At 42.1% G+C, this 72,089-nt stretch overlaps 1 protein-coding gene across 1 annotated transcript; it reads right to left on the bottom strand.

Moving 5' to 3' along the window:
• Positions 1 to 18,133: 18,133 nt before the first annotated feature.
• ADAMTS5 (ADAM metallopeptidase with thrombospondin type 1 motif 5) lies at positions 18,134 to 62,759 on the bottom strand. Its single transcript, XM_035115079.3, has 8 exons — positions 61,142 to 62,759; positions 47,500 to 47,632; positions 30,853 to 31,020; positions 24,245 to 24,528; positions 23,069 to 23,252; positions 22,272 to 22,447; positions 21,346 to 21,521; positions 18,134 to 20,451 (listed from the first exon to the last, which is right to left on the bottom strand). The coding sequence occupies exons 1-8, from the start codon at positions 62,219 to 62,221 to the stop codon at positions 19,881 to 19,883; spliced, it is 2,772 nt and encodes a 923-aa protein (XP_034970970.1). The 5' UTR covers positions 62,222 to 62,759; the 3' UTR covers positions 18,134 to 19,880.
• Positions 62,760 to 72,089: the final 9,330 nt, after the last annotated feature.

The raw sequence follows: 72,089 nt of genomic DNA, 5'->3' as shown, positions 1-72,089 counted from the left end.
CTGCTTGTGTCGTGCCAAAAATTACGGGTCCAAGTGGTTTTTCTGCTTGACTCACACTTTCTAGGCATGGGTCTGAGTGAAGACAAGAGGAAGATCAGCCCTTAGTCCCACTGCTACTGAAGGAGTGTTCTTTCAGGTCTTTTACATGTGTAATCTGAAGAAATTCCCACTGTGTTCAGTGGGGGTTTCTCCAAAGTAAGTGAGTATGGGATTCCATGTTTAGGTTGAAATTCTGTCTCTACTTGCTTGGGAGTCAACCCATTCATCACAGCGGGACATTCAAGTAGACATACATAGGCCTGCACATACAGCTTACTAAGTTCAATTAGTTTAGTCTGGATCAGGCAGAACAGTCCACCTTCTCTGCCCCTTTGCACCTGGCTGGGAGCGGGGTTGACTTTCAGTCCCACTGCTAGTGAGATCCCTGCCAACAGCAGTTAATAGAACACTCCACAGTGGGGCTTCTTGGGCCCTGGGCTGGATTGTTTCTGATCCTGTCATGTGACAGCTTTGAGTTCAGCTCCAGGCTCACACAGTGATCACCCTGCCTCCCACCTTAGTCAGTGTTAGAGCCCAGCTGTGGATGTGGCTGATGGCCCCACTGCTCAGCAAATCCTTGCTGCACTGGAGCAGCTGCCGGGGGGGGGGGGCTGCTCCCTAATTCACTTAATGGAGTCTTGAGGCAGGGGATTAAAGAATGGACCAGCTCACTTTGGATGGGATACAGAATAATTAAAATAATCAGTTAAAATAAATAAAAGTAAAATAAAATACAAATAGAATGATTTTGGAAGGATTAAAGATGGGAATAGAGCGACTTGGATAAAAATAAAGTTTTAAGGGGGCTAATGGGCTAATCATTAATTGACCAATGAAGGAAGAGGGTGAACTAAGGGCATAAGTTAATGTATGCATTCAGCATTTAATTAAAATGGTATTCATCTTCTGCTTCATGTCAAAAAAAATTCACTTTGGCCAGGCCCCCCTTTTTTCCATGGGGCTTTTGGAGGGTTGGCCATGGCTCAGTGTAGCCTTTTGCCTGAAGTAGTTTAGCTAACCCAAATCTCTCTGTATGAACCAACGCTTCTGCACACCCAAGGAAGATGTGGAGGGCAACCACATGAGAACAGGCCTTTTCAGTAGTGCCCCCCCCCCACTTTGAGGAATGCCTGGTGCCATCATTATCATTTTTTCAGGTGTCATGCCAGGGCATTCTTATTTACTCAGGCCTGGTAGCTGAACTGGCATCTTTTATGAGACTATTTTGCTCCATCCAAAATTTCTCTGATACTGTCATATGGATAGTGAGTGGGAAATTGGAGTGCGAGCTTTTCCCACCTCAAAAATGGTTTTATAAACCAACTTTGTATCTGTACAGTTTGTGGAGTTACTTGGTGTAAGCAGAATGTGAGATCTCACAAGACATTCAGGTGTCAAGTTGAAGCTTAGTACATTTTCCATGTGGAATTATTGCATGTCCAAAGTGTTTGAGTCTGAAACCACAGCGGACAAATGTGTAGGCAATTGTGTCTAAAGTGGTGGTTGTGGCATTCTATTTACTTGATGTATACCCATTTAGAAATGTGCCTACCCCTTTAGCTTATTTTTGAAAAAAGGAGAGAGAATATAAATGAGAATACACACCACCAGATGGCTCACTTAGATCAGGCAACAGCTCATTTTGATGAGGAAATATTCCAAAATATTTGAGTCGATTTACCAGTTCTGTAGATGTGGCTATTTGCCATTCATGCATGCCCATGGGTTTGAAAACAGGGGTGTGCATTTTGATAGGGTATTAGCTTTGTTGGATGTTAATATTGATTTAATGCTTTGGAAGTTAGGTAGTAGTTGAAAATTTAGCTGCAAGTGTTGCATTAGGGAAATAAATAGGAAACAATGTTATGTTAAGCATGCTAAATCTCGGTCATGTTCTTTTTCAAGACAAAGCAGCTGTGCAGGGGTCCAATCCAGTTCATGAGCACATTGCGTGGATAGGAGAAGTTTTAATATTTTCCCTCTCCTGCCAATTTTAGCTATAAAGTGTTCCTCTGGCTACTACTGTTTGTTTGAGGTAAGACTTTTCATCAGATAGGTGAACTTGTTCATTTAGTTTATTGCCTCATTATAAGATATCTTATATTCTGATTCTTTAGTTCAGCAGAGAGCAGAAAGTCCCAGGTTCAGTCCCTAACATTCACTGGTGGAGCTGCGAGAGACCCAGGTCTGAAATCCTGGAGAGCTTACAGCTAGTCAAAATAGGCAATATTCAGCTAGATGAGCCAATAGACTGCTCTAGTATCAGGTAGCTGTCTATTTCCCTGAAGCTAATACCCTATTTTTCTCTGATAAACTTTGCAGGACGCACACGTTAGTAGATAGCCCATTAGCCTTAATTAATGAACTTTAATTTCAGTTTGTCTTTCAGCTTTAGAATGATCCTGTTATAAATTCTATTAGCTTAAGGATTTTTCAAAGCATATAATCATGCAACACTCTACCTTATGTAAGTCTTTTATTAGATCATGGATGCTTGGAAAAAATTAACACTAACAGTTGCTTGGTCCTGTGGACCCTGGTCAGCTGTCCTTCATCTATTTACACAGTGACTCAGATCCATCAATAGAGATTGTTCTGCTAACAGATACTATAATGTTGATGCATTACCTCCTTTGATGAGCCTCTAAGCTTGCATTCTTAGCCGTAGCATTTGTCTGAAGATTAATGTCTGGTAATATGAGAGTTCTCCTTTTGTCATGTGGACATCACTTCCTCCAGGCATGCTTAATATTTTGACTATCGGGAATATGTTCACACTAGGACTGAATGAACTTCAGATTTCAATCCTTGTTTAAAGTGATTTTTAATCAGTGACATTAATCCATAGATGGTTTGGGTATAGCAGGGCAGCCTGCCTTCCTGGTCTTTGTGTGCATATTGCATGCGGAGGGCTCCACTATGTGTCCTAAATTGCTTTATACTACAGCCTATGTACCACAGACAAAACAGCTGGGTAGTGTAGTATGATGTGTAGGGGGCTAGTGAGATGGATGTTAATCAGCAGCAACTGGAAAGCCCAGTTGCTTGACTGTTCCTGGAACCTGCCCTGTACCCTTTTGGTAGATAATGGATCGAATAGCCTTTAGAGATGATGTGATGTGTGTATGTTTGTGATTGTAAGACACCTGTTGTACCTTGAAATCTCGTGTTTACTCAGAAGTAGGGTCCGCTGTAGTTGATGGGGTTCTCTCAAGTGAGTTCTCAGTGGGGTGAGGATTGCAACCATAGCTGTTCTTTTGTCCTTGGGTGAGGGATCTAGAAGTTCTTGTTTTCAGTTCTGTGCTTCTGCTTGAGGATTGTCACATTTTTATTGCACTCCACCTGCAGGTTTTGTTGCTTGGAAAACACTATTTGTTTTGGCTTTTCTGGAAGGGTGCTAAGGAAAATGGCCAGGCTTTCAGTAGAGGTAGGATTGCCATATTTCAAAAAGTAAAATTCCTGACACCTGCAAAATAGTGATTTTATGAATTTTGAGCTGTTTCCACTGCTTTTTCCACCGTGTTGCCATACATTCGGGTTTTCCCTGACATTTTGTAGATTTGGCAAAATTCCTCCCTGGCGCCATTTTACACCTGAAAACCGGCACATATCAAGAATTTTCCTGAAGTACGGCAATCCTAAGAAGAGGGGAAGGTATCAGTTACCTGTCATTTATCCATTCTGAACTTCTTCAGCAAATGAGACAATTTTTAGTTCTGTTGGAAAGTCCAGTTTAGAATTAACCTTTCTAATCACAGTCTCAGCTGTCAGGTAGTAAACCTATACAATTTAAACAGTCCTCTTGGAAAATGACAGGTTTGGAAATGCATGTGCTACTTTCTAGGAGTGAAGATTTTGATTAGGCATAGGCAAACTCAGCCTTCCAGATGTTTTGGTACTACAGCTCCCATGATCCCTAGCTAACAGGACCAGTGGTCAGGAATGATGGGAATTGTAGTCCCAAAACATCTGGAGGGCTGAGTTTGCCTATGCCTAATTTTGATGAACCTTAGACTCTCCCACTAATTTCAGTAAGGGAAATAGCTTCAATTTTCCTTTTATCCTTTCCCATAACGAGAATTGCATGTATTTGCTCATGTGGTCCTTTGCAATAGGTCTAATACAGAAGTAATTGATACTCTAAAGAATAACTACATTGTGGGAGAACAAAATGAATTATATTTTCAATGAAGATAAGAAATATAAATTTACCTCAATATATCTTAGCTTACATCATCAGCCTTTCACCAGGCAACTTGGAGAGAGAAAAAATATAAACAATTGTTAGTGTGGCTCAATGCTCGGATTGACTCTTTTCCATGTGTTGATGGCTGCAACCTGCAACACAATGTAGTATAATATAGTTGATTCTGAAGTAACTTCTCCAGATGTAATGCCATGAATATGCAGCTACATCAGCAACGAGAGTGTTGAACTCAGTCCTATGCATTGCTTTAAACTGCTACCTTGAATTGAGCCATTTATCCTCCTCTTGGTTTATTCATTTATTTAGGCGACCCATTATTCATTAAAATCAGTCTAAAAGTGGGGTACACACACACACACACACACACACACACACACACACACACACATATTTATAATACATAATAAATTTATCTTCAAAATTGCTTTTGAACATTAACTAATTTCAAATTTTCAGTGGTCTGCTATGGCGATGTGTGCAGGCATCCACCCTACAGATGCACAGCCATTAGCATTATCTTGTATGCATGGTAAATATCTCCGGTTCATCATTCTGTGCTGCCTTTGCAGTCCTTTGAAAAGGCTCATTGGGAAGACTAAATATAAGATGTATAGATTTATATCAGCACAACTGGATTGGTGTTTGCCTTTAGGCTAGATTAATTACCCCCTGCTCTATTTTGTCCTGAACAGTAGTCTTGTTAAGTGCCATTACACCATATCTGAAAAGGGGACTAATGTTTCTGCAGCATTGGTATGGGACTGGTTCATGGTGGTGCTAGCCCTGTACCCCTAGATGGCTTTCACTAAATTGCAAAGAGAGAGGGATCCTAGGGTGTCTGATAAATGGCTTGTGATAAGCTGGAATTAAAATAAAATGACACCTAGCAAGTTGCTGTGGTTCCATTTGCCACACTAAAGTGGGTTTGCTGAGGAAGGAGGTGCCTTCTATTGTAAAAGGAGAAAAGAAATCTATGTGGTCTTAAATAATTTCTGCAGTAGGAACATTCAGCTATTTTCAGACACAGTCATACCTCGGTTTAAGTCTGCCTCGGTTTGAGTATTTTCAGTTTAAGTACTCTGCAGACCTGTCTGGAACAGATTGATCCACTTTCCATTACTTTCAATGGGAAAGTTTGCTTCAGGTTAAGTACGGACTTCCGGAACCAATTACACTCATACCTCAGGTTAAGTACGCTTCAGGTTGAATACTCCACGGACCGTCTGGAACGGATTAATCCACTTTCCATTCCTTTCAGTGGGAAAGTTCGTTTCAGGTTAAGTACGCTTCAGGTTAAGTACAGATTCCAGAACCAATTGTGTTTGTAAACCAAGATACCACTGTACTATGGCTTTGCTTTACCTCCTCTATTATATTTCTTCAGCTCTTAGAATCCTATAGGCTTTGGTATATAAAATGCAGAGTGGGCATTTGCCCTTTCTGTTTTAGGGGGCAATCTAAATACTTGGCACTGACCGACAGGGCTTTATGGAGTGGCAGAGCAACTGCTGTACCCATAGTCCAGTGGCTGGGGTAGAAGGTGCGGGAGATGGGCAGGATGGTCACTGCAGCAGGTGGGAGCTGGCATAGCGATCAGGCCCAGATTGAAATCCATCAGATGGCCTGCTGGCTCAGCCCCTCACTTTCTTCTTATCTTCCTGTTTTGGGGCCTTACATTGCCAGCTGTGTTGATAAGGCAGAAGGGGCAATTCTACACTGGTGGAGTAATGCTTGCATTAGGATGAAATGAGAAGCCCAGGAGGAGGCTGGTTAAGTTGCCAGAACTGGCCCAAGGAGGGTTTGGATTGCCCTGATACTGTTGCATGTGCAGATTCTAATCAGATGTGCTAAACATTGTGAACAGAAACATCCAAAGGCATTTAGCAAACATCTACTTTACAAATGTACATACATTTTTAGCTTTCATGTTGATGTCATGAATAAACAGCTGTGCTAAAATAGCCTAAAAAGTATAAACAAGGGGTTTTTTTGTTTAAAAAAAAGACAAAAACTTGGTCTGATTATATATTTAACTAAGAATTTTATTAATGGACTTTTCAAGACTTTCCAAAAATAATGTTCTTATTGTATGCTTTTAGGTAAAGGTAAAGTGACCCCTGACCATTAGGTCCAGTCGTGACCGACTCTGGGGTTGCGCGCTCATCTCGCATTATTGGCCGAGGGAGCCGGCGTATAGCTTCCAGGTCATGTGGCCAGCATGACAAAGCCGCTTCTGGCAAACCAGAGCAGCACATGGAAACGCCGTTTACCTTCCCGCTGTAGCGGTTCCTATTTATCTACTTGCATTTTGACGTGCTTTCGAACTGCTAGGTTGGCAGGAGCTGGGACCAAGCAATGGGAGCTCATCCCGTCACAGGGATTCGAACCGCCGACCTTCTGATCAGCAAGCCCTAGGCTCAGTGGTTTAACCACAGCGCCACCTGGGTCCCCTGTATGCTTTTAGGCAAATGCAAAATAAAACAAGATCATGGAGAGCAGATTTTAAAATAGTAAAAACAGTGGCTTAGTTCAATCAATCAATAACCTTTATTAGGCATGACAAGTTCAGGAGCTTCAGAACAAAATTATGGATAAAACATTCACGTTATAGACTTCATGAAATAAAATACATATTAATTAAATTAATATTTTAAAACGATATATCAATTTTCAATTAGCATCCCCTGGTCCTAGCTCCTAAATGTTCGGCTTTTGGGAGAGCTAGATATCTTCATTCTATCTCCATAGAGGGGAACACGTTGAATCTAGCCAGCATGAAGAGCCTGCACCCTTCCTGACTTAGTGGCTTAGTTCATGAAATATAATTGTAGAAAAGTATTCTGCTTTTACTGGTGCACACCATATGTTTAATATAAACATGGTGCCCACCAAAGAATCTTGGGAACTGTAGCTTGCTCTCCATCGAGTAACAATTCCCAGCACCATTAACAAAGTGCAGTTCCAGGGAACTTCGGGGAAATGTGTGTTTCTTGTGCATCAACTGTATGCCTGAGTGCTCACTGGAAGGACAGATCGTGAAGCTGAGGCTCCAATACTTTGGCCACCTCATGAGAAGAGAAGAATCCTTGGAAAAGACCCTGATGTTGGGAAAGATTGAGGGCACTAGGAGAAGGGGACGACAGAGGACAAGATGGTTGGACAGTGTTCTCGAAGCTACAAACATGAGTTTGACCAAACTGCAGGAGGCAGTGGAAGACAGGAGTGCCTGGCGTGCTATGGTCCATGGGGTCACGAAGAGTTGGACACGACTAAACAACTAAACAACAACAACAACAATTAAGTTTGGCTTTGATCCCTCAGTTTGCTATAGTGTTGAAAGCTTGACATTTCTACAAATATGAAAAGTAAGTGTTACTGCCTTCTAGAGAAATTTGTTTAACTATTATGACTGCTAGTTCAAATTAGCCTATTTTGCAACAAGTTGCCTTGGCTGATAACTGGATATGTAACTGGACAGTAATTCCAAATAGTAATGGTATTTGGGTTGGGTGATAAAACTGAAATAGCTGCAGCCACTGTTATTGTTAAATAAAATATTTCAGACTTGCCCAGTCCTGTGAGCCACAGCCTTGGAAAATCCACAAGGCATAGCATACACAAACCTGGCCCTTGAAAATGTGGGTGGGGAGAGAGGTCCTTTCTAGCTGGGGGTAACAACATCTGAGGATGTTGCACAAAAGTCATTTTGAAGTGGAGTGTAGGTGGTTGGTCCTTTTTTTTTTTTTTTGGATTAGCAGACAACTTGGAAAGAGCGTGCCAAGGGAGATGAGCTTTCATTGGGGAGAATGCACTTGAGTTAACAGAATGAGGAACCTGTTAATAAATAGGGATGCTGGCATAAGTTGATGAGGCGAATGTTTCTAAATAGTGACAGGAAAACCTTTTGCTACTTAGTATTTGAATGTGTGTATATTAAGACAGTTCTAAAGGAAAATTCCTAAGTTTTATGAAAACATTCCAGCCAATTAGTGGTTGAAAGTAGGTCGTCATGTGATTTGAGTTATTCAGCCATTTTGCTTCCATTTGATGTGTCTCGGGAATTAGATCTGCTGCATATTGTTGCAGGTCAAGAAATCAAATCATAGTGCTATTTTATGTACACATCAGCACATAACTGGGTTTTTTTTAATATAAAAAACAAACAAACCTTTATTTGAAGGGGCAAAAATGATGATGATGCAGAGATAACAAACAGTACCATGTGACAACAGAACACCCACATTCAGGAGTTTGGCCAAAAAGGTGAGCAGGCAGGCATCCAGCTGTATATGCAGCAAGTTAAGTGACTATACTTCAAGAAAATATAGTCTCCCAGGCCTTTGGGTAATTAAACCATCTACTGTATTGCCTTTTAAACTGTGGGTGGGTGGTGGTAATTGCTTTTGTTTGTTACTATGGTATTTTTGTGGTTTTATAATATAAACCATCCTGGGATCCTCAGATGAAGGGTGATATAGAAATTTAGTAAATAATAAACACACACTTGTGTCTAGGGTCTCAGTATTGCATCTTGTATTTTTATTGCATTATCTTTTAACGTTGTCCAGCACTTTGTGGGTCTTTCTTAAATGAAATAGTGGTTTGTAAATAAATGACAATGATTTGCACGATCAGCTGGGGGAATCAATACTCTGGAAGCCATTACTTCTAATCTCGTCTGTAATGTGAGCAGAACTGGTAGCAGCAGCTACCCATTAGGCTGTTGGAGGAGAGGGATGACCAAAGTGTAGAAGCAGAAGCAGAACTCCCTGGAGCACTTTGTTTCCATGTCCACAGCCTTTTAGACAGCTCTCTAAAATAATGTATATATTTTGTAGGTGCATAGCTGCCAAGTTATCCCTTTTTTAAGGGAAATTCCATTATGCTGAATAGGCTTCCTCGCGAGAAAAGGGAAAACTTGGCAGCTATGTGTAGGTGGTATTATTACATTGGCAATACTGCATTGCAATTTATTTGTTATTAGAGATGTGAAGGCCTGGACAAAAACACTAGACAAATTCAGAAGAAAGGGTTCCCACCCAAGCCTTTTAAAAAACCTTTTCCCCATCAACATCAAACCACCCCAGCGCACATTCTAGAAACACACATGTATCCTTTTCACTAATGTTTAGAAACAGGTGTATGAGAGGGAGGAGGGATGTCTTTGTGGGTGAGATTTGGCATGCAGGAAGGATTAAATACCTCCTTTCCCTTCCCTCTTAATTTTTTCCATCCCAAAGCAGCTACCCACCTGTCTTTTAAAAGAACACCACTGGGGTATTGTTAAAACACATTTGCTTGTAACTTTCAGTTACGTTTGAGGCAAACATTTAGGTATAGAAAATGAACTAACTCCAAAAGCATTTAGTATTTCAAGGGAAAGAAAAACCCACACTGACATCTGATTACTGATTTCAAGAGACTGAGGTTTACAAATAATAATAATAATAATAAAAAGAAAAACACCATCCAAGATTTCCCTTTTTTCTGTTGAAGAGGGGAGGCCAGATTTATAGCTCTGTGTATTGGAATGCAATGTCCTCCTGGCATTTTCTCTCAAAATCTTTTCATAGCTTAGATTCCTATCAAAGGAAGCTGTATCCACAGGTATAGATAATATGTGGCGATTGCAACAAGACCCTAGGCAGCTGTTCTTCTTTCCATTTCCCCCTTATTATAAGGAATGAACAGGGCTGTAACTAAAAAGGACAACACTGACTTCAAATGAGATGCTGGCTTGAAAGCAACTGGACGGGTAGCAGTTCTCAATTTGCCACATAAATAGAACTGGGACTTGGGAAAGAATTTTTACTCAACCCACATTGCATAGGTGTAGCCCTGTTATTTTTGGGAAAAATATTACAGCACAGTAAAATATTCTCTACGGGCTACTTTCCTGGACAAATCAAAGCTTTCAGTGCTGTGTGGAAGAAAATCATTGTTTGGTAGGCTATCTGTGTCTCTCTTGTGCCATCACACTATAGCTCAAAGTAGCTGCATATGGACAGCTGTATTAAAAACTATGTAGGCAGATTCAAGGGGGGGGGGGGAAAACACATTTACTTTGCTATTTTCTGACTATAATATATACCCCCCCCAAATATGAAATCTGTTGAAGAACAACACAACATTCCAGAATGGAGAGAGATAGCCTTTGAGGGGGGAGGTAATTTTTTGGCTTTTCTCATTAATTTTCATTGAATTTGTAAGCTTCTCATTGAGAAGTCTGCTAAAAACCTCTTGAAGAATAACAGCATTCTGAATTCAGGGGTGGTGAGTGAAGGTTTCAAATATTTTTGAGTTCCCTTACCCCCTTTACTATCACTAAGGAAAGTTATATTGATAAACATTTTCACTGGGTAGAACTTAGGTGCCCCTCCCTCCACTCCTTCTATAAGTAAAAAGCAGCTGTTTTTTAAATGCACATCTATGTATATACATGAACAGCCACCTCACTGAACCTTGCAGAAAAGAAATAACCCAGTCTCTGGTTAAGGCTGATGGTTGGGGGAATGGAAAGACAAAATCTGCAGGAACTAGTCAAGCCCATGACACAGTTTATTACTTCAACTGAAGCCACAAAATCAGTTAAGATCACAACTGGTCTCTTATACATTGGTCATCATAGTTGTATAGCTTCAAGGCGCTGGCCTTTAATGTTTCATAATACAGTACAAATCTTGTACAATGGCTGACACTGCAGTGTTCTCCAGTGTTAATTCACTATGGTAAGGCATTTTCCCAACGAAAGACAAAAAGCTGGCAACACACACATCAGTTTCCTAAGATGTACTTACATTATCAATAATGTCTAAAACATCTAGTGCAAGGTATTACAGAACACAACGGCCACACTAACATTCAATAAGGAGGTGTTTAATATAAGGCCAGGAAATGCAAAAAAATAAAAATAAAAATCATTTTGGTTGGCATTAACAGCAGATTCATATGAAAGACCCAGGAGTTTATAGCACCATTATAGTTAGCAGTATTGGTTCTCAGCTGGAGTTACTGTCCAGCTATGGTCACTGCACTGTCAAAATACATGTTTAGTATACAGAAAACACTACAGGGAGGCAAGGGTAAAGAGAAATCAGTATGCAACAAGGTTTTATAAGTAAAGGACAGTTGGCCTGTGGAATTCATTGCTCAGAGCAGTTGTGGAGTTTTCCTTCATCAGCAACTTTGAAGAAAAAAAAAAGCTGTGGTGCTTTAGTGCCGTGATGGCCAACTTTCTTGGCATGTGTGCCAGAAATCGTGTCAAGCAGGGCCATGGAGCACACAAGCCATAGACTGGCTGCCTGTATTTTAGTGCAATGTGTTCTGTTGGTACAGCCAGACCGAACCTACTGGCTTTTAAGTCATCTTCCAACAGCAAGATCTTTGCTAGTTTATTATTATTATTATTATTATTATTATTATTAGTCCTAGTGTAGCTCAGCCTTTTCTCTTTTACATGTTTGTTCACTTTCCCACCCCAATGTTTGTTTACCTGTAGCAAGGTTAAAATTGCTTGAACCAAACACGGAAGTTTAGTATAGCATTCGATGGGGCAGTTTACCATATGTTTTGAATGGGTTTTGCTGTGAAGTGCCATTATGTTTTATAGTAAAGGTAAAGGTAAAGGGACCCCTGACCATTAGGTCCAGTCGTGACCGACTCTGGGGTTGCGGCACTCATCTCACGTTATTGGCCTGAGGGAGCAGGCGTACAGCTTCCAGGTCACGTGGCCAGCATGGCAAAGCCGCTTCTGGCGAAGCAGAGCAGTGCACGGAAATGCCGTTTACCTTCCCGCTGTAGTGGTACCTATTTATCTACTTGCACTTTGACGTGCTGTCAAACTGCTAGGTTGGCAGTAGCTGGGACCAAGCAATGTGAGCTCACCCTGGCGCGGGGATTCGAACCGCCGACCTTCTGATTGGCAAGCCCTAGGCTCTGATAAAATATAAAATTTTGTGTTAAATTCACATATATAATGATGTAAATGGTTAACTCTGGTGAAGTTATTCTGGCCATAGACTGATGTAGTGGAAGTAATAAATGCACACTATGTATTCATTAATTAAATAGGTCAGCCTTTGGCAACTTTGTGCCAAATGTTCAGATGTTTTGGACTACAACTCCTGTCCCATTGGCTGGGATGACTGGGACTGATGGGAGTTGTAGTTGAAAACAGCTGAAGGGTTCCAAGCTGGTGAAGGCTGATGTTGATCTCCTTCCTCATCCATATACAGCACGTATTTTATACAGACACCGTACATGAATTTGCACACGCACACGCACACACACACACACACACACACACCTAATTATTTAGTTGTACATAAATGTCTTCAGCTGGCATGAAAACACATTTTCCGGCATTCGTTTGTTACATCTCGGCTTTGAATTAAGAGTTCAAGGAGCAGGAGCATTAGGCTAAGTGATTTCTGACTACAAGTTACTAGCAAAATATCTGGTATTTTGGGGGTGTTAATCTGTAACCGTCACCTGTTACAATAGACAACACCACACCTGCTTAGATTGCTTCACTGAATCCAGTGTAACAGGCTTGAACATTTATTTCCCAATTTGTTATTGAATTAGAAGTACTGAGAATTGAGAGTGCCTGCCACTGAATGTTTTTCACATTCTAAAGCAACTGAGTTTACACATTCAAGGATAAAAGTAATAAATGGGCCAGTATTGTGGTGAAACCTGAACATCAGAAGTCATTCACTAGTGCTAAAACAACTGAATTGTGAAACTGGACTGTGTAGCAGTCTTGGAAAACAACATAAAATGTCAAAACTTGTTTTGAAAGCACTGTCAGCAAAATGATCAGTGTGGAATTATTCATAGTATTAAATAAGTTTCTGAACTTTTCTGTTGTGCATCTAGTGAAGCCATCTGGTTTCTTCAGCTACTTCACAAAATGCACCTGTTATTATATATGTGTAATAGTGGTAGTTCCTAGGACTTTTGGCCATTAAAAATGTTTCAGACGTTGTAGCTGGATGCACCAGTAATATGTTGGAACCATTTGGATGGAACAACCATCTGTTACTAGTTGGCAAAAGGCAATGGCTTCCAACCTGAATAGATTAAATGTTTCAGAATCACTAATATGGTTGGTGTAATTTTTGTTTTGTGTTTTTTATATGCACCACTGAAGGGGCCTTTAAACAAGTAAGGTGGTTCCAAGATTACTCCAGACCAGGCATCCCCAAACTGTGGCCATCCAGATGTTTTGGCCTACAACTCCCATGATCCCTAGCTAACAGGGCCAGTGGTCGGGGAAGATGGGAATTATAGTCCAAAACATCTGGAGGGCCGAAGTTTGGGGATGCCTGCTCCAGACTGACAGTGTAATCTATACATTCCTACCTAGAAGTCCCATTGAGTTAAATAGGATTTACAGTATGGTTTATGAAAACTTGGTTTCACAAGCCAGTTGCCCCAGTAATATAGATTTATTTAGCTGCTTTTGCATTCTCAATGCATTGGTACTTTCACATCCAGAAACATGACCCAGTATGTTTTCTTCACCCTCAGGCTTCTGCTTCCACTGAAGACATGCAAAAGGAGTGTGGTGGAGTCTCCTTCTTTGGAGGTCTTTAAGCGGAGGCTTGACAGCCATCTGTCAGGAATGCTTTGATGGTGTTTCCTGCTTGGCAGGGGGTTGGACTGGATGGCCCTTGTGGTCTCTTCCAACTCTATGATTCTATGATTCTAGTAATTGCTTCTCTGGAGCTGAGCTAGTATTGTTTTCCCCAATCTTCAGGTTACCTGAAGCTCTTTGCAGGAAGAAAGAGAAACAGCTCTTGTGTATCTTCACTAGAAGCAGTGGAAAAGTGGATGGATGAGAGAAACCCATTTGTTTCTGGGTTTTGGTACTGTGGAGTCTCCAGAAAACCTCAGGTGCCCCCATCATACCTTTTGCACACTAGATTATGAACAATGTATTTTAGGGTATATGCATGTTCAGCTCAAAATGCAAAGAACATTAAATCAGATGCCTGGCTGTGCATTTTAGAACCACCAGCTATTTACTTAAAGTCCCACTGAAATAAACATGTATTACAATGATGGATATATGCTTAGGCCCAATTGATTTTGAAGCTCTTGGCTGCCCGTAAGATGAGATATCAAATGAATGAGACCGATTGCCATCTCTGTGGTAACTATGCTTTTTCTCTGGCAGCCTTCTACCCGTGGAAAAGGGTTTGTGTGATTACTTTGTCATACCACTAGTGCAAACAGATCAAAGTGAGCTTGCAAGACAAACCCAGACATTATTTTTTGTAGCACAACTACAAATTAAATGGGGAACTGCCTAGATACCACCTACATGGGAAGCCATTTGTGGTAAGGGGCCCACTAATGTCAAAAGACCAAAGCCCATCTTTTTCAAAGAAGTTGCAGGTATGGTTAAAGGGGAACCACAAGAGAGTTATTTCGCACAAACAATTTCCCCATGACATCCCAAAGGAAGCTACAGAAATAATGTTTGAAATCAGGCCTTGGATAGATGGATGTACAAGAATGACGTGATGGGAGAAGGTTCCTATACAATACTTAAACCTGTGACTGCACCCTGCAACTACAAGCTTTGAAAATAATGCAATGCAAGGGGGGGGGGAAGCCATAGCTGCCAAGTTTTCCCTTTTCTCACGAGGAAGCCTATTCAGCATAAGGGAAAATCCCTTTAAAAAAGGGATAACTTGGCAGCTATGGGGGGAGCTGTGGTTACAAAATATATCAGTATACATATACAGACACATATCTGTATGGATGCATGTGCATTCTGTATGTTTATATATGTGGTAATACCCACACAGCCATTCACCCAAGTATATTTATTCGTACTATTAACCATACTCTCACATGCATGCACCACATTCACATACACAAGCGTTCCAGATAAATCAAATAAAAACAATATAAAAGCAACCAGTGCTGCACGCTGATAAATTCACATAGTACTTTCCATTCAAATATAAGGCATAAATTAAAGGAAAAAAGAGGGAAAGACAGACAAAGAAGTGATAGCAAAACAATTTAAATATAGAAGAATTTTCACAATTGGCATTTCATGTTAAATAAGAATAAATAAATTCATTACAGCCATTCACATACCAATTTGTAAAAACAATAAATTATTTATTTTTCAGTGCTATGTTGCTTTTTTACTTTTTTGTTTTTTAAATTTTCTTTCTTTTTACATCTGTGATCAGTTACCAACATCTTTCCCCACTCCGTCCCCAGAGGATAAACCATTTCCATGGAAAAGTTGCTCCATCCAGCCTTATTCAATCTTTAAACCACCCAATAGGTTTCATACAGTGACAGCACGTGGTTTGAGGATTTCAACTTTCTAGTGTAGAGGATTATTTGGAAAGTTAGCCTTCACTGTACAGAGTTGCACTGAATCATGGCACCAGTTGTGATTTTAGCAGTGGATACGCTCCCATTCAAGCTAGTAGAATTCTCAGAGAAAATCTGAATAACCAAACAGTACATCAGGTGGTGACTAGATTAGAGTCTCTGGCACTGACCTGCTTCAAACATAGAAACTATAAAGTGACACAATTGGCACCAGTTTCACATTAATGAGTGCAGAAAGCAATGCAGAAGAGAGCAAGAGATGTGGGGAGGGTGCAGGAAAAGGGCAAACACACAGTTCTCCTTAATTTTGCCTTTTTTATTTCTTGCCCAAGTGTACTGTGCTTACCATATGTCACATGTGTCCTAGGATCACGCTACAATAAGGAAACTAAAATTCACTTTCTTTCCATGCTTTTACCTGAGTTTGAGTAACTTACATGTGCTCATGTAACTTAGACCATGATGGCAGTGGCCCTAAACACGCTTACAAGGAAGTTGGTTCCATGGAACTCAATAGCACATACTTCTGAGTATACATGTATAGGATTACACTGTATGTACACCATCTCTGCATTTAGCTTACTGTGTTCAGTTGCTTCTTTTGAGTTTTCCCTTTCCTGTTCTTGAAGGGACTACTTTCAGTTAAAAGTTTCCAATACTATTGCTTGGGAAAACTAGAGTGTAGGGCAGGGACGGGGAACCTGTGGCCCTACACATTGTTGGGCTATCACTTCCATCATCCCTGACCATTGGCTATGCTAGTTGGGGCTGATGGGATCTGAAGTCCAACAACATCTGGATGGCTACAGGTTCACCAACCCTAGAATATTGATTCACTGATCTAGCCAGTTCTTTTTTTCCTAGAAAAAGAGGTGCTGGAACTCGCCATGAACGTCTCCTTATAATGGCAATGGCACCCACCTGAGAGGTGCCGGAACTGAGTTCCGGCAAGTTCCAGCTGAAAAAAAAAAGCCCCGGATATAACCCATAATGTTCACGCACCTCAGGCCTCTGCTCATAAAGAATTTAGGCAAATACTGAAAGGTGATCCTGGACATGGTGCCAAATATGATTGATTCTTCAGTTAATATAAAAAGATTAAATGTTGAAGATTGGCACCAGCTTGAAGTTCATTTCCTGGTTTTTTTTAAAAAATATTTGCAATGCCCTTTCTTTCAGTTAAAAAAACCGATCAGATCCCAAGATCGCTGAAGAAAGAGCTGCATCTTTTATAGGTAGAAAGCTCAATCTCCTTGATTATGCACATAAGATCAGAATTTGTTTAATGGCATGAAAACTGTTTAAAGTCAGGGAACCTCTAATTTGGAACAGAAAGTGGGTCAAAGAATGTACTAAACTGATATCTCTCCCAGTCCTATAGTCACAGGTGGAAGCATTCTGCAGAAGTGTATTTCATATGTGGCACTCTTTCTCTGGACAGGAATCACAGGTATAAAAAGGAGATGTGCATTTGAATGTGGATGTTGCTAATTCACCTTGCAGTGCTATAGATGGGATGCACTTTTTGATCCACCTCTGGATGCACAACCCTATCCATATTCTGTCACAACTAGCTATGTGTAATTACATATGCTACAACAGTGTTGGAGAACAGCTGTTTTGCTCAATCAATGTGTTTTCTGGAAACGCCTGTTTGTTTGGATCGCCATATTATATACCTAGTAAATGCACCTACATTCTTCAAACCCCTATCTGTTCGGCTGGTCTGTTAGGGCAATTAGGACAATGCCTGCCTTCTTACAATCAGTCCAGCGGGTGCTGCTGCTGTCAGCTTCCTCCTTGTTAGTCTTGGTGTTGCCAATTTATAATGCAACAGAGAAGAGACTAGAGACATACCGAGAATTCATTGGCTCCACTGGTCATTGTCTCTGTCTCTGTCTACTGTTGGTCTCCCTGCCTTCTGCACTACTAGTCCTAATGGGCATCAGTCTGACCTGGATGTGAAAGTGCAGTGGTCAATCATCATTGATGATCATATCTTATCACGTCAGGCTATTACTTATAAATGGGAGTACTCCTGCACTCCAATGAAATAGCTGTAAACAGGACTTGTATCAGGTGTTGGCAACCTATAGCCCTCCCAATGTTGTTGGACTCCAAACCTGATCAGCCCTAGTTCATATGTCCAATGATCAGGGATGATGAGAGATGTCTGAAGTGCCACAGGTTCTGGAGTGCCAACAGGAATGCAAACACATCGTTTTCTAGAAGGCCACAGGTTTCCTACTCCTGGCCTATCTATATAAATGGGAGTGGTTTAACAATCTATTCACCCTAAAACGCCCTACATTAGAAAATAAATGCTTAGAATGGTGCATTCTAACCACTGTTCCAGAACAACATCAGAACTGGTGCTGGAGTGCAAATACTTTAGATCAAAATTAAACTTGGGTCCCGATTCCCCTGAAATCTAAAACTAAATTGCAATGGAAAATCAAGAATTGTCCATACTTGCAATATTTGTGGAAGGCACTAGGAGCAGAGGGGCAATCTTCTTTTACTGAGATTTTATACCCATATAGATATATTCCATATTATATAAAGATGATCCAAAAGTCAATTAATTTCATCACACTTCAGATCGAGGTATTTATGTTACCTTTCTAAAATGGGAAATTTATTTGCCTATGCCCTGGAAAAAATTGCACCCTTTTATTTGTAGAAATACTCTTCAAAATATTGACTATAGTGAGTGCTTTTTTTTCTACAAAAAAATGTTTAGGGGTACTCTCACTTTCCTACTCATATTGAAATACTGCCCCCAATGAGGCTAAACTTATATTCACAAAATGTTTAGGGGTATGCGTACCCCTGCACCACCACCACCCCGAAAAAAGCACTGACTATAGCTATCACTTCTTGTGGCCCTTGCTGTACATATTTTCTCAGAAGCTAGTCCCATGATACTCAATGGAACTTACTCCCAAGTAAGTGGGTATAGGATTGCAGCCTTAATCTACAAAAATATGCAATGTTGCAAAAAATAAATATATTTTATAGTTTTGTTTTGTTTTTTGTTTTAAAATTAACTAATTAAAACAAATTGTGCATGGGCACCCCCAATTGTATGGGAGTGTTGAGGTGCACCTGAAAAAATTCAATGGAGTGGCCCAAGCCACATGTGCAGAAGATTGCACATGCTCCATCGCAACAATGGGACAGTTTGTGCACAATATATATTGGTTCATAACTGAGCCTGTGGATTGGGCTTGGGCTTGTACGAGTGGTAAAAATGCATCCCAAAATTAGAAGTATTAGACAATACATTGCTACATGCAAGAAACCACTTGCTATGTATTTTGATTTCTTCATAGCTTCTTCAGTAGATAACAAATTCACTACATTGTTAGATTTCCAGTAGAAGCCACAGTGAAACTAATAAAAGAAAGATGTGAACATCTCTTCTTGTATGTGCTGCTCCCACATGCAGAATTCCTTCACAATGTCTCCCTGCACATGGAAGGATGCACATATGGGACTGGATCATGACCCTCTCACTTGCTAAAACAGAATTAAGTATGCCCCCCCTTTACATTTTCAAGATACATACTAGCAGCTCTCTTTCTCTCTCTTTTTTTGCTGCAGAGGTCCACTTGTATGAGAATATCTGGTTAGAAAGGCATTAATACAGAACTAAAGTCTTGTCAGGAAATTCCTAGGATGGAAATGCATTTCCTTTTGTCAAAAATTAATTTTTTTTAAATAAAGCAGCAAGCTCTTTAACGTTCCAGTAAAATATCCACAGCCATTTTTGAAAAGGTGGAGTCCTCAATGGCTGCAGACATACTTTGGTCAATCACTTGTGTCGTATAGAAAGGCCTTTGTTCTTCCACAAGATGATCAAGTGATTATAAAGTGACATACCAAAGCAGAGATATTTACAAATAGTATAAAAAAGCTATTGTGGTATCGTGGGTAAGTATGACAAGTTGTCTAAGGACATACTGGGTTAGAGGTAGGTGAGATAAGGGAGATGATTCACTGGTTTATCCTCTTCTTATTTGCAGATACAAAGGGCTTGTAGCAACTAATGTTTAGTGCCTTCGACATATCAAGATCACCTCACTATGACTCAGAGCAGTGCATATCTTCATTTGGTCCAAATAGGCAGATTCTGCCCATAATTTGAGACAACATGAAAGCATATTGAAGTGTTGGTTTTTCTCTGTGCCGGGGTAGACCTTATGTCAACATGTCAACTACGACTTAATGAGGCTCCTTTTAAAGAAGCCAGCGGAACCACAGGTTAACATTTTTTGAGCAAGCACTGCTTGAATGCTGAAGGTCTTTGAGACAGAAGACATCCTTTAGCTAATTTTTCATTTCTGTCTTTGCACTGGACAGTTCTTGTGTGCCAACCTGTGTCACATGTTCGAGAGCAAGAAAGCCACGGTCCAGTCACCCACTGGGGTTGGGTGAGTGGCGTCGCCAGTTTGTTACTGCTGCTGTTGCTGGTGACGGAGTTTGTCATTTGGGTTGGTTTCTTTGGCACATAAAAACTGTAACGGACGTCCAATGGTTTAGTTGGGTCAGTTGCAAGAATCTGTACAATAAGGATCTCCTTCGTGCCTGTATGTCCCATTGCATGCAAGAAATCGTCCTTGTGACTCCAGCCGCTATAGTTCATGACAGTTCCATTGAGGTCAATGATGGTTTCTGAGGTTGAGATCATGTACTTCCCATTGACAAGGTACTCACCATTTTTCTTTTTCAGGGCCAAGTAAGCTGTGAATCTACTCTGGTCTTTTGCTTTGAACTGTCGGATTTTGATGTGTGTTGCTCCCTCTGGTATTTTCACAATATCTGTGTAGCCCTTACTGAAATGCAAGAAAAGTACATGTTAGTGAGGAAGAAATTGATAGTCTTTCAAAACCTATTGAAGCAATTGATAGTAGTTCACTTATCTGACAATTAACTGGGTCTAGCGTTAAATGTATCTGTCTTTTCTAATTTCCAATAGAAGATGAGCCAATTCAAATTTCACTGAAGCCAATGAAAGCATCCCACTTATCTCACTTTATCAGCACTTGTTGAAATATGGTATCACAAATGTGATGACGAGAAATAGCATGATAGTCAACTAAATTCTAGACCCACACAAAAAACAGTAATGAGGAGGATCATCACATTACTGCAGCGTCAGAGTGCTTATCTGAAGCAGGGCATTCAGGTGACTTGTTTAGCACATTTAACACTGAGATGATAATATGATAATGTATAATATACAGAGTTTGACAGCAGTAGTAGCTTGGTTGTGCGAGGTAGTTACTACCAATCAGTTATTAGAAATATTATTAGAAAGGTAGGAATATCTAGCAAACAAGCCAACATAATCAAGTGGCGTACTTACTCGGCAATAACAAATGCCTTCGCTGTAGGTATATGGCAGCCTTTAGAAAACTTTGAGTGAAAACAAAATCTCTATTTTGTTAATAGTGTGTGTGTTGAATTGGTGGAAATCAGCTTAGTGTTGGAAGCTCTGCTATCTGCTATATGTGACTTCTGTTACACATCTGCAACACACCCTATGTTTGAATGTGCAGCAGCACCTGTGAGACCTTTCCAGTGGAAAATGAGCTACTCTTGGCTGTATTTTTGCCATACAAATTTGCTATTCAACACTGCATTTCACTGAACCCTACATAATTAGCTGTCACCATTGCAACTAACAATTCGGCTTGCAAAACAATAGCTGTTATCAGATTTCTTACCTTTTTTTATTAAAGGTTCCCATAATTTTTGTGCAGCTGGAATTGTCTCCACCACAGATTCCACATTTATCATACTGCAGCTTCGATCCAATAATGCCATCACATCCTGTTCTCACGCATTTGCCACGGACACAGACTGAATTACTGTACGGCCTACATTCCGTTCCATCAGTCACCTGTTTGGATGAAGTCACTGCTGGTTAAAACTAAAGTTTTAAAATTCATTTCTGGATGATTTCTTAGTGGACATTCTTAACTTTTTTGGGAAGCTCAAGAGCAGGGATGGCAGGAATTCAATTCAGTTTGCATTTAAAGCTGAATCTGTCTAATTCATACTTTCCAAAACGGTATCAAGAATGAAGCACAGCTGTGTCTTCAAATTCGTAGTCATCTGAATTTTGTGATGCAGTTCACCAACCAAACAATGTTAACAAAAAAGCATGATTGAAGGAGTCATATTATGGTGTACTATGTCACCTGTTGTATTTACCTAATTTTAAGACCTGCTAAGGAACAGATTATTGTTATCATGTCCTGATATGTAAAACCACAGAATTCAAAGAAGGTCTTTTACCCATGTATATAGTCTGATTTCCACAGCATGCTAAGCCAAACATTGGCTTAGTAAAACTGTGTGATCATGCAGGTTCACAGATAGCAGCCAGCAGCCACCTTGCTCTTCCCTGGTTCTTTTTGCTACTGCATCATGCTTAGTTAAAACAAGGTTTGGCTTAGCATATTATCTGGGGCTTGCCAGATCTGTCAGGGGAGAGAGAGAGAGAAGAAGCAACAGCCTGGGCCAGGGGGCTGTTTAAGATTTGGATATATAAAATCTTTCAGCTTAAACAGACCTTGGACATCCTTGCTATTCATAACACAAATATTTTGATATCTGAGAGAGAAGCAGTTATTGAAACTACATTTACCTTTTGAGAGAAAACTACATAGTAGCCAGTTCCTTTGGCTCGACAAGTGAGCTTGCAAACATCTCCCGGCAGCACTCCTGCATACTTGGGGACCCATTCTACAAAGGTTTTGACACCTTTTGCATCGGACTGGTAACCGTTTCTTGCTTCACATTGTTCCTGGCGAAAAGCTTTAGCTGGAGAAGGATTATCATTCATTACTATTTGTGTACATATATTATCCCAATGCTAGCATACAAACAAGGTGTGAATCTTTTCAAACACAAATTCACAACACTGGAAGACCCAGAATCCATCTTATCAAGGGACAGCCAATGCAAAGCTTATAGATCCTATCCAACAAAACAAAACATCATAGCAAACAGTATGCCACACTGTTACCATATGGTGTTTCACCTGTGGAACAGCTGTCGTAGCATAAAGTAGGTAGGAAAAAGCCTTGGTATACTGTATATGGCCTGTAGGTCTAATGTGCAACTAGCACTCATCTAGTGAAGCCCTAACAGATCCTTGCAAAATCTCTCCGGGCAACTCTTCATTTATTGGACTTCTTTTCTTCAACCCACTAGATCAGATAACCACTTGCAATTGCATAAAGTGAATGTAGTCAACCCAGAGCAGCAGTGAATGCAGAAATGCCAATTATTATTTAAACCTAGAGTCTCTGCAGAAATAGTCAATAGTGTTTAGCCATGTCACTACTGCGCTGGGTACAGTAAGAAACACCATTTGCACAACATTTAAGAAGTACCACAGTCTCTGACAGTGTTATTGACTTTGATTTGTGGAAAACATACCATTGGCAGGACATGGCAGGACATTACACGAGCGATAGATTGCCCGCTTTCCTGTGCAATACCGGCCATTGTTTCTAGGTGCAGGGTTATTGCAGTGACGATATGCAAACTGAACACCTCCACCACATGTGCGAGAGCACTGTCCCCATGGCCCCCAGGAACCCCAGTTCCCATGGTTTGAAGCCTGAAATATAAAGGATAAAGGTTAACAAAGCTCATCAGCAAAACTTGGAGAAGAAACACAACTTCTAAATTCACTGGCATTTGTGTCCCTGTTTTCTAATTGCATTCATTCCTTTCTCTGCGTCTTTTTCTTTTTTACTGAAACTAGAAATCTTGATGTAGGTATGCAGTGTCCAGGTTCAGAGGCAGCATGCCACTGATTACCAACAGCTGGTATTCAACAAAAGGACAGAGCTGTTGCCTTCCTGACCTGCTTCTCGGCTTCTCTTGAGGCATCTGATTGGCCACTGTGTGGTATAGGATGCTATACTAGATGGAACATTGGTCAGATCTGGCAGGGCATTTCTTGTGTTCTCCTGCCCTTAGCGTGTTACCTGTTCAATATTCCATATTGGATCAGAATCAAACTAGGTGAGTTGCATTCTAGTGAGTTGCATTCTAGATGTTGCATTCTAGTGCAGGATAAAGGCAACACTAAGGGCACAAGGAGTTTGTGTTTCTAAAACCAAGGACTACAAGGTATGGAAGAACTCAGAGTTAACACCCCATTTGATCCTGGGGCAGCCTTTGTACCAGCAACAATGTCTGGTGCTCCCACTCTTGTGCAGATACAACGACTTGGCTGTGCACTAACAGCCCATGATCAATCAACCAGGTAACATACTGTCATGGCTAATGTATCCAAAAACTGTTCCAATTCCAGTAAGTTTGGTTCCAGTGAAGGCAGAAGCCCCTATCAAGTGTTGTTAAAATGCTAGACTACAGGACCAGCAGAAGTCGTGTTCTGTGGCTGTTAGAGAGCTCGAGAATTCTTTTTAACCCAACTGAGCAGGCAAGAGGTCCGGTATCAACTACAAAGAAAAGTGGGGTGCCTAGACTAATACCTTGTTCTGTCGATGATTAATTTCCCTTGAATTCTCACTCAAAACAGAACACAGCATGATCGGGCCTTGTACACTTTCATATGGTTTGATCATTAAAGTAGCAACATACCGAGTAATATTTTTTCTTTGTTTTATCAACACATTTCCCCTGAAGGCAGATCCTTCCTTTTCCGCATGGCGTCCCCTCCACAGCAGGGAGTTTTTTGGTCAAACACACCATCTGACCTTGGCGAACAACCGCACACCACAGACGAGAGCACACATCCATTCCAGGACACACTGTGTATTCAGACCCAAATGCCAGCTTGCATTGACGAATGGCATCATATGTTTGTCCTGGAAGCTCCTCAGGGCCCAAGATCTGTTTTCGTGGTTGATCCAGTAAACAGTTACCTGAAAGGACAACCCAGTTTATAATTTGCTTCCTCTCTATGATGCTTGCCATACCTCTGAAGCTTCCAAAGTAGATAAAGTGATCAAGAATTTGTTCCAAATCAGTTCTCCGTTGGACTCTTGTATATCATGTGGAAACCTCTAACTGTAACCTGCTTGTGGCTATATAACCTCTGCTTTTACAATAACCTTTATTTCACAGGCTGCAATTCATAACCCATTTATTTTATTTTCTAGTAGTCCCACCAGAGTAAGTTGGTCTTTAAATTACAGATATAGAAAAAGTATTTTTCCTACTATTAAAAAAAGAAAAGATTGCTCTGGCTTGCATGTCAGTTTATAATTGGTACTATCAGCTTCAGAACCGGGCATAGGGGTTTTCGTTCCTTTTTAATTTCCGTGTGCTCAAACCCACTCTGTGAGTGAGGTCTTCCATATATATCAATGGGACCTAGAGACATTCAAAATAAACAAAGCTGTCATTTGAACATGCTGTTGAAAAGCTAAGCCTTCTTAATAAGGAAAGCCAGAAAAAGCATGACACACAGCTGTAGCCAAGGGAAAGTTGTAAGAAGGGAGGGAGATTAATTAAATCAAAAGCCAAATCAGCACAGGAAAGGCAATATTGGTGGCAAGTGCTCATTGGGAACCCCTAAACCCAAGGGGAGCCACAAGAGCAAAGAACAAACAGTTCATGTCTATACAAATGGAAAAGAACATGGTATAAGGCATAATTATGTTATCTGTGATGTCAAGCATTGACCTGGCACCATCTCTTTGGGAAAAAAGCCAAAACAAAATCAAGTAGTTGGTCCTGGAAATTCAGTTTTAGAGGATTTTTCTTTCTCATAGAAGTAACTGGCTCTTATGCTAATGCAGGGAATTACAGCCAATCTGAAGAGCTTTCTGTCTTGTTTATAACCCTTGTAAGAGTCCTGTGTGGGTGCCTGTGGTTCAGCGAAACTTCATTTCTCTTGAGCCAAAATAGATTACCACAACCTGTCTCTCGCTGCAAGCAGTGCCAACTTCCACTTGATGATGGATGAAAGCATGCAGAATATAAATACCTCCCAACCTCAGGGAGTTTGAAAACATAATTGGGATAAAGGTCTATATTTCAGAACATTCCTTTTTAATAAAAATCAATGATGCCTCACTGCCATCAAGAGAACTCAACCACCATGGTTATTTGCTCCCCCCCCCATGATTCAAATTTTAGTTAAAACGCCCTTCTGCATCATCACTTATTTCTCTCCTCAAGTTTATAACTTTATCAGCTCTCTGATGACCCTGAGCCAGCATGCAGGATATAACTTTTACCTCAGGCATATTTCACTGCATTTTAAAAATAAAACAATGTGCCCTTGCTACTTGATAATACATTGTTGTGAAATAAAACAACCCTGGGTTATCTTGTGCATGCTGAACTGTGCTTGGCTCATGAATAGGATAAGGAGACAAAACAACTTATCATCTATATACTGTATTTGGGAAAGTTGCTTGTTCACTATGAATTTGGACACCTCTTAAGATGAAACCAAATTTTGCATTATGGTTCCTGAGATCAACGAGCAGGGTTTTGTTTTTTGTTTGTCTCTATTTGGATACAATTGGGCATCATTTTGAAACAAGACAGTGGAATAAATATTTCAAAACCACTGATTCTAACCACGGATTTAAAAATGGCCCTGTTTTTTGGCTTAGAATTCTTGAGCAGTGCTAGATGCAAGGCTACTAGTCTATGAAAAACATTTACAACATATACAGTTGCGACCTTTATATAGTCCACTATATATGATCCCCAAATACAGCACAGCTAACACTGGAGTAATGGCGTGATTCTACACTATACTAGCAGCAAATTCAACAGCACAATCATCTCAGTAGGAGTTGTTTCTAATATGGAAATCTACACACAGCTAACAGCTTCCTTCAAACAAGCATACTTTTGCCGGGAAAAATGCCAGAACTGTACAGCAACAGAAAATCTGCCATTCCTATAATATAAGCCAAGTCCATAGCCCTGTGGTTGGGAGAAGACATGTAGGCAGACCCACCCCACCTCAGAAGAAATGCTGGAATCCTGTGGCCCTTGGGCCAAAGCTGGTCAACCACCCACTCGTGTCTTAACCACACTGAACTCTTCAGATTACTGTAGTCTCAAAGTAGCCTAACATATGACACATATGTTCGACTCCCTTTTCTCACAGCCATGCACATGGCAATGCAAACCATGTAATCTGGCACTGTGGGGCCATAGGTCTGTGGAAAAGTAGTGGCTTAGTACACAAGAAGTCCCTGGGTACAATGTCCTATGAGAAAGGTCAGGGGGAAACCACATACATTTACAGTGCATCACAATAGCTAATTAGAGCAATTGGTCCAACAGTATTATTCAGGTCTATCTTAACTGTGGCCCAGGAGGCAGTGAAGATTTCTAAATTTCACCTTGCTTTTAATCTGCCCAGGGTTTCTAACCTTCTGTCTTGGCTCTGTAATATTGTAAACTGACCTGCTTACAGCTGTGGGTGCTAAAGCCCCACAAGATTCCCATTTATAGCTTCAGTATTAAAAAATAAATATGAGGACTTTACTCAAAGCTTCCAGTTGTATCTGAAGGTTCCTCCCCCTGGTCTTTGTGTTTTCTAGAAGTGCACCAAGTGAACTTTCTGGATAATAGATAAGGGCTGCAAAATGCCCAGAAACTTAACATCGGGGGCCTCTGTCAAATAAGGATTAAACTTGGGGATTAAACTGTTCCTTTCCTCAAAAACATTCTGTCTCAGTTCTTGGATAAACACATTTAGACACTACAAACAAGCTTCTTCATTGCTTTAAATGTTCCAATTAATGTGTTAAACCAGTATTTTTGGTAGCTCAGCATGTGACCCTCAATATTTACTCACCACATTGTTTATTCTAACAATAAACAGAAAAATAAGTCAGCTACTTTGCAAGTTTGCTATATGTGGATTGAGAAATGCCAATGGTGGTCTATGATGAGGCAGCTGCTCAGAAGCCAGCTGGTGGCTGCAAGTAACCATGAAGGCTGTGCTTGAGAAACACTCTATTAACCACACATAGAACTGCTCAAGATTAAGTCCATGGCACTACCGAAAGAGGTAGTGGAAGGTTCTAGTTAGGTTTATGTGCTCCCCCAGGAACAATAATCCAAAACACAATAGCAACAATAGGGGCGGCCGGGGGGGAGGGGGGGAGCTAACACGACAGCCACCCACAAAGTCCACAACAGCTATACTGACATGGGAATCGTGATGACACTTGCCAACAGTGTCTCCCTATTAGGCACACATGGAAGGCATAAACTGCACATAGAGTCTGCCGTGCATTGACAACAGTGTCTGATCTGTTAGGACATGCCGTGGTCAATGGTTAGGAGGCTAGGCTGCAGGGCCCATTTTGATTTCTGGGGCAGGAGGTGGGGATCTTCAAGTTCTGCTGCATCCTTCTATGCAGACAATGTGTGTAATAGTGAACGCCACACACCTCCCAAAATGGAAGAGTTGCTTGATCCCCTCAATTGATTTGGTTGCCCTTTCCTGCACATTTTCAAGCTCTGCAACATTCATTTTGAGAAGCAGCAACCAACAATGTATGTCGTATTCCAAGGGTGATTGCACCACAGATTTATATGAAGGCATCAGTCACTGCCTCCACATGCTCAAAAACAACAATATTGTGTTTTGGAGGTGGGGGGAAGGAAGAGACAACAAAAGGCAGGGCTGGCGTGCAAGAATCCTATTCTCAACACACACATGTAAGAGCAGAAAGGAGACACATTATAGCAGGCATCCCCAAACTGTGGCCCTCCAGAAGTTTTGGCCTACAACTCCCATGATCCCTAGGTAAGAGGACCAGTGGTCAGGGATGATGGGAATTGTAGTCCAAAACATCTGGAGGGCCGAAGTTTGGGAATGCCAAACTCTTGGAACTACAACTTCATGGGTGTCCATCACGATCCCAAAGCCGAAGTTTGGGGATGCCAGAAGTTTTGGCCTACAACTCCCATGATCCCTAGCTGAGGACCAGTGGTCAGGGATGGTGGGAATTGTAGTCCAAAACATCTGGAGGGCCGAAGTTTGGGGATGCCTGCATTATAGGATTTTTGTTATCTCCTGTCACACACATCCTCCCACCCGCCCCAAGTATCATGTTGATTGTGCAAACTGTGCCTTTAACTGAATCCTCCTCCACCACAGTTCCTACTTGCATTCTCATGTTTCATAGATGGTGATGCTGCAGAAGCAGCTGGCCAGGTGGCGGAGGAGCTGCTATGCTAGCTTCCTGGTAGGCAGGTCGCTGTTGCTTGCTGGGAGGGAGGGGAAGAAAGTGACAGGGAGGTGCAAATGCATGGGTATAGCCAATCCGGCACTCCTGCCAACGTGTCTGCACTTTGCTGACCTCTCCCACTGCCTCCTTCTCAGTAAGCAACAGTGTCCCACCTGCCAGGAAAATAGCATAGTGACTCCACCTCACAAGTTGCTTCTTTGGAACATTCACACACCTTAATGTATGAGTGTGCCTCATGGACTTTTGATGGTGTGCTATGATTGGCTTCTGCATCATCCACCATTAGTGATAGTGGGAAGAGGGTATGGAGGAGGGGGAGGAGTTCTCCTGAGCTCTCCACTACCCCTTGTGAGTGCTTATTTTCACATAAGTTGTTTTGTTGATGCCAACAGGGGAGTTGGGGCCTAGCTTGGGGGAGGATAAGAATCAGACTAAGCTACCCATTCATCTCAGAATGAGACCCCTATCCCTTGCTTCTCCTTATGCCATTCTAATTACATTTGCACAGAACTTACACTGATTTTAACCATATGTTAAATCTTGTGACTATACCATCACAACTTACCAAGCTGGTGTGATTTGGAGCTACACTAGCCAAAGGACTTTTGCAGCAATCCCATCCTTGTCCAGCTAATGTTAACTTGGATAAGACTGCAATGCAATGTGTTTAAGACAACACTAAAGGAGTGTAGATATACTATGGGAAATACAACTGTAGATCTTTAATAAATGCCCTATTAAAATTGCAGAAAGTTAATAATGCTAATAATTTTATTATTTATACCCCGCCCATTTGGCTGGGTTAGAGGCAGTTATCGACAACTGATAATGGGATGAAACGTACGATTGCACACAGCACTCAAAACCATCCTACACAATGTTGCCTTTTACAAGACCTGCATGCATATAGTATGCTTTTCATCCATAAGTATTTCAGTTTCCATAACAACTCGATCCATTCGTTCAGTTAGGTCATTTTTATCTAAGCATTCTGGAATTTGAAAGGGTTGTTTAAGAGCTGCAGTTGCGTTAGCAGCACAGTGAAGGATTTTAAGAGCATTTTGTTGTTGTTAAGGAGAAGCTGGGAAAGAACACTGAAATACTAATATTAGCTAAATAAATCAAACTGTCAGCTTTTTGAAGCAGGGCTGTCTTCTGAAAAGACGTGGAAACCTTTGTTGAAATCTCTATTTAGCCCCTGATGCCTTGGGCAAGTCACTTTGCTCAATTTTAGTTCTCCACCTGCCAACTGGTGATAAAAGTGGCCTACTTCACACTGTTGTAAATAATCTACCTATTTGCAATCCTTTTGCTATTTGCTACTGCTACTTATTTTTATCTACCCCTATTACTAATACAAGGGACCCAGGTGGCACTGTGGGTTAAACCACAGAGTCTAGGGCTTGCTGATCAGAAGGTCTGCGGTTCGAATCCCTGCAATGGGGTGAGCTCCCGTTGCTCGGTCCCAGCTCCTGCCCACCTAGCAGTTCAAAAGCACATCAAAGTGCAAGTAGATAAATAGGGACCACTCTGGCAGGAAGGTAAACGGCATTTCCATGCACTGCTCTTCATGCTGGCCACATGACCCGGAAGCTGTCTGCGGACAAACGCCGGCTCCCTCGGCCTATAGAGCGAGATGAGCACTGCAACCCCAGAGTCGGACATGACTGGACCTGATGGTCAGGGGCTCCTTTACCTTTACCTTTATTACTAATACAACATCTCACTCTTTTTTACTATTCCTACTACTGCTTTTCCTCCTCATTTAGGTAGCGGCAGCAGAGATGCAGGGGCTGTACTTCATTGCATTTAGCACAGTAGGAACCAGATAGCAATTACTGTACGGTAATAGCATGAAGAACGTTAGAGAAAAGTGAAAGTAACTTCAATTCTAATTAGAATAACAAACACATATTTTATAAATTAGAGTTAAAATGTTTTCTTTTTCTTTTTAAGTTCCTAGCAGCACATAATGTCCAGCATGATATAGGACACTAAGATATCCATACATACCATGGCCATCATCCAGAAATTCTGTTATTGTTGCTGAAGTGCATTTGGACCAGGGTTTAGAAGCATCAATGCTTGTTAAGATAGAAGACATAAGCCTCTTATCTTCCATGGAACCAAAGTTCTCCTCACAGAATTTGGAGTCGTCATGGGAAAGTCCAAGGAGATGTCCTGAAGGAAGAAAACAGAATAGCATCTCAGTCTTAATACTCCTTTTAAATTAAAATATCCACCCAACTATTTATTCATTAGTCATTTATTTAAGAATGAGGGGACAAAAAAGCAGCTTGTCGAATAAACCTGCCACTATGTTATTTCTGATTATACTTGCAAAGATTAATGAATGAGATTGGGACTATAAAGTTGGATATAAATAATCTAAATAAACTGAATAATAGAATTGTAGAGTTGGAAGGGACCACGAGGGTCCAATCCCCTGCAATGCGGGAATCTTTTTGCCCAATTTGAGGCTTAAACTCATAACCCCGAGATTAAGAATCTCATGCTCTACTGACTGAGCTATCCTCAAAATCAGTATTTCATTTATTTAGTCATTTAAAATATTTCTTAATCACCCTCAAGCAGGAGATTCCTGGGCAGCGTACAAAAGTGTGATTAAAACTATTCACATATCCAACAAAAACAACAGATAACTCAACAAAAACACACAAAAAAGGTAGTAGAGCAAACACATAAAACCAAGGACCAAAGAAAGCAGTTCCAGTTAAAATAATCTAATCTAGGGAAATAGGAAACTCCTAATCTGGCATCAAAAAGATTGCAATGTCAACATGAGGCATTTTTCATTGAGAAGGCCATTCTGAACCAGCACCACCGAAATGACCACGACTATTTAGCTCGTTATCACAGTGTGATATTAACATAGAAAACCAGTAAGTTTTATTCTAGATATAAAACTACTGTATAGATATTTATAGCTTAGTGTTTGTATAGTGTTTTTACCTCCCCTGCCAGGTACAAGCAACTCTCCATTTACACAGGGGTTGCGTTCCAAGGCACCATGTGCATCAGTGAGACACACATAAGCTCGGCTCGGTATAATGTGAGACCAAGGTCTACTGCTCAATACTGCTACATACTGCTGCAGATGATCCTGGCTACAATGTGCTATAGAGGAGGAGTTGAAGTGCAAGCAAGGGATGCTTGCTACACAAATCTGATAATGCAAGCTAGTGAAAGAACTGATACACCACAGGGGAATATGTGCTGCCCCCACTTCTAAGCTTCTAGCAAGTACTGTAGGATCTAAGCACACAGCTCTCCTGAGACTTCAGCAATGGGCATATAGATTTTGTTAACACATCTCATTCTAAAGAAGGCACTTCATCCCACAGTTGGCAGAAGAAGTAGCATTACTTTATTAAAAGGGTAAAGGGACCCCTGACCATTAGGTCCAGTCATGGCCGACTCTGGGGTTGCGCGCTCATCTCGCATTATTGGCCGAGGGAGCCGGCGTATAGCTTCCAGGTCATGTGGCCAGCATGACAAAGCCGCTTCTGGCAAACCAGAGCAGCACACGGAAACGCCGTTTACCTTCCCGCTGTAGCGGTTCCTATTTATCTACTTGCATTTTGACGTGCTTTCGAACTGCTAGGTTGGCAGGAGCTGGGACCGAGCAACGGGAGCTCACCCCGTCACAGGGATTCGAACCGCCGACCTTCTGATCAGCAAGCCCTAGGCTCAGTGGTTTAACCACAGTGCCACCTGGGTCCCTTATTACTTTATTACTGGCCTACAAATGGCACGTCCTTGTAGCTTCAACCGCAACTCACTGGGAAACACTAGAAGGTGTGGGAGATTGTTTCTAAGATCTAGAGTGGGGTGGCGAACGAAAAGGTGCGTCACACACAAAAATTGTTTCCCCTTAGTTGCTGTCATTCCATGCTACCACATTGCTTAATTTCACTTCTCTCGACTCATCCCTTTTTTATCCCTGAGGGAACATCCAGAGGGAAATTTCCCCTTTCAAATCACTGCCATTTTGGAGATAATGCTCTGAAATCACCAGAAAACGTTCAGCACAGTATTCAGCATGTACAATGCTTGTGTATACCAAGGACTCCTGAAACAAACAATAACAAAAAGGACCTGACATGTAACCATGGGCCAGACTGCACCCTTTGTCAAGCTGTGGATTCGTATACAGTACTTCCAACAGGTTGGAAGAAATTTTAAGACAGAGGCTCTGTATAGTCTTCTTTCTCTGTCAGTGCCAAAAAATCTTGAAAGGCCATCCTGAAACAAAGGGTGCCTTTAAGAAACATGAAGACAGTGCTGGCTTTGCTGTCTCCCTGGCTGATGTTATCACAGAGTGCGCATCAAACTCATCAAATGAGTGGCACCAGGATGCTCTCCTCACTGTTTTAAAGGCACTGCAGGCAGGCGACACTCAGCACTTCAATGAATTCTGAGGTAACTGAGCTCTTATTATAGTCATTTGCAACTGACATCAAGCTTGTTCTGAAAAAGCCAATGGCATGTTAATGAGCTGGTTTTAGTGTGGTGTCCTGAGAAAAAGGCGTGTCTGCACTGGAAGCGCCAAGCTAATACATTGCTCCTGTAATTCTCTCTGTCAGGCATGTTGGTAGGCAGAGGAACAGCTTACCTGGAAGCATCCTATATATGTATACTGTGTAGATATCATGATAAGCACCTGGGACGGGGGATGCATCCGATACTTTACATAAGCGCAGTGGAAAGATGCCTATGACTTTGGGGTTTGAACATGTGTTATCATAATTTAATTTCAAGATTTGGACATTTAACAGATTCTGAAACATTTCTTACAAAGGGAAATGAAACAAAGTAATTAAAATTAATGAAATTATATTGGGCTTATATATTACAGAAAACTCGTATGAAAACAAGCCAAGATAGATTTGGGATGGGTAATTCTACTTGATCAATGGAATTGGATTTGGCATAATGTTCCTCAGCAAACAGTGCTTAAGGGAAGTTTTTACGTTTCTGTTCCATTGGTACGTAACACTGCTACATCCTTATCAGATAAATAGAACAGCCTGTTGGTGGTACAAAGATGCAAGTACTGGGATGCAGTTTTTTTTTTTTAAAAAATAAGTGTCCTAAAATAAGAAAATTCTGGGGGATAAAACCAGGGAACAATCCTATCCTACAGTTATGCTCGAGGAGCGCAACAGGATCACAACTACATGCATTTCACTGATGCAACAATATACTGGCAGAGTGAAATCTATGCCAGTGAGCAGTATCACTGTGCCGGTGGGATCCTGTCACAAAGAAAAGTAGGCCCACTCGCAGGTCACTCCCATCTTCTGTGCCAGAATAATGGTATGATAACAAAGAAGAAGAAGAAGAAGAAGAAGAAGAAGAAGAAGAAGAAGAAGAAGAAGAAGAAGAAGAAGAAGAAGAAGAAGAGGAGGAGGAGGAGGAGGAGTTTGGATTTGATATCCCGCTTTATCACTACCCGAAGGAGTCTCAAAGCGGCTAATATTCTCCTTTCCCTTCCTCCCCCACAACAAACACTCTGTGAGGTGGGTGGGGCTGAGAGACTTCAAAGAAGTGTGACTAGCCCAAGGTCACCCAGCAGCCGCATGTGGAGGAGCGGAGACACGAACCCAGTTCCCCAGATTGCGAGTCTACCGCTCATAACCACTACGCCACACTGGCTCAAATAGATGGTTAAAGTAAAACCATTCCCATTGGGAAGACATATTGGTACATGGTAGATTTGGACACCTACCCGAACCTCCTTCAGTTGGTCCATATGTCCGTTTTGACTGGCTAAAATACTATACTATCTCAGGCGTATGTGTGAATTTTCCTGGAACTTGGGACATCTTTTACACTAAAGGTTTGCTGTCCTATTAAGTTTCAGCACAAAACACAGCCCCGTGAGCACTGGTCCACACGGCTAGGCGCCCTCGGTTGCATGGGAGAAGGTTAAAATGAGTAACGAATCTGAACATGTTGTATTTGTTCAAGACAGACTTGAATTCTACATGTTTTACCTCTGTGCTAAATATTCCTACTTTGATGTCTAGAAATGTGCCAAAATTATTATGAAAAGCATGATTGTAACATTACACAGCTGACACCTAACAGAACAGTGGTTACATGACCAACTTTTAGGGTATGTGTGTCCATATTTATAGAAGTAGTGAAGTTCATGTTGATTTTCCATTAGCTAAATCAAAGCTATACATTAAGGACTTATTCCACTACAACTTGCAGCGTTATTTGGGTTCATTTCTCTCACCTCTCACCCCCCTTGCAACTGAAGCAATGCCCTTCAGTTTTACAAGCAGGTCTGTGATTAGATATTCTCTCTGCTCGGCTACTTTAGGAACTGATTGCAGCAACCACATATTTTCACTTATTAGGTTGAAAACATCATAGCACAATTGAAGGGGCCTCACCAAAAATATTTGGGTTGGAATTTTTGTTGCTGCAGTTGCATGCTTAATGATTGTCTAAACCAGGCATCCCCAAACTTTGGCCCCCAGATGTTTTGGACTACAATTCCCATCTTCCCCAACCATTGGTCCTGTTAGCTAGGGATCATGGGAGTTATAGGCCAAAACATCTGGAGGGCCGAAGTTTGGGGATGCCTGGTCTAAACCCTGGATTGTTTCTGAAGCTTTTCTTCTTTTCTTTTTAAAGGGAAGGTGGTTGTAGTGGCAACAAGAGGACAAGAGAATATTCCCGGTGCTTACATCTGCTGACAGATTTTAGAGTCTGATTTGTTGGTTCGAGAATATTTTGCCTTGTTGTATTTAGCCCTTTTTTCATTCTGAAGTTTGTTTTAAGATATTATGCTTGCAACTTAGATACCAAACATTTCAGTATAATCTCATAGATTTCAATTCTACTTCACTGAATCTTTCATATGTAGCATATGGTTAAAGAGGTGTGTGGAAAAAAGAAGTCAGCACAGTTCTTTGTTGAAAATAATTGTGTTGAATAGTTGCACAGATGAATGAATGCATACATACATGTAAGGGAATCAAATGGAATGCATATATACAGGAATTCTGTTGACATGCACTGCCCATTCATCAAAGGACCATGACAATTCCAAAACGCATGCTCTAAATCAGTGGTCCTTAATCTAATTTTCCTTTACCCACTTGAAAATGGCTGGGGGTCTTGGCAGAACATTTAATAACCTTTTTAATAAGCTTAATAAACTCTAATAAACTATTTTGTCCTACAAATCAAAGCACATACATTACTTGTTCTTAATAACATTTTTTTTCTCCAGTGCTGACATCATAAGCAAAACCAACACCATAGTATGACGATCAGGAGCCTTTGGCCAGGACCTTGTTAGCTGTTCAATAATTCCCTATCAAAATGGCCTTGGTCACTGTCAGAAAGAAAGCATTCATGACTGTTCTGCAGCCTTCCCCTGAGCCACTTGAATCAACCTTGAAGACCACGGTTTACGTACTTCTGCTCTAAATAATGTAGGAATTTTGTTTTGTTTCTTAATACATGGCATTCAAAAGCAAATCTAAAACTGCTTATATTTTTGTTTCCCACTACCTTGACCTGCAAACAGAGAAACAGTGCAATTCCACAGTCCAATTCAACATATAGACATGAAAATGAAGTTAAACAGAAGTGTTTGGAAAAGAATTATTACTACGCACAGGTGTACTACATTTTATTCCACCAGAGTATTGCCGTCACTATGTTTACACTGGACCACTGGACAGAAGCAGTGACACAGCTTGCTAAGAATGCCACACGTCTTACAATATATTTACTCAGGAAATCACAGCTCGCATGAGACATCTGTTTCTCACTGTGGCCATGACTTTTACCTAACTTACCAGCTGGCATAACTGAGGCAGCAGGATGTCAAGCTACTTGCCCAGGTTGAGTCAGCCACAAAGACTAAGGGTCTATGCCGTAACTTGTTTATTTGTACATACACAGCAATGTGCTGATTTGAAAAGCAGTGCGTTAGGCATGCTCCTTGCGAGATACACACCAAGAAGTGATGCTTGTTACAGGCTGCAGTTTTCAAACCTTTTGGGTAACCAGGGCTGGCTACAGCATCAGACATCTTTGGGTGCCACTAAAACCTACCCTGGGCCCCCCTTCAAGAAAATTTCCTGGCCTGGTGCTATGAGCAGCACCTGACAGCCGGATCAAACTGGCATGTCATTTAACATGACAGTGGAGCATAGTGGGAAATTAAAATAGGATCGTCCAGTTACACCTTTACGAATTGGTGCACTGCTGCTACTTGCCACCGTGGCCAGGCAAGACTGCCAGAGCCCATCAAGGGAGAGAGGCAGCCAATCAGAGGGCACGTTGCCCCTCCCCCCCAAAAATCTGGCTTCGGCCTTGGCATGAAGCTAATGATTTGCAGATAAGGATTTTTTTAATGCTAAGGTATTAAAACAGTAAAGCTTTAGTGCTAAAACACACGTGGTATGATCCTGAATACCAGTCAGCTACAAAGATGTTTGTCTTATTAGAAAACTCCCCCCCCCGCCCTGTTATATTCTGCCACACACATAGAGGTCATATTTCTTCAAGGTCAAATTTCAACATCAAGATGCTAACATTTAATGGGAGTCTAATATCATATTAGGGACCCAGGTGGTGCTGTGGGCTTGCTGATCAGAAGGTCGGCGGTTCGAAACCCTGTGACGGGGTGAGCTCCCGTTGCTCGGTCCCAGCCCCTGCCAACCTAGCAGTTTGAAAGCACATCAAAGTGCAAGTAGATAAATAGGAACCGCTACAGCGGGAAGGTAAACGGCGTTTCTGTGTGCTGCTCTGGTTTGCCAGAAGCTGCTTTGTCATGCTGGCCACATGACCTGGAAACTGTACGCCGGCTCCCTCGGCCAATAACGCGAGATGAGCACGCAACCCCAGAGTCGGTCACGACTGGACCTAATGGTCAGGGGTCCCTTTACCTTTACCTTTACTATCATATTGTTTACTAATGCCACTGCTTGCCATTGATAGACAGTAAAAATATAATAGATACTGACACCCATGCTTATCATACATTCATCCCCCCCCCGGCCCTCTTCAAACATAGATTCCAAGAGCTGAGGTCAATCTCGCTTTCCTGCTGCTTTCCGGAGGGCAGGGATACTGAGATTTGGCTCTGGATATCTGGCTGAGGTTTCGAGCTCTGCTGTGTAACTTTTGAAAACATGACCTCTCTTAATCTAATCATCCCCAGAGGGTACATTCACACAGAGATCAGCACAAACTCTAACCACAGCCAAACTCAAGTGGAGATGCTGTTGTGTCTGAAGCACTACCATGGTCTCGGCTAGAATTGTTCCCTTTGATTTTCACATGCCTGAGTTCCCATTAAAAATCACTTCACAGCCTCTGTAACTGCAAGACTGGATTCGGCTTTTAAAAACACTCAAGAAGATCAGCAGTAGAAAAAGTATTGAAGAGTCCCATTATTCTGAAGCAAAGGAGTTTCCTTCTCTTCCGACATGCCAATTACAGAACAGAACAGCTTTCACTGAAAGGGGAAATTTCATGCCATCATGTCCGTACAGCAGGTGGGACAATTATTGCCCTTACAAGTTAATGAAAACAGACCTGGGCAAGCTAAGAATTTGTAGTCAAAGTTTAAACTGGCATTAATCAGCAACCTTTTGCAAAGGTCATGCCCAAGGCTGAAAGCAACAGTTGAAGTCTCTGCCCTATCGCTCACCTCTCACCAAGGCTTAATGCTGAGTGCTCATCTTTTCTCTTTGCCCGAGTAAGCATGTTTATGGGGGCTTAGCCCAAATGCTTTGCTCGCACCAGAAGCTTAAATGGGGAACTTTTCAAAGAAGTAACAATGTGAATGCATTAAATATTTTCTTCCCACAGATGTCAGCAGAGCAGCTGTGGGTTAATTATAGTCTCTGGGTTTTTAGAAAAAGCCACAGAGCCTGATTCAGACACCTGGATATTTGCCCAAACTTTATCTCTCCCAGGGGAAGGCCAAGATGAAAGCTAGACATCCTTCACAATTGTTTCTTTTGCCCATAAGGGCTCCAAAAGATTTGCTCCTGTCTAGCCTAGGGATTGCTCTTATCTAAGCTATCCTGACAAGCCTTCAACTCAAAAGGCTCCCTATTCAGCACGGGCGTTAAAAAAGAAAGAAAGAAGCAACAGTGGATTTTACAATGTTTTTGCATGCACTTTTCAAATAACAAACTACCCATATGGAACACAGTGTTTGCTCAAAGCAGTGCATGCTGCTATTAGGTTAAGAATTGTGTATAAATTACTGACTCACAAAATTTGCATGCCAGATTTGAATGCACCTGTTACAGTGGAAGTTGGCTACATTCTACATATAAAAAAGTAAAATAAAACTTGCACCAATGCCATCAGGAAAAAGAAAGCTCTTGACGGCAGACTGCCTTTGCTTTGCACTCTACCCTGTGACCCAGCAGGGCATCTTCCTATTTTCATCTGCCTAGACCTCCGAACCATCTCTACTGCACCAACCTTGACATTTATCTCATACAGAACCTAATAAAGATCTACCTCCTGTGATGCCTCTTCTGAGTTGGGCCACCAGCTGGAACCATATTACACCTGTTATTCAATATATGCACTAGTTGGTGTTTTGTTTCTGGACTGAATTCTGATTTTTACAAATGACATATAAAGTCTTGAACAGTGTGGAACCTAACTATTTGAGGGAGTACCTCTCTATGTTCTTGCCTGTAAGGTGGCATCTTCCAGCAAGACCCTCCTTACTGTCCTGCCACTGGGAAATTCAGAAACCAGGTGAAAGAGTTTGGGCATTAGTGCCACTGTAATTTGAAATTCTTGAGCCCCAGAAGTGGGGAGAGAGAGCCTGAACTCCACTGAAAAGGGCAAGTCTGTTACGTGGGGGTGCTCCTTGATACAGCTTTGTCACTTGAGACCCAGGTAGCCTCAGGGGCAAGGAGTCCCTATTTCCAGCTATGGCAGGTTTGTGCAGAAAGTATTATTTCTTTTTCAAGCATGCTAGAACATAAAGCCTACACAGAGATAATTTCATATTCCCCGCAGACACACAGCATCCCCAATCAGGAGTGGACTTCAGTCTTTCAAATTTCAGTGGCACCTTGTGCAACGCCAAAATTTGCTGCACCCTACCTTCCATTCTGCACATATGCACAGCGCCATAGTTGTGGTAATCCCCTCTTGGCTTTGCATTCAATGCAGGGGAACCAGTCACGCTGCCCTAAAGTTGCCTCTGCCCCAACCTCATCGCTCCTGCAATTGCTCCACTCACCTATATATTTTGTCCTGAGATAAGGTTCCAGGACTCCCCTCATCTATACTGACTAAGGCATTGATCTCAGGAGGTTTGGCGGTTGTTGATTTCTGCAACTGTAACTCATTCTGCACACCCGTAGTCTTCTACTGTAACACAAAGGAAGCCTGGCTGCATTTAAAATATCAACTGGGGTTGAGCGCTTGGTGGTTGGAAATATGAAGGAAGAGAACGTGAGTAGAAACATTTGTTCCCATCTGATCTCTGTTGATGCCCAAGCTTTCCCCAAGCCAGTACAACCCTCTTTGCTTCTCTTCTATTGTCTTCTCCATTCCTCCCACACATACTTATACATAAAAGTCAACCACATGCAAAACAGATGCAGTGCATGCGGCTAGCTAGCCTTATGGAAGTTATTTTCCTGCATCCATGAGATTTGTCCCATGACCATTCCATGACCACTTCCTGGAACATCTTAGACCATTGTCTGGTATACAGCCTTTTCCTTCCACAACTCTACTTCTATATTGTTCAGACCTCTGGATATATCTGGCTTGACACCATCAGTAACAACAGTAATTTTTGCCAAGAGCGGGGGGGGGGGGGATATGTCTGAGTCTAGGGCCATGTAGCTTATGGCATGCTTTTAAAAGACAGCTATTCATGGAAATATCTGTAAGATGGTGAAGCTAGTTCCATCTGTGGTAGTAGACTAACATGGCCACTCCACTGGACTTGGGTCTCCCGCTGTTTTTTGTACTACAATTCCCATCATCCCTGACAACTAGTCTTACTAGCTAGGGATGATGGAAGTTGTAGTCCAAAAACAGATGGAGACTCAAGTTGTGGAGGTTGAAGGGGGTGGGGGAGAGAGAGGGGGCAGTAAAACTTCCCAGCCAAGCAGGTCCCCTACAGCTCAACAGGACAAAACATTTTAATATTTGAGAACTATGAGTTTAAGGGATTCTTATTGTTTAAAAAACTGATCTGATCTGCCCTCTATTTACAGACCACTACAACTATCTCCAACTTAGTGCCGTCCAGATGCTTTTGGACAACAACTCCTATCACTCCTCACCATTGGCCATGATGGCTGGGGCTGATGGGAGTTGGAGTCCAACAGTGTCTGGAGGGCACCAGGGTGGGGAGGACTGAATCAGTAAAATTGGTAGTCCTGTTCGGGCACGCTGCTTGCATGTAAAAATTTTAAAAAACAGAGCCGCCAGAATGTATTGGCTCAAAGATGGAAAACAACAGAAATTCCAACAGTTGACGAGTGGCAGGTTAAGATGATGGAATATCCAGAGCTGGCCAGGATGACTGGAAGGATAAGGGAGCAAAAAGACCAGAAGTTCCAAAAAGATTGGAGTAAATTTGTGGACAATTTAAAGGAGTACTGTAAAAATGTGAATACACTGACAGGATTAACATAAAACCTACAATAGAAACAATAGATGTTTCTGTCTATAAATGAGATAGACTTATTTAAGAGAATGACAGAGACAAAGAGGGAGAAAGCGCATAAGAGGAAAGATCTGAAAACCAAAAGTGGAGAAGGAAGGAAGTTGTGTTTGGCAGAACATTAATATGTTTTGGAGGCTAGGATTAGTATAGTAATAGCTGTATTAAATATAATTGAAATGTAACAGATGAATTGTTTTATTTATTATTATTTTCTTTCTGTATTTGGGAAAACAATAAAAAATATAATAATAATAAAACATGAATTTATTTTTAATCAAATGAAATACTGCGCCTTCCATTGTATGAAATTACATTGCGAGGGGGAGCACTTAAAAAAAACACCCCACAAGATAAATAGGAGGAAATAAACAGGAAGGAAGGGAAGAAAAGAAGAACTAAAATGCAAAAATGGGTAGCTTCAGGAGGCACAAGGAGCCACATAATATGAGTTTGGGGGCTGTATGTGGTTCATGGGCAACAAGTTGCCTCCCTCTGGGCTAAATTGCCTGGTAGCAGCTCTCTAGAATTCCCTTGCTTTACTTGGAGATATCAGGAATTGAAGCCGGAATCTTTTGCATGCATAACAGGTACTCTACCAGATTGCTACAGCCCTTCCTCCAATCTCCAATTTGGCCAAGGTTAATAATTGTAACGTAAACTAATTCATTTTCTAAGAAAGTCTCTTTGTAGTAAGGAAATGCTTGGAGTTGATCAATCTGAATGGTTAATTTTCATGCTGCCCTCATACAGGCCATGACATGTGACTATGTCATTTCCATTTTTTATTTTTTAAAAAGAGCACTTTTAACACTATTGCATGGTGGTGAAAGCTGCTGCTGGTGAGTGAAAGTTGTTAAGACTAGTGGTGAAAGTAGCTAGAAAAAAACAAATTTCCCCTCTTGAAGGAGTGGCCCACTGTCCAGACAAAGAGCTTATTCAGTTTGCACCCCCCGAATGCTATCCAGACTGGAGTGGATTTAGGAGAGGGCCTTTAGGCTGCACACACCCGTCTGTACTTAGTCTGGTAGACAGAATGCAAGGGATACAGCCAGGAAATCCTGTGCTCAAATAAAGATGGGGGTTCCCTATTCAGTCAGCATCTTTAACCTGCAAGGAGGAAAGTGAGCAAGGAGGAGGAGAAGAAAGCTCACTCCCGATCTCAGTGTCTCCCTGCAACTTCCGCAAGTTGTTTCCTACATTCTTCAGAGCTCTGGGTGTGGCTAGGTTAACTTTTGTAACAGCAGCAACAGCAACAGCAACAGCAACAGCAACAGCAACAGCAACAGCAACAGCAACAGCAGCAGCAGCAGCAGCAGCAGCAGCAGCAGCGGTGTCTACTACCAAATGCTAATGTCATTTGTTTTGAGGTACCATGAAACAATAAAACTTGGGTATTTTTTCTGCAAGAGACTAACACAGCCAGACCTCTGGAAACTACTACTCTAATGCAAGGTTAGCCAATGTGGTGCCCTTCAAATGGGATGAATCCCCGACCACTGGCCATGATGAGAGTTGCAGTTCAATGACACCCAGAGGACACCATTCAGATTCCTCCAAATTTTTCAGTGCGGTCCTCCAGCCAAGCAATGTGTACAAAAGTGAATGTACTAGTGCCTGAAAATGCATCTATTAGTAAAAATAACGTAGAGGAAAATGCATTATATTAGGGGATAGACTTGCACAAACATGTACACAAATGTGTGCATTGGGAGAAATTCGCACTAAAGTGATAATAATTTATCTGAACCTAAGACTGGAAAAATGAGAAACTGAGAACAACAAGGTTTGCTCATCCCTATGTAGGATAGAGTAACGAGACTGTGCAGCTTTTGAAAGGGCTGGCTATGCAAGAATAACAGTAGCATAAACCTATTTGAGAGAAGCTATTCAACCAGGGAGTCCAAAAGCAAATAAAATTTCTACAGAATGGATTCAGACATCCAATTAAAAAACCTCTTCATGTGGGAATAATTTCCCCTTCCCATTAACAGCCACTGAATTGCTTTATGACAAAACATTCAAATAACCACCTTTTATGTGATATTTGCTGTTGTCACATGAGCAATTTGGCAGTTTGAATTATACCTAAAGAGAAGGCTGGAAGCAAATATAGAATTAATTTAGCAGATTTCTATACCGCCCTTGAACAAATTTATATCCAGGGTGCTCTCTACACTATTACAATGTCACAAGAAATAAAGCCGCAAACAGACAAGAAAGAAACACTGGCAATTTTTTATAACTGTATGAAAGATAAAAGACTCAGAAAATAAAAAAGGGGTTAGTTGGCCTCTTCAAGCTAGTGCTGCTGGCTTCAAGTGAGCCTTCCTAGGAAGGCTGCACCATGAATGGGGGACCAACAATACAGTCTACTACTACATTTCAACTTCTGAAAAATGTTCAAAAACCGGAACACTTACTTCCGGGTTTTTGGTATCCGGGAGCCAAAACATTTCAAAATGGAGGCGTTTGGGAACTGACGTTTGACTGTACCAACACCACTCTCATTTCAGATAAATTGTTTAGGGCAGGGGTGGCCAACTCCCAAGAGACTGCAATCTACTCACAGAGTTAAAAACTGGCAGTGATCTACCCCCTTTTTGGGGTTCAGGTCAAAGTTGTTGAGTTTTTTTCAGGGAGGATGTAAAATGTTGAGCTATTTTTAGGGGAGCCACAGTTGTGCAGCTTCTTTGGGGGGAGCCAATGATCTACCAGTGATCTACCACAGACGTCCAGTGATCTACCAGTAGATCACGATCTACCTGTTGGACATGCCTGGTTTAGGGATACCTGCATGCTTTCCCCCATAATAACTTTACTTCTAGTAGGACTGGAGCATCTCCCCAGGGGGTCACTGGAAGCCTTCATGGGTGTTATGGCAGTCACAGGCACCAGGTTGGTGATCCTAGGTCTACTCTATCTGGCAGCCACTCTCCAAAGTTTCAGGCAGAGGTCTCTTCTTGCCAACTGATACTTTCTGCCACAGAGATACAGGTCCTTTCAGCTCTCAGTGACACCTGGCAGCCTCAAATGGCTTGTTTCCTGAGGTGGCGAGCCTCAGTAATATGCCACTGTTACGATCTATTTCCAAATGTTTCCAGACTAGAGCTCCCCCTTTGCTAAAGGGTGTCCGGTGTCAGTAGTTACATTAGCACTACTAATAAAACCCATGATTTCAGATTTTGTGCGTTTCTTTATGTTAGGGTCAAATGATATTAAGCACAACACTCTTGCATCCTACCTGCTCGCTGTTTGAAAACTGAACTGGCACGGCAATACTCCCAAAGCAAACTTTACTTTGGTTTGGCACAAGTTACAAGGCAAAGCTGTAGTTGGCACTCTCTGAAAGTTCCCTTAGCCTTGTTATTCCCTTCCAAGAATGTAAAGGGGTGAGGGAGAACTGTTTTCCATTTTTAAATTTAGTGTTCCCTCTGCACAGCTAATGTTCCTCATGGAAAACATCTCTAGCAATTGTGACTATGTTAGCATGCAAGGCAAATGTCGACCTGAAAAGTCTACTCTCTTGGTAAACAGGGACCCCGAGTTTCACCACGGCTGTTACTTCAGGCAAGAAGCACCCTATATTCCATCTTACAGAATGTCTAGCTGGCACAAGAGACCCCCTGGTAAAAGGAGGGCTGATTTTGGAACAGCCCTCTCTTCCTGCTTCCTCCTGCGCTTAACATCTCAGAGTAAAATAAAGGCTGTCGTTTAAATTTACAACCAGCTGTTCTCTAGCTAAACACTGGATGGATCATCTTCCTTACATGAATTAAAGCTGAAAAAGCTCTGGGTTCTCTGGGCACTGAAAAAAGCAGCTGCTGTGTTTGTGCATGTTCATCGCTGAAACCGACCCACACTTTAGGAATGCAGGAAACTTCCTTGCATTTAAGGGGGACCATTCCTCTCTATAGCTCAATAATATCTACAGAGGCTGGCAAGGCCTCTCCAGGGTGTAAGACACCAGTATTTTCCAGCCCTGCCTGGAGATACCAGGAATCGAATCTGGGGGGCTTCTACATGCAGAGCATACATTCTGGCACTCAGCAATAACCCTTTCCTTAACATCCATGCTCTAAGCTACAAATGATCTTCCCCTGGCAATGTTTTGAGAGAACGTGTAGTGCAGGGCACGCCTCAGGTTGCAGCTTGGGTGCTGCACACTTGAAACTTCACATCAGCCCACCGGCACCCGATGTGCCATGGAGTGCTTGAGCTGCCTGAATCATGTTCCTGCTACTGCAAATAACAACACTGGAAACAGACCTGATCTTCCCAAAGGTGCCAGTCAGTAGGGAAGGTTGGCTTGGCTCAGGAAAGCAGGACTACAAAGCACCTTGAGGGGTTCTGGTGTGCTAATCAGTGAGCTTGCTGGCTTTGAAAAGCTATTTTGCCACTTTAGAACTGTAGACATGGAATGGGTCCCTGAGGTTCATCTAGTCCAACCCCCTGCAGTGCAGGGATCTCAACTAGATCATACATGACAGGTGGCCATCCAACCTCTGCTTAAAAATCTCCAAGGAAGGAGAGTCCACAACCTCCTGAAGGAGACCGTTCCAATACCGGACAGCTGTTACCATCAGAAAGTTCTTCCTGATGTTTAGTTGGAATCTCATTTCTTGAAACATGAAGCCATTGGTTCAGGTTCCAGCATCTGGAGCAGGAGAAAATGAGCTTGCTCCATCCTCCATGTGACAGCAGGGGGCTGGACTAGATGGCCATTGGGATTCCCTCCAACTCTACAATTCTATGAAATTGCTGTTATGGATAGTGCGATGTTATTGTTCCCTGGTTGTATGATGCATTGTTAGTATAATTGTATATGTTTTTAGTTGTGCGGCAGTTTCAGATATTCTAAGCTGCCTTGCGAAAATATTGTATTTTGAAAGGTGGTTAATTAACGTATAATATAAAATAGGAATATCTGCATTAGAAAAGCCTTACATTATTTTTGCCATTCAAAAAAAGGGAGGGGAAGTGAAACTTGATACCAAAGCTTGCTGTTAATATCTGATGCTATTGTAGCTGGCAGCTAATGTGACCACCCAGTCAAATATATTTTTTGTTAAATATACCCCAAAATACCAACTTTAAAAAATTGCAGTAGTGTTCAAGCTACTACTATTCTGCAAAGGAATGAACTTGCAAATGTCAAAATTAGCTATTTGAAGAGGAAATGTTGAGAGAGAAAATTTTAATAACTCCCCCCCCACACACACACACACCAAGGAGGAAACTAACTGCTTATCTCTAGTTCATGAATACACTTGGGCGATGGCATTGAAAATCTGAACTTGCTTGTGAACGTTAATGTCAGCTCTTTTTTCCTGCCAAGAAAACATTCCAAAATAATCCTGGTGTCTGTTCCTGGGTCTATTTTGTAATTATTGTAGAATCCCCAATAGACGAGCCTTGATTATCTGAACCTCACTGCTATCTAAAGTTACACCCCTACAGTCTCACCACTGCCCTAGATAAACAGTGCTCCTTTTCACCAGAATTTCCAATTACCCCATCATTTGAAACTTGCATCTTGCCATTCAGAGGAATGTGGTGGTACAATATAAACAGCAAGCCACTTAACCCAGTAGGCAGACATATATAGAAAGCTGTTTACCCGCCAAGTGAGCTCAAATTCTTCATTGATGGGAGGGACCCCTCTTTGAAAGGGACATGAATGGACAGTAGCAGCCCTCCAATTTCCATTCCGATCATTGCTTAAAAGTGACACTGTCAGAAAGGAAACACCTACTGTGTACCTCCACTTGCCTTCTGATCCCCTATTAGTTAACCCCAAAGTGCCTATGTACACAGCCTTAATCCCCAAGTGTATATGTGAACCAGGGGGAAATCTGGAATTACTTGTAAAGTATTTTGGTTACTAATGCAGCTGTTACAAGTGTTGTATTTGGCAAGGGAACAGAAAAGGCACTGCATACCAATTTCGTGAGCCACCGTAAAAGCCGCATGGAGGCCGTCATCTTCAATCACTGCACAGCTGCGCTCAGGAGAGCATATGGTTCCAACGTCAGCCATTCCCAGAGTATCACATGAATGGTGCCCACATAAATCCTGCCGAGGAAGGAAAGGGAAAAGAAAGCATTTGAAGTACAGTTTTGCACCCACAGGCAATGACAGCTCTGAGCTGAAGGCTCTTTGCAAGCAGCAAGACACGGCGGACGATAACAGCCGACACCAGGAGGGCAACGACAAAGTCAACATGAGCAACGCCCTGGGCTCTTCGGCAGACTCGCTCAAAGCTCAAGCTGACAATTTGCTAAGATCAGTCGGAAACCGTTTCCATTTATTGTAAAGAAAGCTGGGTGGCGGTGGGGGGGGGCAGCTCTTGAGTTAACTCGTATACTGTATATATACTGTTTTACTATTCAGAAACACCATTCTAAAAGTGTGGGAAGACATTCCTAAGGAGGTGAAGACAGATGCTGGCTGCGGAGGGTTCGGTGTGGGCCAGGTCTCTGTGTGTGCCTTGCTGGACTGGGAGGTGGCGTTCCAATTCTCTTTTGCCAACTCAGGCTGACATGAGTATCTGCAATGTGCTGATTATCAGTGGTGAAGGCCGTTTTGGCAACTATTCCCGTCCCTGAGCTTTTCAGTGCTTTCCAGAGACTTTCCCCCAGTTGCGGCATAATCTTCTTCCCCTTTCTTCTGACCTGCCAGGCCTGGGATGGTTGCCAAAATAATTTTGCTTTAAGGCAAGGGTTACTGTAGCTGAGAGGGCAAAGCTCATCTGTTTGGGTTCCTTACATGGGGAAGTGCTTGGAGTATCAACTCCTGAGCCGACCTCAATTCCTATTGTTTTTAAAGTGATCAGAAAGCAAATCTAACTTCTGAAAAAGAAACAACAAAACCTGGAAACATCAGAGCAGCCTGACTCTCTTCTCCTTCATTCTGTGATTAAGTGACTTTGAAAGCAGAGTTATTTCTCATGGGTGTGGCTCACAGCTCCATGGAACAAGAAATGATTGCTACTGCTGATCCTTTATCACATAGCTGTCACTTTGAATTTTATATTCCTGCCTCAGGTTTCTTATTCCCTTAGAGATGTATACAGGTGCACAGGTAAATTTATTCATTATATTTCTACCCCACCTTTCCTTTGATTTCATTTATTTATTGAATATCTATACCACCCTTCATCCAGGGATCGCAGGGCAGTTTACAATATAGAAACACAAAACTACATACCATAGTAGTAAACAAAAACAATACCCCACACACAGTTTAAAAAGCCACAGATAGTTTACTTAGGCAAAGGTCTGCTTGTAGAGGAATGTTTTTGCCTGGCAGCTAAAAATATGCAATGAAGGTGCCAGGTGAGCCTCCCTTGGCAGAGCATTCCGCAAATGGAGAGCCACCACAGAAAAGGCCCATTTTTGCTTTGCCACCCTCTTGTTAGGATTTCATAGTAGATTCTGTTCCACCTTAAACAGGAACAAGCTTGGAAGAGGATGTTGAATGTGTCACATGATGTATACTTCCATTTATTGTGCTATTGTAATGTTAGTTACTTTGCTTTCGCTATGGAGGAAGACGTATCTGTACATGCTCTGATATGCTTCTAGAATAAACACTTGTAAATATGCAAGATCTTCTGAGTTTCTTTGTTGTTGCTGCTGCTGCCAAACCACACTAACGCTGGGATGAAGCTCTGCAGGTAACGTGTCCAGACTCCGAGGAGCCTGGATCGTGTTCCAGTTGGCTACCGGAGCGGAGAAGACACCCGGCAGATGCTAACGGGGGGGGGGGCTTGGAGTCCAGGTCTTCAGCGTGTATGCCAACACCTCTAACCTCCTATGGGAGGCGGGCACACAAAGGGCTTCAGTTGGTGATGGCAGGGCCCAGGTCAGTTCACTTGAGGAGAGGCAATGCTTGGAGCTCAAGATGGCAATACATTACTCCCCTCCTCCCCATTTTCTCCTCCCAATGACCCTGAGAGGTACGTTAGGCCAAGAAATACCAACTGACCTTAGGTCACCCAGCGAGCTTCATGGCCGAGTGGGAATTTGAACCCTAGCCTCCCAGATCCTAGCCCAACACTCTAACCGCTACACCACACTGGCTCTAATGGTAAATCCTGGACATGCAATTTTATGCATTGCAGTGTTGTTGCATTATTGAAGAAGTGTTCTAAGAATAAGGCCCTTGATATGGCTGTGTACTTCAAACCCTTGATAGGCACTGGCATTTTAAATCATATTGCAGGATTGTTTAATCCTAGGCTTCTTTTGAAATATTTTAGTTCGGTAGGTTCCTGTGTTGGCAAAGCTGATATACAGTTGATCCATCCCCCAGCACGCATCCCACGATGCTTTGGAGACCATCCAGCTTTATTTGATTGAGACAGGCCCACTGCTTTTGCTTGTAGACAGTGTACATAGATAGAAACATAGGGTTTGAAAAGTTTCCAATCCTGTTCTAACTTCAGGAGTTGCTCATGAAAGTTTTCCGTAAGCACCATTTTAATTTGTGATTATGTGACATGACAAACAACACTTTATGTGTATTGGCAAGCAACGTTTTTCAATTAAGTTCTAATACTAGTGTTTCTGGAGAGCATGGCCACAGCTGTGATATCTGCCCCTCCCTTATCAGGATTATCCCACTGAAGTAAGTGGGAATTTAAGTGTGACTAACAAAGTATGGAGCCACTGAGTTGTTTGGACACATTAACAGCATAAATAATGTGGTTGAAATGCTCATCAACGTAAAGGGAAATGTTTCTGCTTAAAGCCCCTCATTTTGTCCATTGCTCATTCTACAAAATAATATTGAAAAAAGTATGGATTCTGGTCAGGCACACATGTTCTATGCCTGCAATTCTACAGCATGTGCAGCACATTTCTTGCAATGAATGAGTTTCTAATTATTCAGAGTTTATGGTGTAGGTTAGCCCATGTATGGATACCAAAACTGCTCAAAAAGGCCATATGAAGGTAAATGTGGCAGACCCTTGATTGAAAGCAGCACCTGTGAAAACAATTCTGATGCTCCCTAGGAGTAATTCCAATCTGAGTAAGTGGCTTTCCAATTTTTTTACATACGTAAAATACAAAAAATAAAAATACTGCTGTTTTTACAAGAAACCACCCAAGAAACCTATCAGCACGATGCCTTATTTTTCCAAATCCACAATTTCCGTTTTATTCAAATATTCTTTTTACAAATTTACCACTTCCATGGAAATTATGCATACATACTATACTGTTACTATCCCATAGTGACTCTTAGCCACAAGTGCTTAACCTCTTACTCTAAAAATTCTGGCAACAGGGCATTGTAGACACCCTACTTTAACGACTGTTGCTTTATGGATGTGCGTGCATGTTTTTCTATGCCACTAAATTTGATAATTTGCACGATTTACGAAATGTGTAGAATATTGCCAAGTTCATAAAACATTCAAAATGTTCTGTCTAGTTAAGGAAGAAAGCCATCTAATGACTAACACACATCATTAGCTATGCTTCTGCCTAATTCACCAACTTGCAGGAATTTGGCAAACCATGCAAATTTAATGTTTTAAATGAAACAGTATTATTCAAAGATGATACTCAAGAACTATCTTTTTATGTATTATTGGTTTTCTTTTTCTTTTTTTGCTGGTCTATGACCGTAATAAAGATATTATTATTATTATTAATATTGATAATGTTTTAAATGTAATTTATATAAAAGTTAGGCTACAGTCACATACATTACTTACTGGGCCTCCCGCTGAAATTTATTTTCTTTTATTTTGATGAAAGGTGCTTACTTCTGAGTAGGTGTGTAGAGGATTATGCTAGGAGGGATTTCATGAAAAGAAATAAATATTTCATGAAAGCTGGAATACTTTGCTAATTTCACGACCACTTTTTATGGTTGGTAGTATGACCACAATGGTCAGTATGGTGGCTGGCAATTGGATTGGCCAAAGATAGAGCTCAGGGGCAAAAGGATGACTGCTACTGCAGTGCCTCTCTCACTGAAGGCTTCACACTGGAGTATCTCCCCCATTCATTGATTTGAAACTAAGAGCTGTCTGAGACAAAGGGCCAAAAGATATAAGATGCCATTTATACAGTGAGCAATCCTTGCATCTGCCACTAGGGCTTGGGCTGTGAGAGACATTAGAAGCAGCTACTAAGTGAGGAAGTCCTGGCCTGTGTGGGACTAACATCTAGATGCGTCAACAGCCAGTTCTGGACCTGGAGACTCAGCTACAGACTGGCATTTGTTGGAACATTGGAGAACAGGGGTGGGGGGCATAGCTGCCAAGTTATCCCTTTTTTACAGGGATTTTCCCTTATGCTGAATAGGCTTCCTCGTGAGAAAAGGGAAAACTTGGCAGCTATGGTGGGGGGGGAAGGGATGCTCATGGAATTTGCAGATGGCACCAAAATGGGAGGGGTAGCCAATGCTGCAGAAGGCTGAATTGGGATTCAATATGCCCTTAACTGATTGGAGAGCTGGGCCAAAACTAAAAAAATGAATTTCAACAGAGACAAATATAAGGTTCTACACTTAGGCAGATGGGGGACACCAGTAGGACATGTGAAAAGGATCTAGGAGTCTTAGTCAACAGTGTGATACTCCAGCAAAACAACAAACAAACAAACAAATGCTAAAGCTCTTCTAGGCTGCATCAAAAAAAGTATAGTGTCCCAATCAAGGGAAGTAATAGTACCGCTCTATTCTGCCTTGGATCTGCAGTACTGTGTACAATTCTGGGTGGTACAATTTAAGGAGGATATTGACGAGCTGGAATGTGTGCAGAAGAGGGCAACCAAGATATTAAAACGGTTTGGAAACCAAGCCTTATGAAGAATGGTTGGGGGAGTTGGGTATGTTACCTAGGCCACTTGACCTCTGTACCACACATGCATTTTAAAAGAAAGATTCCAGCAGCTGGCCTCAACTTATCTGATATTATTCCAAAGTAGCTGGATCAATACAAAGTCACTGCACAGGAAGTGTACAATGTAGGGTTGCAATGTATAAGGAAATTTAAGGCTTGACACTATTGATTTTGGAAAAAATGAGCAGGACATCAGAAAATCTGTAACTCATTTGACAGTCTCTTAGATGTCAGGATTTTTTGGGTGGGGCAGAGTTACATTTCAAAATTAAAGATAAGGGATTTTGTATTTTTCCCATAGCGAACTCATTTTCTGAGTGCCTTTCCTTATGAAGTCAATATCCACATAGAAAAAGGAGGCCTCAACATGCTCAGAGGAAGCCTGATGTTTGCAGAAGTAGAAAAAATAGGCGGGGGGGGGACAGAGACTAAGATGGCAAAGAACCAAAGTCCAAATAGCCCAATGAAGTCTGAGCTTGCTCAGTGGGCACAGAACTAGCTGACTGTTAGAACACGGAAACTAAAAAACTAGGGAGGAGGAAATGAAACCTCCTAGAATAGGGCATGGCTGATGGACTGAAACACTGAGCAGACTATCCCGCAACATTTTGTGCTAGGTACCACATGCTTAGGGAACCACCACCAAGAGTGACATGTCTGATTTGTACAGGTGAAACTCGGAAAATTAGAATATCATCAGAAAGTGCATTTATTTTAGTAATGCAACTTAAAAGGTGAAGCTAATATATGAGATAGATGCATGACATGCAAAGCAAGATATGTCAAGCCTTTATTTGTTGTAATTGTAATTATTTGTCGTTAAGCGGGTTAATTATAAATGAAATGAAATTAATGAAAGGGAATAGTGGTGATTATTTTTGTAGTATTGTAACTATTTGTTTTATTACTGTGGCATTTCCAAAAGAAAGCATTTGTAAAAATTAAAAGAATAAAAAATAATAGGTTGCATTAAATAAATAAATAAATAAATGCACTTTTTGATGATATTCAAATTTCCTGAGTTTCACCTGTATGTCTCTTCAGCCCTTTGTTTCTATGGTACAGTGGTCTCTGGAGGTACAGCTACTATTATTTGTCAGTTCAAGCATCACACTGAATCATAGCACAAACCATGGTTTATAAATCCACTTCGAACCATGGTTTGACAATTCAGATGCCATGCTAACCATAGTTAATCTTCCTGTTACCTTATTTGGCATGACATCTGTACTGAAGCAGTGTTTTCAGTACACCATGCAATGCCTGCAGTAACTTGTAGTGATGGAAGGAGGGTATTACAGTATATGTTTGTTCACATATTGCACAACTAGATAATTTCTTGTAGAAATAATCCTATACCGCCATAGTAGAATGGCACATTTTAAGCATGCTACCCTGTATTTACGTGAATGACAGTGGAGAAGTTTCTTTAGGAAGATCAAATGCAATCATTTTAGCACAATCGGGGTCTCAGTTAAAATTGACATTAAATACTTAGAACCCATATAGCTATAACTGCTGGCATTTGGTATTATAGCCTGTCCCCTGGAATACTAACACAGGATAGTGGTTTGTTAAGGAAAAGTTACTAGTGCCAAAGAAAGCATGCATTTTGCTCAACAAAATTATCATTTATAGGACTTGGATAACTCAGCACTTGCTGTTACGTTTCAGTACCACTTTCACTTTGATAATTAACCGGATCCCACAAACAAGTGCTGCATGGAAAACGGCAAAGCCATGACCTCTGGCCGATATGTGGTTTTTCTTAATGAGACAGGCGTGTTAACATTATCGTTGAATATACCACCCACTTCTTGAACCACCCAGCTTTCAAGACTTGGCTACTTTTATGTCTTTTGTTAGAATCATCTCCTTCAGTTGTCACATGACTTGGGGAAGGGTGAGTGGGAAATAATATAAGTGGACTTAGTCCAAACTGCTTACTGTATTCTGTCTCCCAGAGCTTCTGCTCCGATTGATCTCAGGTGACGACGGAAATAGATTTGGTGGATTTTACAGAGTGACAATGAAACAGGCTCAAGTAATGAGAAGAATGGAGTTGGTTTAGACAGCTGGAACCCTCTTCCATCATGTGTTTGCCTTGTGACAGACAGTCTGGAGAACATTGTTTGAGTCAACAAGCAGTGTTAACACAGCAAATAACTAGTTTCCAGAACCACCAAATTAGTCATGGGCAGACAGGACTGATGCTCAACATATTGGCTAATGCAAATGGACTTAACATGCAGAATACTTTGGGCATGAACATTTGAAAATCTTACCCTTGGCAGGAGTTCTTAAACAGATCTGGCTTTTAACCAACTACATACCCACCCAAGCCAAATAAATTACATGTCTCATCAATCTTCAATCTTATAATACCAATTTGGAAGCAATCCCACTGAACTGTGTTGTTAACAACTCTACTTGGACCAATGAAGGCTACTACCGTAGGTTAAATTGGTGCCATATTCTATGAAGTGGCTTTTACATTGTGTGGAAGCTCAAATATAAAGCGAAAGTTAACAGGAAACATCAAGAAAACAGAACAAACAGGAGTGGGAAGGAGAATGAAAAAAATCTCACTGATAAGCAACAAGGCAGTTAAGAATTCCTCTAACTTGACTCTCACCTCAGGTATTCCTAAATCTTTTCCAACAGCAATACTGTTAACCTGTCTCAGGGTACTGAGTTGGAACAGGTTATCAACTGAAACAAAGATTGAAATGAATGCAACAGAATAAGCTTTTTAACCCCCCCCCAAACTTCACAAAGAAGAACCAATTTCAATAATATATTGTGCAGGTATTTGTGCAAATAAAAGATGTATGTGGCTTATTGACTCACTAACTCCATCACAGAGACATCAAATTGTTAGATTACTACTTCTACAACTATTAGGCTAAAACTTGGTATATATGTGGTCCAAGACCACAATCACTGCAATTCCTAGAGAAAAAGTCTAAAAATTGGACATTTTTACAGGCCAGCATTCCAGCAGAGACACAGATTAGCAAAATATGTGACTGAATGTTGGATTCTGAGTCCTCTACACACTTGTATCATCCTCAGAAACACACTTCACCTGTTACTAAACACAGATACTAAATAAATGCTAGAAAGCTGAGTTTTGGAGGTAGTAATAGTAGTTTTGTAGTCATTTTCAGTAGTGTTCAAAGCAACCCCCTTAACAGAATAAGCCTTTGTATGTTTACTCAGAAGGAAGTCTCACTGTGCTTGATGATGCTTACATCCTAATTAGGGATTGCAGCCTAAATGTATCATGAGTCCCTTGATAAGAAGAATGGTAACAGCAAACAAGATTTCATGAAAGTCAGTATACCTACTATTACAGATCTTTCCATGAAATACAGTCTTACAGGGTATGCTCTGGGCATGCATGCGTTGTTGTTATGGAGCAAGTGCAGAACCCCTCAAGTCTAGATGGCCAAGTGAGTGGAGAAAGCAGGGCACGATCCTCTGCAGTACAAAGGCAATCCATGTCAAGTCTGAAGCCAACTGTAAGCAAATTTGTTGCAGAGCAAGTGGAACTTGGTGAGACAAACACACTGCACATCCCCCTTTAGGCTCAGTGAACTAGTTTCAACAATTTGAGGGGGATTCTGACCACTGCTTAAAAGTTCGCCGTGAAAAATGTCACGAGAAAAGATGTTGCTACATAACAAGTAAATAAATACATGTTTAACTAGTAACTCCATTTTTAAAACAGCCTGTATTCGGACAAATGTTGTTGTTGTTTAGTCATTTAGTCGTGTCCGACTCTTTGTGACCCTATGGACCTGAGCACGCCAGGCACTCCTGTCTTCCACTGCCTCCTGCAGTTTGGTCAGACTCATGTTGGTAGCTTCAAGATCACTGTCCAACCATCTCATCCTCTGTCGTCCCCTTCTCCTAGTGCCCTCCCTCTTTCCCAACATCAGGGTCTTTTCCAGGGAGTCTTCTCTTCTCATGAGGTGGCCAAAGTATTGGAGCCTCAGCTTCAGGATCTGTCCTTCCAGTGAGCACTCAGGGCTGATTTCCTTCAGAATTGATAGGTTTGATCTTCTTGCAGTCCATGGGACTCTCAAGAGTCTCCTCCAGCACCATTATTCAAATGTTACATGTTTTCAAAACAAGCATGACAAATGTTGCATGCTTTCAAGACAATAATTTCTGAAGTCTTGAGATGGTTAACTTCTGGCCATCCATATATAGTTGGACTTCCGCTCCCGCCAGTGCCAGTCAACACAGCCCAATAACCAGAAATTATGAAGGTTGTATTCCAGCAGAATCTGTTAGTCACTCGTGCTATAGACCATTGGCAACATGAGAGCACATCCTATGGCAATCTGAATATTTAATGAACATAAAGTTAGGCATGAAGAATTGTTTGCATATTGCATTTAGGGATGGAACAATCTGTCCATTTAGGTTATCTTGGTTTCTTGTTTTTCCAGTCTTAAATTCAGTTCTCCACATTTCTGGAGCAATTTGTGATTTAAAAACATCATTGTGAAAATTCATCAGCATTTTCATGACAATTTATCCTAATAAGCTTGCTCTTATATGCAGTTTTCTGCAAAAAAAATCCCCTATATTATTATTTCTATATTACACATTTTCTGCACACTTTCCTCTAATATGTGCATTTTTTTAAACATTGGTTGGAGAACTACAAATTCAAATACCCAGCACAAATTTCAAAAAATGCCTGCTTTTCCATTTGATAGATTCACCTTTAAACTTGAATTGAATCGAATTGCTCCCTAATTCTAATTGTGGTGGGTTCATTTGATAGGTGATATGCAAATATTAGTCTACTGAAGTTCAAAGTGGCCTTGAATAATAAACAGGGATGGAAAGTGTACCTCACACATTTGATCCACAACCGAAAAACAAGCAATTTAGAAGAAGGCATCTGGGTATACAAAAACTAAACAGAGCAGCATTCGGAGCCCATCAAAACATGGTAGTGTGGCTAAGCATCTAGTTGCTAAGCAACCGACTTCATACTTTCAAAACAGAGTTGTAAAAGTTGATCACTCATGCCAATTGCTGCTACTTCTCGTCTTGTTGAAAAAACAAAAATGGGTAAAAAAAAAAAAACTCCACAAAAAACACCAGTAGGCTTGAAAAAGCCCTGTGCCCTGTGAGATGTTTCTCCTCCGACACTTTTACCCTTTAACTCTTTTTCATGTTTACAGTCCAAATGTGAACAGTGACTCATTCACTTCAAATGCCATTAGATGAAGACCCATGCACATTTATTCATTCCTGGATACCTCTCTTTCTCTCCCTAGATTGTGTTTTAATTGAGGAAAATCAATTCAGATGTATCTCCAATGAACTGACAACGCCAGATTTAGACATCAGTTTATATAATCTGAGATAATGGAGCTGAAGTGAGCAGAAGATGTGATGGTTCTCGTGTTTCAGTTACTCCTTCCAAGGACAGCATAGACAAGGAACGCTATGTTTGGCCATTAACTTTGTTGCAAAACCTGCATCCCTTGTTAATGCTCAAAAGAAATGTCAATGGGACAAGGCAAAACTCACATGGACAAAATGTAGGGATCTTGTTTCCTCTACATTATGTTCCTCTACATTGTTTTGATGTACCTCCAACCTGCAACTTAACCATCTCATTCCAAAGTTTTCAAAATGATTTAGTGAGAGAATTAGTAAGGTTGAGTATGGGTTAGACATTTATTACAATGTAATATTTTATGGCCTAGAGTCCACTTCATCAGAAGAGAAAGTGGATTCTAGTCCAAGAAAAAAAAGCTGATGGCATAATAAATGTGTTAACCTTTAAGGTGCCACAACGCTCTTTGTTTATTGTATACACAAAGGATTTGTGCTCTAGATGGCAATTTCATATGACTATCCCACCAGTTCATCCAGTTCATGTTCTGAAGGTATAATGGCTGTCTATCTATATGTCTATTTGAATTGGTTATATATCTGAAGTGGATCATCCCACTTTGGTAATATGGACAGCTCCTAAAAGCTATTGCTACGCATCAGGAGGACACCACATTGGCCATCCCTGATGTGTAGTAATTAAAAATATGTCTTAAGAGTACTGGGTTGCCACCTTGCTAGCTCCATTTCTCTGGGAAACTCTAGTGCATGCATATGTGTGCGACTGTATTGAGAAAAATGCAAGTTGTCAAGCTCTGTTCTCTCCAAAGCAATTTTCTAAAATCAGGTGGACCATCAAACGACTTGCTTACATAAACTGCAAAATTAGATTGAGGGGAGCTAGTCTCAAAGGAGCCTAGAAAAGATTTTGTTTGTGTTGATAAAAATCTGGGTTGAACTCAGGAGACTCCTTCTAGTCCTGCGAGTTCATGGTTGAAAACAAATGGCTTTGGACATCAACAGAAAGAACATACAGGACAAGTGCAGCACGACAGGAACACCATAATATTTCAAGTATTTGGAGGAATAAATAAACATACGAGGGCTTTTTCTGTCTCTCTCCTTACTCCTTCATTGGAGTAACTCATTCCACAAACGATCCCAAGCCTCTCTTTTTCCTGGCACTCTTCAGTGATGTAGCGGAGGAAGGGAACTCTAATGGAAAGTTATGTGTTTTTCTGAATTAAAGAAGGAAAAGCGGAAGAACATGCTGAAGGGGACATTCATGTTGAAGAGTCCTGCTTCATAAACAGTGTCACATGTTCCTCTGGAACCACTCCCCTTAACTAGTTCAGCCAATGCTTCTGGATTCTGGATTATCACTCAGCACTCATCCAGAAAGCTGTATGGAGAACCCTTGCCAGTTCAGAATTCTAACAGATTAGGAGACCAATTTCCACACTGTGGATAATGAGGCATTAGAGCCCCACCCCTCGCCTACCTTGGTGCACCACTTTTCTGCAGCTATGTTTACATGTGGTTTGAATTTACGTTCCCCTCTCTTGAGCCACACATGTTGTGCCTCTCTGGTTTTATTGCTACTTTCTTTTCATGCTGGAAATGCCATGTTAAATTACCAGCAACTAAGCAAGCAAGTTGTGAGCTCCCTGAGGCCACCTCACACATTTTCCTTTCCCTCTAATCTCAATAGAGTTAGACTGGGATTTGAGCCAGAGGTGTTCATAGTTCTTCTTCTCATCTGGTAGATAGACTGAAAGATTGGCAAGCCTACCAGTGCCTTATATTATTACTTAAATGGATTCATTTCCACCACCACCCAACAGAAAATTCAGCTGAGCTTCACCACTGGGTATAAGTTTCGCTAGAAATGTGTTGCTTCATCTTAATAGAGGGATATACATTACTGTTCAGGAGCAACATCAATGGGAATAAAACTTACTTTTATTTATTTTTTAAAAAATCCTAACAGCTTGCTCTCCTATAGTAAGAATCTCCTAATGGTTATACTATGCAAATTATGGACACATGACAGCCTTATGAGAAAGTTAACAGGTTGCAGGTGGAATGAGGACATGAATCTTGGAAGAACTTGTTGAAAGATGAGCATCGCACATACTTTCTCTCTGCTCTACCAGGTGTCAGGGATGTCTTCAGCACAGAAGAGCCAGAAGGCAAATTTCTGCTCACTGGGCAGGATTAAAAGATCATAATTACTGTGATAGGTCATAGCTCAGCGGTTAGAGCACAGGCTTTGCATGTAAATGGTCCCAGGTTCAATTTCCAGCACCTCTTTATTGGGCTGGGAATTGACCCCTGTATGAAACCCTGAAGCTGCCAGTCAGTGTAGACAGTACTGAACTAGATGGACCAATGGCCTGATAAGTTCCAAAAAACCTCTGGTTGGCAACCGTGTTTACAAACACCTGTTTAAATTTCCTGATTTTGCTACAACATAAATTGCATTAGTTCTTCACCATCAGCATACAGAGCTCCAACGGTTCTACTTTGGAAGAAACATCTCATGGCTAGTGCAAATGAGTGCAGGAGGATGCTGCATCTCAAATGGAAACATGACCCAATTGCTTGTTATTTTGTTCAGAAACAAGGGCGCTTCCACACAGCAGTTCATTGTGGACCCAGCACTGCTCATGCATGCAACTTTTGCACATGTGAGATCCTCATCAAATTGCCAACCTATCCTCTCCCCTCCCACACGGAATCCAGAACAACTATTTGCAATGATTTTTTTTTAAAAAAAAACAAGCAAAACTTTAGTTTTCTGCAGGAACAGTAAACCCACAATAAATGGGAAAACACCAGGGGACTACCTTTTCATGAGGACATCACATGAATGCTGTGCAGAACTTGGGCACAGGAGCAACGCCAGTCGACAATAAGCTGCTGTGTGGAAGCAGCCTGGGCTTCCCTGTCCATGTGTACCTATCTATCTCCCCTTTCATTCAGGCTCCCTAGCAGATGCTTGGAATTATTACTGGAACCTCAAGCATCCACTAAACCTGATGTGACACCACCTTAGTTAGCATTAGTGATATTGAAGCCAATGGCGAACAGGTGTTTTCAGTAGCACTTTGGATTCTTTAAGACAGCAGCTAGGAAACCTTTGAACATTTACAACCAGAGATGAATTTAAAAAGAAAGAAAAAAAAGACAGCAGCAATACAATCACAAAGCCCAAGAGAGGACTTTGTGGGTCATCAAGTCCAACACACCTGCGGTGAAGCAGAAGAATGAAGCTGAGGGTGATGAACCCAGCTCCGCAAGGCTGGCGGAGGCCTGAGCGGGATCCCTCAGCCACGGCCTCCTCCCAAACCTACCTCACGGGTGAAGAGGATGGCAGCGTCGTAATGTTCCTCGTGCTGGTCGTCCAGTTGGTTGTGCTGGTGCTGCCACTTGCAGAAGTTCTTGAGGGTGGTGGCCGCGTTCTTGTTCACCTCCAAGCCCTTCTCCTTGTCCCCCAGCACCACCACCTTCACCACCGCCAGGCGGATGTGGTTCTCAATACTGGCGTGCCCATAGAGGCGGGAGGCAATGGTGGCCAAGGTCAGCAGGTAGTGATGGAGACCCTTGCCGTACTTCTTGGCCATGGAGTCGTCGGCCACCAGCAGAAGCTCCACCTGCCTAGCCCGCGAGATGGAACGCCGCTTTCTGTTTCTGGGGCCGGCGGACGGAGAGAAGTTCCCCGACAGCGCCGCCCTGGTGGTGAAATCCGTCTCCTCCTGCCGCAGGCCCAGCTTCTTCTGGTCCAGAAACTGCACCTTGGGCGAGCCGCGCGTCTCGCAGCTGGGCCGAGAAGGCACCGTTTGGAAGCTGAAGTGCTCCTTGGAGAAGAGGTGCGCCACCCGCGCGGACTCCCCGTCGTAGATGCGCTCCCGGGAGGGCTCCTCCTCAGCCCCTTCCCCGCCGTCGTCTGCCAGACGCAGCGGCTTCACAGTGTAGCGGGCGTGCTTGACCGCGAAGTAGCCGTCCAAGCCACCGCAAAGGTCGAAGACGGCCAAGGACTGCGCGCTGCCGTCCACTGTTCCGCGGTAGTAGCAGCGCCCCTTGCCTTGGAGCAGCTGCTCCGCGGAGCCCAGCAGCGCGTCCTTCTCCAGGTCCAACAGGAAGCGCTGCCCGCCGGCGTACAGGACGTAGCCCACCTTGCCGCCCCCCGAGTACGTCTGGTCCACGCGCTCCACGAGGCCGGTGGACCCGCGTGGCTGCTGCTGCTGCTCCGGGCCGAAGAAGGGGGGCGCGGCGCCTGGCGTTGCTGCTGCTGCTGCTTTGGAAAGCTGCACAGCTTTATCATAGGCAGGTGCTGAAGTTGCCGGGGAAACTCCGGCGGCCGAGGCAGCCGCTTGCAAGCTTGCAAGCAGCAGCAGCGCCGGCAGCGGAGGGCAAGGCAACTTCAGCAGCATGGTGGGCTCCGCAGCAGCAGCCGGATAGTCGATTGCCGGGTCGGCGATCCGGGCGGGAGATCGGGGAGCGAACGGGACAGGCTGCTTGAAAACAAAAGGCTGGAGAAGTCTTTGCCGGACGAGTCAAGAGCGCATCAGTAGGAGGGAGACGAGGCTCTCGCAGCAGCCAGGAGGCATCGGAGAAGTTGGGACTTTGCGCCTCGCTCTCTCTCTCTCTCTCGGCCACCGAGTCATCCGACGGGAGCGAGGTCGGCTCTGGCACAGCACCGAGGATCTCGCCGGCTTCCTCCGTCCCCTTGTTTTTTGGGTTGATGAGTTGGTTTGGAGAGGCGGGCGGCAGAAAGAGTGAGTGAGTGAATGTGTGTGTGAGAGAGAGGTAGGAGAAAACAAGCCCTCCCTTGCCGGTCAGGGGGTGGGAGAAAGGTCCCAGATTCTCAAGGTTCCCCCTCCTCCCGCTCCGAGTTTAATGGGTGTTTGGTGGCAGCGGCGTTATCCCCAGTCCGCCGATGTGAACAAGAGGAGAAGAGCGAGAGCTGTGAAGATGAGAGGAGGTGGAACAATGAATTTATAGTGGAATGCCATCCTGCAATGGCAATTTCAACAATTCGTCATTGCAGGCTGCCTCTTAAAGGGAGAGCTTCGCAGCCTCCACTCCCACACTTCCTTCTCGTTTAATCAGACACCGGAGCGCGGGGGGGGGGGGCGGAGAGGGCGAGAGGACCGCTGAAAAGGGGAGGGGGAGGAAGAAAGAAGGACGGGGCGGGGGAGCTTCGCGGAGGTGAGAAAGCGAGCGAGGCGACGGAGCAGGGAGGGGACGTTTGTTCAAGCGGGGCGGGGGAGGAAACCCACCCGATCACTTCTCGGAGTCGTTTAAAGCCACAGCGTCCCCTGGTAAAAAGGTTGATATTTCTTCACCAGCCCTGTTTACTTGCTACAGCCTTTCGCTTTCTTCCCCCGGTGTCCTGCCAGGTTGGCCCCTGATCCTGTTATGGCACTTAGGTCTTTATTGGGCGGGTGATGAGACAACTTTATAGGGACAGGAAAAGGCTGGATCTTCCTGAAACTTTTGCTTGCTTGCTTTCTTCTGCCGCCGTCTCGGCAGATGCCCGCAGGGAAGACGACAACAACACACGTGCGACACTTTCCTGGCGTCCTGCAAGCAGGGCGAGGAGGGAATGGTTAGCGCACCAGAGGCAGCAGCAGCTGCGACAGCACCGAGGAAGGCTGAGGGGGCGCTGCGCTGCTCTGTCCTGCAGCTCCTGCCCTGGGCAGCAGCTGCCACTTCTGTGCAAACAGGAGAAAAAGCCGAGCCCTTTCCCCTTCCTTTTATCTTTATCGCCTGGATTCTCACGGCAAGCCTGCCTGTCATTATTCCAAGCCAACTGTCACTTAGTCTCCAAGGTCTGTAATTTCCTCCCACGCCCAAGAGAAGGGCAAAAAAGGTTAGGAAGAGTTAACTCTTACCACAGTCTTGAGAACAAGGGGGGAAAAACGCCTTCCCACCTTCTGCCCAGCCTAACCCATGTCCCCCTGCCCTAGTGACCTGACAGACGGGCACATAGTCTCAGTTGACTGCCAATTTCATTATTCCACCCAGATTGGCTCTCTGCAGCCCCGAAGGAAGAAGCCAAGGTTGAACTGCCTCTTTACAGAAGTGGATGTGACAAGTGAAAAAGGAATCAGGCCACCATTCCTGCTAATCTGCTTGATGATAAGGTCAAATGAGGTACCAAAGTGGACAAGTTTCACAGGAGTAAACAAGGGGTCCTATTTGTGGTGTGTATGTGTGTGTTTGCTGTGCTTGTTGGATCTCCGCAGCTTCAGAGGCTATGTACATAAATGATGGGACTCTTATCACCTATGTAGAATAGAATTTTGTCTGGGAAGGATAATGACCCCTAAGTACTGATGGCCTAATAATGTCTACAGGCATACTTAACGTTAACCATTTTCAGCTTATTTTTATTCACAGAATCATAGCATTGCAGCATTGCAAAGGACCACAAGGACAATCTAGTCCAACCACCTCCAATGCAGGAATCTTTTTGCCCAACGTGGGGCTCAAACACACAACCCTGACATTAAGTGCCGCGAGCTCTATCAACCAAACTGTCATCTGTACAAAATAAAACCTGCAAAACATAAATGTGACAATGTATTGGCTAAGATAATCAATGTTTCAATTCTATTTTACTTTTAGAAAGGACCCTAACCCCAACTCTTTGCACTTCTTCAAAGGCCCTCACATTTGCCTCCTAACAAATTAATGTATGATTCATGACTGGCATTCTGAATTAGCAGTCCCAACCTCAAGTCACTTTTAAAAAAGGAAAAAGGTACCTTGGCCTGTTGACAGTGAAGCTGTGCATACGTGTGTCTACTCATAAGTAAGTCCAGTTGAATTCAGTAAGGCATTAGGGCTTAATCTCAGGCAAAGTGTGCATTGGATTGCAGCCTAAGGCTACTATGCCACTATCCCAGCACAGACCACACTGGGCTACAAGCAGGGAGCTTGTCGAAAGGTGCAAGCAGAGCAAATAGCTCCACATGATTGCAGCAAAGAAACCAAGGCCCAGTGTAGAGACTCTGAGTAGTCCCGATGGACCTGGGCTGTGATCGTATGACAGGCAGTTGGGAACATTACACTTGGTCTTCTCTATTATTCTGGAGTCTCTAGTGCATCAAGAAAGGATTCAGCATTTCCCCTATTTTCATTTTGGATTGTCCATTTATATCTGTTTCCTAGCTGAAGAGGAGCTCCTGGCTTAGTTCAGACATAGTATCAAACCCTGTCTTGGAGTCATGCAAATGAGTGTGGGTTGAGGCTCAAGCTTCATGCTCCTTACTCCCTCTTCTCCTCCTGTGCTGTGATCACTTCGCTACCTTCCTGCTTCATTGTCTATATCTGAACTGCCAAGCTGTACTTTATGCCTTCCCTGCAAGCCCTGGTTTGCAGTACAAATCATAGTACACCCAACTGGGCTGCAACAGCAGACCATAGACTTCTTTAGACACACAAGAGCAAAATGTGGGAGGCAGGTGTGTGCCTCCACCCCCTACACTTCCCAGTCTCCAGCTAAATGTGCTTGGAAGCTCCCTTCAAATTTTTGCAATAAACAGAAAGATAGGAGGGGAGCACACATGGAATGCTTGAGTGAATCCAAGCCCCTACATCCTTGTTATTGTTGCATGTTTAAGCACCTGAAGTGGGCCATAGTTCATCAGGAATGGAATCAGTGGTTTGAGTTTCCCGGAAAGATTTTATTCTAGCTGTATGATTCTAGAAGTCATCTTTTTTCTTTTTCTTTTTTACAAATAAAAGACAAAATGTTAAGCCTGATTGCTTGATTTTTAGCTTGCCAGAGTGGTTCCCAGCAATTAAAACCCAATGTAAATTAAAATGCTGCTGCAGAAGGGGAGGAGGTTGTAGCTGGGTCTGAACTCAGAACGGATAGATTCTAACTTTAACATAAATTCTTTGGCAAGACCCATACATGATTATATAGATTTATGTTCAGAACAACACTAAGGAGGCTACCTCAGTTACATGCTGTGGTCATAACAAAGATCCTTTTATTGAGAGATTAGGAGGTTTCAAGAGGCCAAACACTTTGTAGCAAAGATGGCATTTCCCATCATGAACGACCCCACAGAAACTTTGTAGCAAGACCTGTACATGATTACATAGATCACTGTTCAAAACAACAGTATTTCAGCACTACTGAGACTATCTCAGTAATATGCCTTGTCATAAATAATAGCTTTTGGTGGAGAGATTTGTCAAGGCCTGCTATAATACATCATTATATAATAGTTTCTTTTCAGTGTTTGTCCTTCTTGCCCTCTTTAGTCTTAACAGCATTCCCTTGTTAACATTTCTCAGGTTACCACACCACCAAATCCTTGTCAGATAGTTCTGACCTGGAAATCACAGGGCTGACCTTTCCCAGCTCAAAGGTACAAAGCCCCAAATCCTTGAATAGCTTGAGATTGCATGAATTACATTTTTTTTAAAAAAATCATTTGGGGCCTTGGTGGAACTACATGCACTTTTGACAGCTGAAGGGTATAAGTTACTCTCTGTTATTAGATCACCACATGGGTTAAAATCAGCACTGGGAAAGTAACATAGGGACCAATATTAGCTTGCCTTTTTTTGTTTTGTTTAGATTCTTGCAAAACAGGCCTTATTCTACTAAACACGAATAAAAACCATTTTTTTTTGCATTGTATTCTGCTCTAACCAAGCAACCTAGGTTCTGCAAAGCTGTCAGTGCCATAAGGTGCAGGACAGCTGACAATGTGCTTTGCTTTGATATATCAGTCTCGATCTTTTCAGAAGTTGAATTGTCTTATGGGATAGTTTGACTAGGACACCACAATGAAGAAATGTGACCAGAACAAAAGGAATTGTTGACGCAATCAAGCAAACTCAGAAAATGTGCCTTACGTATCAGCCTGTCTTACAGATCAGCTGTAAAACAGTTTTAATAAATAGAAGGTAAAAGGTAAAGGACCCCTGGATGGTTAGGTCCAGTCAAAGGTGACTAGGGGTTGCGGTGATCATCTCACTTTCAGGCTGAGGGAGCTGGTGTTTGTCCAGCTTTCTGGGTCATATGGCCAGCATGACTAAACCACTTCTGGTGCAATGGACCACTGTGACAGAAACCAGAGCGCATGGAAACACAATTTACCTTCTCACCACAACATTTTTTTATATACTTGCACTGTTGTGCTTTTGAACTGCTAGGTTGGCAGGAGCTGGGACAGTGCAACGGGAGCTCACCCCATCGCAGGAATTCGAACTGCCAACCTTCCAATCAGCAAGCCCAAGAGACTCAGTGGGTTAGACCACAGCAGCACCCCACTAGAATGCTAGAGTGATCGGCAGAACAATTTTAATTCTGTCCTTGGGGAGAGACAGAGGTACTGCCCTATCTGAAGCCCTGCTGACCCCTGTCAGTCAAGGCAGATGGGCCAGCCTAGACTCCATTGATCCTTGGCCAGTCATGATCTGCCCTGCACATGAAGCACCACATTTGAGGGGCTTGTGCTCTCTGCTGCTGACAGGAATACCACCAGAGATAGCTCCAGAACAGCTCACACCTTCAGCAGGCACAGCAGGGGCTTCTACAGCATACTCCCCCTCCCCCACAAATAGAGCCTAGCAGTGGGTCCTTCTCCACCATATTGAAGCACACACACACCACAGCATGGTTGAGAAAAGTTTCCCATCTAAAAACATTCACTTGTAATTAATGCAGTGCATTCCTTTTGCTTCATGTTAAAGAGGATTTTCCTATTGCCCTGCTTGGAGCACTGCAGCTTTAAGAAGCAAAGTTTTGCTTTTCTTTGTGATATCTTCCTGAAGGAGAGCAGCGTGGGAAGTAAAGGAAACGCCTTTGGCTTAGCCGTTGTGTTTTTGTAAGTGGTGTGTGTGTGTGTGTGTGTGTGTGTGTGTGTGTGTGTGTGTAACGTATGGCTAACCGTTTCAGCAGGCTGAAAACCTACATGAGCTTCATACGTTCTCTTAAGACAAGTAGCTGTATGGGGGTCAGTGCGGAAGCTGGGTCATGAGAAAGGCAATTGGTTTTACTGGTGCTATATCGGGAAGAGCCAGTCCATGAAATTGTGGGTACAAAGGGAAAAAAAGATGGTTGAAAATCCAAGCACTCTAACATGTCTCTGGTTTGCTTCAGAAATCAGCAGCAACAGGAAATACTGAAATTTTATGGCACAAATATCCCCAGTATAATAGTTTAATTGATTCGCCTTCCAAATAAGATAGCTTTTTAAAAAAATCGACAAGCCTGTGTGTGTGTGTGTGTGTGTGTGTGTGTGTGTGTGTGTAGAGTGCATGAAGTCTTGTGTATTTTATAGAGGCCTCACATCACACCATTTTCTAGGTTTAATGCAACTGCTGAACTCACATAAATCACAGTGCAAAATAAATGGGTAATTTTTGACCACTGAACCTAATATGAAACGTGTTTGAAACACATGTTGGGTGGAGGCATCTGACTACAGGAAGTATCGGATGTTTTTGGACCCTTACCCTTTCTTCCAAGAACCGCAGCAAGAATATCAAGGGAAGGGTAAAATGTTAACTGTTCCCCTTTTTAAAGAAAATGAAACTTCTTGTAAAAATATGCTTTAAAACAAGATATCTATAGATATATCTCTATATAGAGATATAGATAATGTAGTTTCCAGCTGTTGCTTCACAAAAATGCAGAGGTCAAAAACTTTAGAAGACTTTGCTCTGGGAGAAGCAAACGTTTCTTTAATCTCTCCCCTGCCATTTAAGAGCCCACCTCTGCAATGGTTAATGTATCTGTAGCAAGGCAGGACAAATGTAACTAGGCCCAAGTGCAGTTCAAATAGCCCTTGAAAAGGCCATTCAAAACTCAGAATGGCCATGAACTTTTTTGTGTTGCTTTCAAGAGTGCCATCACAGCAAGGGTTAAGCCTTAACCCTTAAAAGTGGAATGACTGCTGGTGTTGACTGATCATGTTTATGTGCAAATGGGTGTGAAGTAGAATTGCGCCTGTGACCACATCTCCTCCATGTATGGGTGTGAAGTAGAATTGCGCCTGTGACCACATCTCCTCCATGTGCATTCAGCATAACTTCCACACACAGCCTACATGAATATATGAAGCTGCCCTATACCAAAGCAGGCCATTGGTCCTTCTTGCCCAGCATTTTCTAGAGCTGAGCAAAAATTTCTTACAAGGCATTTTTCTGAGAAAATTTCTGGAGATTTTTCTTCTCCCTTCACTCTTAGCTTTTCTGTTCCACATAGCCTGTTGACTCCAATCTTCTACTTCTCCCACAATGGCAATGTCCATGTGAAGCTGCTGAGATATCCTGGAATAGACCACCAATGATCTAGCCCAATATTTGTCTACTCGGACTGGCATGGACTCAGGTGGAGGCATTTTCCAGCCCCTCTTGAGATCCATTTAATTCAAGATGTCAGAGGTTAAGCAGTAGTTACAGGTAGGTAGCCGTGTTGGTCTGATGCAGTCAAAACAAAATAAAAAAAATCCTTCCAGTAGCACCTTAGAGACCAACTAAGTTTGTCATAGGTATGAGCTTTCGTGTGCATGCACACAAAAGCTCATACCTATGACAAACTTAGTTGGTCTCTAAGGTGCTACTGGAAGGATTTTTTTAGAGGTTAAGCAGGATATTCTGCCTGCAAAGAATATTTATGAGCTATCTATCTCCTAATGGCAATAATATCAGTATTCATGGTTCCTCCAATTCACCCTACACAAATATACAATACCTTTTGTGAAAAACAGAGTCTACTGCAATTTCTCTTCACTCTCCAAGTGTCTCTTGATAGTAGTTTCATCTACTAGATATGGAGGATACTGTTCCAATAGAACAGAATAGAAGGTTCCCTGATAATTGTGCTTTGAACTTTTGAAGGGTACAAGTGTTAGACATGGCTTTCAAATACTAGAGTTCTACATCCATATATCCTCACAGCTGTAATATTCATTTTGGAAAGCAACCCCATCCAAGGCAAGCAGCCTAATGATTATACATTATTACAGCAGCTGGCCACTGAGCAAAGTTTGCATTATCCTTAATATTTGCCTAAAATAATAGTATAAAAAGAAGGGATATTCAATCTTTTATTATTATTTTAAGCCTGCCAAGCAATTTTAACCTGGGGGGAACAAAACATGGATGCTTCTATCCTGCGGTGACGTTTTCAATGCATCCTTTATAGGAGTCTCCAGACTGATATAACTTGAGATTCTCGCTAGCTTCCCTTAGGATCAGGTGTTGCACTGTGCCTAATATTCCATTCTGTGTCTCCATATGAATGGCTGGAACAGAGGAAACCTTGTGTATTCATGCACTTCTTCCAGTTCATTTCCTCTATTGTCCTGTGCAGCTCATTTTCTCATCTAACCTGAAAGCCCTGTCTTAAAGAGAGAGAGAGAAAGAGAGAGAGAAATTGTATCCTTCTGCTCCTGATAAATTATCATTGAAAAGTAACATAAGACAATAACAGCACTTACTCTCAAAGGACATTACTGTGTAAGACATTTAAGATGGACGAAGGAACCTTAAATTGTTTTGCAGTTTCCTGCAGGAAGATAGCAATTCTGTTCAGTTACAGCCAGTAAATAATAAGTGGTGAACCAAGCACTTTCTAGCACACAAAGATCTATTTCACTGGCCTGCCCTTGATGACCTAGCACTGGCGAAACTTCTATAAGACATGCTAACATATTGCACTGTGTAAGAATGGGGAAGGTACTCAACAAAGTTGTACTCAGAGGCAACCTACTGAAATTAATAAACATGACTAAGTTAGGTCCATTAACTTCTCTGCGTAAAACCTACCGGTATTTGAATACTACTCAATATATTTCCAAGCAGCACAGTCTTGAGGTTAGATCCAAAGATTGCTTCCTCAAACTAGTCTTTAAAGCATTTTTTTATGAATAAGGGAGAAACAATTGGGGTATAATATTCCTCTACTAAAAGGCCATATTTTCATGTAATGCTAATTGTGACAGTTCTGAAGAAATTAATGACAGCAAGTGATTTGCAAATGGATTGCAGGCATAATTGACATAGATTTCATTAAGAACCAGGCCACCATCAGCAACAGAAAGGCAGCTAGTTCATACTCAGCATATTATGGAAGGTCTTACAGCTTTCGACATGCAATGTGAACTCCTATTTCTGAGTCAGCTTTGCTGTGCTAACAGCACTGCGTGGGAGTAAGTATTGGCATCACATGTGCAAACCTTCAAGCATGTGCTTTACTGACAATTATTCAATGGTAACCCATTCCCACCCAGATAATCTCCTCTACCCACTACACTGTTCCCTCTTCTAACTGTCAACTCACCCAGTTCCAACATTTGTTCCGTGCTCCCTTCAGCTCCCCCATCCTCCTAATGTTAATATTTCATACTCCATGTGATCTCCTCTCCTCTGCTGTCTAGACACAACCTCTATATTTGGTACATTCCATCTGGACCTATTCCCTGGACACGTCAATGGTACAATTAATAAGTTGATGGGTGGATGAAATATATGCTTTGCCAAGCCTAGGTTACAACCATGCCATACTGTGCCCTGTGGTGCTGATCTTGCCACCCTTCTGTAGTGGGCCACAGTCAGCTGTGAAAAGGGCGCCATCTGCATTGTACATTTTTTTACTGGGTTTTATAAACAAGAACAATGTTATACAAATACATTTAAAACAGTAACACAACAATTCAAAGAGTCATGGCTTCTACCAAAGAATATTGGGGAGTGTCGTCGGGTTTTTTTTTTAAGGGTGCTGAGAATTGTTAGGAGGCCCCTATCCCACTCACAGAGTTGCAATTCCCAGAGTGCTTTTACAATCTCTGATGAAGTCCTCTTCCCAAGCCAGTTGTTTTGAGAATCCCTTTATATATACAAATGCTGAACAACTAACCAGTTTTAATCATCAGAGTACTTTTCCTATATTAATCAATATAAGTGAAAGTGCAAAACTAGGGAGGACTTTATATTTTACCATTATTGTGTATTGGTATACCAAAGCAATTTGGGGCTTTTCCCTTGCAAAACATGTTAAAATGCAGAATTCAATTTTCAAAGGATCAATATGTACGGTAAGCTTTCTGTTTTTCAGAAAAGGATAAGAACGTACAAGCAAATGTTCTCCTCTAATTGGACACACTCCAGCAAAGCTCCCTAATATAACACATTTATATGTTATTTGCAGTAAAACCCACATTTTTATGCATTTGTATATGCATTTTTTGTACATGCTGCTTGATTGGAGAACTCCATTGCAAAATTTGAAGAAGTGCAATTTTTAAGGATGGCTATGTTTTGGTT

The sequence above is a fragment of the Zootoca vivipara genome, chromosome 4 (assembly GCF_965207765.1).
Source record: "Zootoca vivipara chromosome 4, rZooViv2.hap1.1, whole genome shotgun sequence".
In the NCBI taxonomy this organism is placed as follows: domain Eukaryota; kingdom Metazoa; phylum Chordata; class Lepidosauria; order Squamata; family Lacertidae; genus Zootoca; species Zootoca vivipara.
This window is presented reverse-complemented; position numbering and strand designations above follow the sequence as displayed.

Coding starts and splice junctions, on each gene's coding strand:
- ADAMTS5 (XM_035115079.3), bottom strand. CDS start 62,221: ATGCTGCTGAAGTTGCCTTGCCCTCCGCTGCCGGCGCTGCTGCTGCTT. Junction 47,633..61,141: donor CCATCCTCTTCACCCGTGAG/GTAGGTTTGGGA, acceptor CTTCCTCGGCAG/GATTTATGTGGGCACCATTC. Junction 24,529..30,852: donor ATTTCTGGATGATGGCCATG/GTATGTATGGAT, acceptor TTGTCCTTTCAG/GTAACTGTTTACTGGATCAA.